At 51.9% G+C, this 70,107-nt stretch overlaps 2 protein-coding genes across 2 annotated transcripts; one reads left to right on the plus strand and one right to left on the minus strand.

The window, feature by feature from the left end:
* Nucleotides 1–24,705: 24,705 nt before the first annotated feature.
* Nucleotides 24,706–32,134, minus strand: COX4I1 (cytochrome c oxidase subunit 4I1). The gene is made up of 5 exons (XM_020899840.2): nt 32,050–32,134; nt 30,789–30,862; nt 26,455–26,622; nt 25,747–25,878; nt 24,706–24,957 (listed from the first exon to the last, which is right to left on the minus strand). The coding sequence occupies exons 2-5, from the start codon at nt 30,859–30,861 to the stop codon at nt 24,821–24,823; spliced, it is 510 nt and encodes a 169-aa protein (XP_020755499.1). The 5' UTR covers nt 30,862; nt 32,050–32,134; the 3' UTR covers nt 24,706–24,820.
* A 159-nt stretch (nt 32,135–32,293) lies between these two features.
* On the plus strand, nt 32,294–43,797 carry EMC8 (ER membrane protein complex subunit 8). Its single transcript, XM_020899839.2, has 5 exons — nt 32,294–32,761; nt 39,771–39,847; nt 41,969–42,038; nt 42,733–42,827; nt 43,336–43,797. The coding sequence occupies exons 1-5, from the start codon at nt 32,531–32,533 to the stop codon at nt 43,493–43,495; spliced, it is 633 nt and encodes a 210-aa protein (XP_020755498.2). The 5' UTR covers nt 32,294–32,530; the 3' UTR covers nt 43,496–43,797.
* The last annotated feature ends 26,310 nt before the right edge of the window (nt 43,798–70,107 follow it).

Genomic DNA, 70,107 nt, shown 5'->3' on the forward strand with positions numbered 1-70,107 from the left:
CCTGTGTGACAGAGAACCCACCGACCTCAGCAACTTGAAAGGCTTGAGTTCCAGCTTTAAAAGCAATCTCGATCAGCCTCTTCTGCTCTGAGGAGGCAGCCTCTGCCACTCAGCTTCCCAACCAAAGGCACGCGACGACTCACACCAGGCCCCAGTCGGCAGTCGCCCTTCCCTCACAGAGGGCCGTGTCTCGCTCACCAGAGGCCGAGGGAAGCCCCCCAGGATGCAGGCTTCCTGTCACTGGGAGGATCCGCCACACGCCGCTCTGAGCCTTGAAGGGGGCTGCTCGTGCCTGGGAAAAAGCTTTCAAATTCTATGTGCTCAAATTGAAAGGTAAAAGTCTTCACCTTCAAAGCATTTGTCAAGCTCAAGTTGGAAGTTCAAAGACTCACTGGAAAATGAAATGGCTGCTGCAGTATTCTTGCCTGGAGAACCCCATGGACAGAGGAGCCTGGCAGGCTACAGACCATGGGGTCACACGGAGTCGGACACGACTGAGCGACTGAACAACAAATTAAAAGTTCAAAGACACACTTAGGAATCATGATAGCACAGAGTAATTTGTTTTTGTTTTTTTTGGCTGCACTGGCTTTCTCTATTTGGGGAGAGTGGGGGCTGCCCTTGGTTGGGGTGCACAGGCCTCTCATTGCGGCGGCCTCTCGTTGCAGAGCTCGGGCTCTAGGGCACGCGGCTCAGTAGTTGTGGTCTGTAGGTGTAGTTGCCCCTCGGCACGTGGAATCTTCCCAGACCAGGGATCGAACCTGTGTCCTCTACATTGGCAGGTGGATTCTTAAGCACTGGACCGCCAGGGAAGGCCCCACAGAGTGGATTTTAAATCACATCCGTGCCAGGAACACCAAAAGGCCACGACGGGGTCCCTGAGCCAGGGCCAGCTGGATGTGGACATGGACAGGTGGATGGAGGATTCACACCCCAGCAAATAGTCAACACTGAAGAGGCTGTAAAAAATACTTTGCATGGCGTCAAGGCCCCTCACAACACACCTGAGAGACATCAGAACCTTCCAGAGGGGACCTTCTAGTTTAGAGTCTCCACACCGGAATCCCCACACCGGAAGGCCTAGGAAATTCCATACTCAGGGAGACAGTCAGTCTCCCAGTTGCCCAGAAAGGGGGGGCAGGCTGGGCCAGTTTGGGGGCTCCGACTTGTGCACTCCCAGCACAGCCCCACCCCCCAGTTCTGGGGAGAAGGAGCTAACGGGCCCAATGGCAGGGGGGTGGTTGAGAGAAAGCTCTATGAAAGGCTGTCCTTGAGCTCTGAGGGTGCAGAGTCTGTGGCTGGGCTGGGGGTGGAGGGTACCCCCTGAGCAGGAAGAGGGAAGGAAAGACAGGCAGGCCCAGGACCGAGCCCTGTCCTGTCCCCTGCGGAGCAGAGCAAGTGGGGGTGGGGGCACATGTGGAGGCCTTCGACACAGGGGCCCCCAGCTGTCATCCTGGGGGAGAATGAGAGCCCTGAGGCTACAAGGGGGCACCCGTGTGAGGTGTCCCTGGGCCCCTGTCTCTGGGACCCCTGTGAGGATTCGGGGAGGCTCCTTGAACTCCAAAGCCCAGAGTAGAGGCTGCCTGTCCCCGCCCCCCTCCTGGGAACCTTGATGGACCCTGACCAGCCTGTGCCTATGGGAGGTCACCCCTGCCATGCCCCCTCTGCCCATGTGGGGATGGGCTCTGGGTCTCTGGACTCCACACCACCAGTGGCTGGAGGTGCACGTGCCTGCCTGGGCCGGGGATCTCAGCTGAACAGCAAGAGAGCCTGTCCCTGGGACCCAGGACTGCTTCTTGCTCCTGGCTTGTGGGTAAAAGCAGTGGCCCAGAGTGCATGCTGCAAGAAGCTTTGGGCTTTGACTCCCATAAGTTTGAGCATCCCCTGGTCACCCCGAGTTTTGGAGGTGGACTATGTGGCTCTGACTGATCCTTTGTAGGTGGGGGTGGGAAGGTGCAGAAAGACTCCACTAAAAGGTGTCCCCTCACCCCAGGCCACCCCTCTCAAGGGGACTCATCAGAGATCCTTTCATCCAGCAAATGTGGGGAGTGTGCCCTGCACCCTGGGTTGAGGGCTCTGTGTCTGCTGAGAGGAGGCGAGCGGGGTTAAGGGGACCTGCACCACTGACCCCTGTAGGGGAAAGGAGGGGCCGTCCTGGACATGGGGAGAATGGTGCGGTGTCCAAGGAAAGAGCCAGGTTGGAGGCACCAGAAGGTCCCAAGAGGGGCGTCCGGAGGGAAGGCATCCACATGCTGCCTTCAATCCCCCAGGGACCCTGTGCTGGTGATTTTATTGCTTGAGTTTATAGAGGGGCTCTGAGGGGTTGGTGCTTTGCCCAGTGACAACAGCATTGGGCTCAGGACAGGTAGCCGGGGACCCCGCTTTACCCTGCACCCCGCAGTCCTCTAAGAGCCACACTCAGGACCAGACGGACCACGCCCATGTCTCCATCCAGGCCGAGACAGGCGGTGGCACGCAGGGCCCCACTCATCGCTGCCGCACCAGCCGCAGGACAGGGACCAGAGTCCCGCGGCCGGGCTTCCAGCTGTGCTGGGCGGCACCAGCCCTGGGAACGGGGGCTGATGGGGAACCGAAAGAGCGCAGCCTGGCCCAGCTGGAGCGCGGAGCCCAGTTCCCAGGGACCTGGCGAGGACAAGGTCAAGACCACACTGCTGTCTGTGCATTGCTCATTTCTGGAGCACCATCAGCCTTCGCGCACTGGTGCCCCTACCTGCCCCGTCCTCGGGAACCACCCAGAGCCTGGCCAACAGCTAACAGCAGGCCGCCCTCATCCCCTGACCCTCCCTTTGGAGCTGGGGCGAGACAGCTCCGAGATGGAGATGGAGGCGCTGAAGGGGCCATCGCCTGGAGAGGGCAGAGGGTGGGCAGGGCCATGCGGGGCCCATCCGGAGACCCCCGCTCGGGGACAGTCCAGAGACTCCCTCCTCCCTCCACACCAAGTCTGCAGGGACACCCTGAGCGCCGGGAGCCCAGGCCCCCCAGGAGACTCCCAGCCTGCTCCGACCCAAGGCCCTGAGCACACGCCCAGCCTCCCCGAGCAGCGCTCCTCCTGCAGCGCCTGGGCCCCTGCACCTGAGGTGTGCATTGAGTCACACCTTCCCCTCTCTCCTGGGACGCGCATCAGTGCCCACCCTTCACTTCATCAGTGAGGAAGCCTCCGCCCCCGTCTCAGTGGTACACATGGCCCCAGGCCACCGCTTTCTAAGGTCCCCAGCTCCGTCTGGGCCACCCCTGGCTGCATAGAATGGGGAGGGAAAGGGTCTTCTTCTCAAATCAGGGGCAGCACTGGAGCCCCTGAGCAGCTGAAGGATCTGAGTCTGTCCCCCAACTGACTCTGGGTTTCATCTGTCCTGGCCTTTCTCCTCTCGCAGGCGACCCAGCTCCCTGCCTGAGAACACAGTTCAGTGGGCTCCGAGTGTCCAGGGCCTGGAAAGGCAGCCGCTGACCTCCGGGAGGGACCCCCAGGCCATGTTAGAAATTGAACACCTGCAGCCAGCCCATGGTTTGTTAGTGGTCACCTGGGTGTGGCTGAGCTGTGAGGCTGAAGCCTGAGGCCTCACCCTGGGGAGGGAAGGGAAGGCCTGGGAGTCTCTGGTGCTGAGATCGATGACGCTCACTCACACAAGCACCTGGCATTTCCTCTCCAAGACTGAGGGCTCCTAGGGCCCTGAGGCACTTCCACTTCCAGAAGTCAAGGGTGTCTGAGTGGGGGGGTGGACCCATACCAGCTCCAGGAGGGCCCCCGGAAGCTGAGGTTCCTTCGGTCATTTCTGACACCTAACAGCATCCACCTTTCTTCTAATTTGCCTTTTTCTCTGAAAGATGGAATTTTTAAAATTCCCTCATTCGACGTTGTACATCATGATGAATTCTCAGAACAGCATTCACTCCCACTTCTCAAAGTGACCTGGACTCCAAAGGCAAAACACAGAAGTGCCGTTGACTTTGTCACTATTTTACTCTGAGGTTTGGCGAGAAACTCAAGTGACCTCAAAAGGCAGAACCTGTTTTTGCACGTGACTTCTAAGTCTCCGACTGTTACTGGGGCAGCCGTCAGCCAGCTTATAATAGAGACCTTTTAAATCATCTGAAATGCTGAGCATTTCACTGCCATTTGATTCCACTTGATTCTCCCAACAGTTCCGAGCTGGGCGTTATGGTCTTCATGACAACAGAGCTGGCTGAGACTCAGTGCCCACGCCTTCCACACCCTCTGAGGTGTCCTAGGGGCTGAGCTCACATCATGGGCCCTTTCCAGCCCACCGTGCCCACTGACGTTTCTAAAGCCCAGGTTTTGACAGCAAAGTGCCATTTGTAGTGGCTTTAAAGCCCCCAATCCACAGAGCTGTGGGTCTCTACTCTTGGTGACCCACTTCTTATATTGAAGTCTTGCCCTGCTCACAGAAAACCTGAGAAGACTCCAAACTAGTCAACGAGACTGCAACCATGTAAGCAGGCTCCCAGGGCACAGCAGGTCTCTGGGGGCCACAAGAGACCAGGAACTGTCCCATCCCCCATAGCTCCCACGTGGCATGTGCTGCCCTCACTGGGCTCTCCTGTGAGCCGTGCATCCTCAGGCAAGGCGCCGTTGTCGGCTTCAAGAGACACCTTTAAAACCTTCCAGACAACTCTTGTTCATGGCTTCCCTGGAGCAGGGATAACTCTGGTGTCCTCCTGTACACAGTCAAAGGGCGAGTGACCTTCACCCCAGCCGGTCAGGGTTCCGGGCCCACAGAGGGCATGGCTTTCCAACTCCACGTTTGGTGACTCCACGTGAGTCTCGAGTTCAGCCTCGGTGACAGCATTCCCACGGCGATGGGCAGGCACTAAGGAATCAGGGCTCTCCCCCAGGCCAGTTGGCTGCTAATCTACCAGCAGTCATGGAGGAAGGAACCTGAGTAAGCACGGGGCTGGCGCCCAGCGAGGGGCTGCACTGGGAGCTCCACGACCCCTTCTGGATTCAGAACTAATGTTCTCCAACACACGGCACAAAGAGACTCAGAGGCAGGGCCCAGAAGCCCGGAGCTGCCCACAGGGCTTCCTGTGAGAACTGCCCTCCCTCCTCTCCAGGCAGCACCAGCACCCGTGCGTGTGCAGGAGCTCAGGCTGCCTGGTGTCTGCGGAGCTGTGGACAGGCCCCCAAGACAGAGGGCCTCAGCCCGCCACAACTCCCCTGACTGAGCACTTACAATACTTCCTGTTCATCCTTCAGAAACGATGTCCTGCCTTCCAGAAGGAGCTTCCACCCCCAGGACCCCGAGCCCTATCCTGATACCTCAACAAGCAGCCCTGGCCACCGCAGAGGAGGATCTGGAATGCAGACCTCAGGGTGGCTGGGTGGCATTCGTCCCCTTGTCCCATTAATCCTGCTGCCCTGGGGCCTGCCAGTCTCAGAGATGTGGAACAAGTGCAGACTCCAGACTCGCTTGGGAAACCAGGAGGCTGCCGTGTTGATCGTCACTAGGACCCCAGTGTGTCGGGGGCCGGAAGGCGCCCGTCAGCATTACCTGCGTAGCCTCTGCCTCTAGATACATCTGCTAGGGAAGCCAGGCCATAAACAGGCAGCGTCTTGGCAGGCTCGGGGCCAGACAGCAAGAGCTGCATGGAGCAGATGCACTGCAACCCTGGTTAAAAAGCCAGTGGGCCCGGGGCGCTGCAGGGCAGCATTGATCCGGACTGTACTGGGCTTTGCCTGGAGGGACAGTGGCCTCTGGGACCCTCCCTTCTCCAGACACTCACGGTCCGAGTCCCTCCCTCCACCGAGGAAGCTGGTCTTCCTTCTGCTATGCCGACACCCTCCACGGGGCCAGTCGGTCTGCACAGGGTGGAGGCCCCGCCCGCCCACCTGGCCTGGCCCAGTGGACATGCTGTAGGCTGTGGACACGGGGTAGGTGACAGATTGCTGGCTACCTCTGTGTTCTGGGCTGCGGGTGCAGAAGCGTGAGGCCTGGGCAAGCCCAGGGGCTCCTGTGATGGCGCCTGGCACGGCACAGTCACACTGCACGAGGATTACAGCTCCGGGCTCACTCCCCTCCCTTGCCAGGTTTTCGCACTCAAATGTAATTCTGATGCTCCATCCGACAGTTTCCATTTCACAGGTAAAGCAGATGGAGCGGGAAAATAAACCGAGTGGGGTGGCCACTCCACCTGCTCTGTCGGCAAGCACCGTCCATCAGAACGGCTCTTTCCGACAGGCCCTGCGCTGAGGGGGAGCAGAAACCAGACCTGCAGGGCGGACACACTGCACGGGCGGCTCTGGAGCACAGGTGGGCCTGGTGGCCCAGCTCAGCCCAGGACCTCGGCTCTGTGGCAGCCTCCCGGGACACGCACTCTGCAGGCTGAGCGCAGAGGGCCTCACTCGCTCACTTGGCCCGCTCACCGGCTGGCTCGTTGTGACAGCAGCTCAGCCCGCCAGGCATGGAGCTGGGCACCTCCATGACACAGAGAGCATGTGGCTGAGGGAGAGGGAGGAGAGGAGGGGCGAGCCAGGACCCCTGGTCTAGAACCCACGGGAGCCGCCCCCGACTCCATCTTGGACCTCGAGCGGTCCGGAGACCTCTGTGCCAGAATCTTCCACCCCACTCCGTCCTGTCCTCTCTGCCTGTGTGGCTCGGGGATGGGGCGGGGGTCGGCTAATGAGGAGCATTCTGGGGGCCTGGAGGAGGGAGCAGGCCACGGCTGGGCATCTACCTGCCGGGCGCCCCCCCCCCCTCCCGCCCACCCACCACTGGCCATGTCCCTTCACCACAGGCCCCTGCTCCTCTCACAAAGACTGAGTCATGGCACTTTCTCCTTCTGGTTCCAGAAACTTCTCCCCCCTCCCGGCCCTCTGGCCTGGGGTTGGGGTAGCTCCTCCTCTGCTACCAGCTTGGGGACCCAAATCTCCCCTTTGGGTTGCTCACAGCCACACAGAGGGCCCCTGCACTCTAATCTGAGGAGGCCTCTGCGTGGGGTACTGTGTAGCCCCCACCCTCTGTAAGCATGGATAGTTGCACCTATTTTTCAGGGCTGCAGGGAGAATTCAGTTGAGGGTGCCAATAAAAATGTTGCATCACCTCACCCTACAGACCTGGCCACACCGACGTCGGGCTGGGTCAACAGTGAGTTGTTGTGCCAAATGCAAGTGGCAGCAACTGGCAGTCAGACCTGGAGTCCGAAAGAAAGGAGGCCTGGGGGCCCAGTGGTCAGGCCTGGGGACCACAGGGAGGCCTGTGTTCACTGCAGACTCACACCTGCAGACAGGCTGTGCTGAGAGCGGTGGTGGCACGGGCTCAGCGGCCAGGGCAGCAGGGGAGCTGGAAGGGACACGGCCGGTACCTGGAGAAGGGAAGCTGTGGGGGACCTGGGAGCTTCCTCACGGGTTTCTGTGACCCTTGGGGGGACAAGCATTTGGCTGTAGAGCCCATGGCTTCTGCCAGCAGGACTGGGTGGAGGGAAGCTGCAGTGAGGTGGCTTTGGTTCAAAAGGAAGAAGAAAGTTCTAGTAACTGGAGTTTTGTAAAATAGAATGCTTCCCACAGGGAACAAGAGCCTTGCAGTGTTGGGGGAAATGGAGACAGACAAAGGGACCGTCGATGGAACTGTCATGTCATGGAACAACGAGGCCATGCTCAGACAGAAGGAGGAGCTCGTGGGTCCTGCTGCAGGACAAGCCCTGTCGTAGACGCCTCAGTTCCTAAGCGGCTTTCAGAAACGCATCGGTTGGATGTCCCTGGTGGCGCAGTGGGCAAGAATCTGGCTGCCAAAGCAGGGATCATGGTGTTGATCTCTGGTATGGGAAGATGCCACATGCTGAGGAGCAACTAAGCTCAAAAGCCACAACTACTGAGCCTGTGTGCCTGGAGCCTGTGCTCCACGAAACTAGCCCCCGCTTGTCTCAACTAGAGAAAGCCCACGCATAGCAACAAAGACCCAGCACAGCCAACGATAAATACAGAAAGGAAAGGGATGCATGGGTAGTTGAGGATGAAAGTAAATATCAATAGTAACAGGGTCTGGCTTTGAATAAACAGGAGTCCAGGAATGCACATTGACGTCAGTGGATAAACACGGACGGCTCTTCATTGTGCACTTCCCCACCCCTAAACACAGAACCTCTGAGAAGAACTTAGCATGGTTTCTGTGATTTTCCAGACAAAATGCATAAATTGCATCTCATTGTGAGGAAACATCAGACAAACCCAAACCAAGAGGCATCTGAGAAAAGATGGCTGCGAATGCCAAGGAAACACTCAAAACAGATCCAGGCGGACAACAGGTCATCCTGTGATCCTGAATGGGGTCCCACTGTGAGAGCAGGCAGCTGGAGCCCTGGGTCCCAGCTCTCGGGAAACCTGAGTGAGGTCTCAGGGCGAAGAGTACATAGGAATGCTTTGACACACTCTTATGTGCCTGCAAGTCCAAAAACCTTTCAAGATAAAGAGTAACAATACATGTAAAGGAGAAAAAACAAAACACACAGTGATGGTGCTGACTGCGCCCTCCTGCTCGATGCAAGGTCACAGGAAGGACACGGTGCCCTCTGAGGTAGGTAAGCGTGAGCAGGGCCCAGCCTGGGGGACCCAGGGACACACAGAGACACACGAGCCACGTTGCCTGAGAGACATCAACCCACAGGACAACCCAGTCTCTTTAGCGAACCAACGGGCAGGGGAGAGAGGAATACAGAGACACGGAGACTCACAGGGCACAGCAGCCTCTCCTGGATCCTAATTCAAGCAAACCGGCTTCAGGGAGACGTTCATGGAAGAACTGGAGCCACGTGGATCCTGCCTGGCTGTCAGATGATACAAGCGAATTACTGCTATGTTGTCTGCATGGAATCATGTGATGACTATGATGCTTTAAAAAAAAAAAGTCCTCATCTTTAAGAGCACTTTGACATATCCGTGGACAAAACACGACGATGTCTGGAATTTGCTCAGACGATTGTGCAAATGTGCATTGACGGATGGATAGACAAAACGTGGGACACATGTATGAGCTTATTTATTGTTCAGGCTTTGGAAGGAATGAAGTGCTGACACCTGCTACAACCCCAGTGAATCGTGAAAACATCATGTGCTAAGTGAAAGTCAGACACGAAAGGCCAAATAATTTTATTCCACTTACATAAGGCACCTAGATAGTCAAATTCATAAACACAGAAAGTAGAAAAGAGGCTCCCAGAGCTGGGGGTGGTGGGGACAGTGGGAGTTAGTGTTTAATGGAGACAGAGTTTCACTTCGGGGATGATGGAAAATACCTGGAGATGGTGGTGGTGATGACTGCGGAAAAATGTGAATGTGCTTCATGACTCTAAACTGAAAATGGCAAACTTTATATTATGTATATTCCACCACCTTAAAAAAAAAAATACCAGAGGGGTGATGCACAAGCAGATAATTGTTGAAACTGGGCGACGAGAACCTGGAGATTGCTTTTATGATTCACTCTCTTTTCATGCATGTTTCAAATGCTTCCACACCGAAATGCATTCTTAAAACCTTACAGACAAAACAACGGTCCAAACACTCAGGGTTGATAAGCACAGCTATGAAAACCACCGCAGATTGGAAAAATGTTCATGAGATTATGTTGGGTCAAAGGCTGGCTCTCCAATTCTGTCTGTACTATGTGTGAATCCCATGCCAAAACATGAATTAAGGAAAAAAGTCTGAAAGGAAACATACCAAATTTACAACAACCGTAGTGTTCTGATGGTTGGATCATGGGTAGATTTTCTTTTCTTCTTCTAAACTTTGTCTAATAGAGCTACTTGTATAGGTTTTGGAAATAAGTTACATGTGCCCCAGAGGCTGTTAACAAGCGATAAAAGGCTTCCCCGGTGGCACAGTCAGTAGGAATCTACCTGCCAGGGCAGGGGACACGCGTCCAATCCCTGGTCCGGGAGGGCTCCACATGCCGCCGAGTGACTAAGCCCGAGCACTGTTGGGACTGTGCTCTGAAGCCCACCAGGAGCGACTGCTGAGCCCATGACCCAGCTACTGAAGCCTGCGTGCTCTAGAGCCTGTGCTCCACAAGAGGATCCATCACAACGAGCAGCCTGTGCGCCGTAATCAAGAGCAGTCCCTGCTCGCCACGACCACAGAAAGCTGGCTCGCAGCGATGAAGACCCAGCACAGCCAAGTAAACAAGTCTCCACTGTGTTGTGCTCAGTCGTGTCCGACTCTTCAGTGGACTGTGGCCCGCCAGGCTCCTGTCCATGGTATTCTCCAGGCAAGAATACTGGAGTCAGTTGACATTTCCTTCTCCAAGGGATCTTCCCAACCCAGAAACTGAACCTGTATCTCCTGCATTGGCAGACAGGCTCCTTACCACTGCAACACCTGGGAAGCCCTAAATAAATAAATAAAAATTCAGAAAACAACAACACACGAGCTATGAGAAAGCAGCAATCCATCTGGAGAGTTCCAGGCTGCCTGGCCTGAGGATTCGGGGAGAGCTACCAGCCCAGGACAAGGGGTGGGCAGCCTCTGCTCCTGCCTCTGGGGTGGGAAGGGGGTTTCCCCCAGGGCTGGCCCCTCCTTGGAGTTCAGTGGGTGCAGAGCAGTGCAGCCAGGCCTGACCCCAGGCCCCCCCACACAGAAGGGCCCCCAAGAGTCGGGCTAGGGGCGCTTCCTGTGCAAACGCCCGGCGGCTGCGGCGTCCAGGGCTGTGGTCGGCTGGCCCCAATCTGGGCTCGCGTTGCTCAACCCGCCCTGCCTTTCCTGTTCCCCTTTCCCGACGGCGCAGCCCGGGCGGCAGGGTCCGGGGGCTCTGCGGGCTCACCACATGGTGGACCCCCCCTCCCCAGGGAGCTGTTTCCACGTCTCTGATTGTTTTCCCTCCCTGGGTTGCTAAACAGCTTATGAAGAAACCCCCCTCTCTTGCTTTTGTATTCTAGGGAAGGAGCCCGGCACTGTTTGCCGAGAGGCTGTGCTGTCTGGCCGAGGTGGCAGGACACGCCCGGCCCCCCACAGCCAGGTGGGGCAGCTCCTTGAGAAATGGGTCCAAACCCGCCCCGAGGTTGCAGAGTGGTAACAACAGCTGACACTTACGGGGCGGGGGAGCTGTCCTCCTGACAGCCCTCCCGAGGGGGCCCGCTGTGTCCCCCGTGTCTCGAGGAAGGGGCTGCAGCCCCCAACAGGGAGGTGACACGGCTGACCCAGGTCCGGGGGGCATCGACCAGAAGCAGGATGCGGCCGCTCACCCTTGCAGGTCCCCCTGCAGTGTCCCGCGTGCCCAAGGTACAGGAGCCTCGGGGGTCCTTGGGAAGAGTGAAGACTCACTCCTGAGGTCACCGTTTTGGGAAGGAAATTTCAAAGAGGTGGAGAAAAATGCCCATGGGGAGAAACATCTGTGTCAAGGAGAGCGTCACCTCTGGGGGAGGGAGGGGACGACCAAGAAGGGATCCCAGGTAACGCTGTGTTCCATACATCACATGACGGGTCCATGGAGGTCATGGTGGTATTGCGCATACAGTTTTCTATATCCAGGATATTTCACCATGATTTTAAAGCGAAAACCAAACAAACAAACCCGACTGACTGCACAGGCCTCTTCTCTGACCCTGAGTCAGTACTCCGAAGAATATCAGCCAGTGGCTGACAGTCTCAGCGGGAGAGGCTGGGCTCCACTGTTTATCCCAAGACACACCCTCAGGATTGGAGCCCTAGAGAGCAGATTAAGGCCCCCCACCCAACTATGGAATCATGGCTTTGATGAGGGCCACCCACAGCCCCCTCTGGCTGTGAGGGAGGCACCCTGACTTGGCCCCTGTGACAGGCCTCCTCAGGCCATCCGTCCCCCTCTTCACAAGAACCCCCAGGGAGACGACCAACTGCGCTAACACAGCAACCCGGCCTCCAAGGAACCTGTGGTATTTTTCAAGCTCAAGGAAAGAAAAATTCCGGCTGCTCAGACATCTGAAACAAACACTGGCTTTTCTGATTCTGAGACCCACGGGGATCTTTATTACGTAAACATCTGAAGGATCTGTTCTGTGCGGATGGACAAAAATACATAATTCACTTACAACATAAATAGCTTAGCGTTCCACTGCTCCAGGCCCTGGTTATATATTATCATTTCAAAAAACCTGTGGAGGGTTTTGTGGCCAGTGACCGAGGCTCAGTCACCATGAACAGAAGTCTGGTGATGACAGGCTCTGTGTGCAGTAAACATGGGAGATCCTGGACACGGGTCCCCCGGGGCCCACGTCCCAGCATCTGGCCACGGGCTCCCTTTTGTGCCAGTGGGGTGGGGGTGGGGCCGCACTCTGACGTTCTGTTTTTCGGGATTACTTCAATATGAAGACACTTCTGTGGGCATAACTGGGAGTTATTGTAGATTCAGTTCCAGTCCTCGAAATAAAGTGAGTCATGAACGGTTTGTTTCTCAGTGTGCACGGAGGTTCTCTTTATACTCTGCTGAGCCTGTTAAGAGCGCAGTAGGATCATGTCCAAAAAATCTGCATGTCGCACTGTGCTCAGTCGCTCAGTCGTGTCTGACTCTTTGAGACCCCAAGGACTGCAGCCTGCCAGGCTCCTCAGTCCATGGGATTCTCCAGGCAAGAACAGTGGAGTGAGCTGCTATTCCCTTCTCCAGGGGATCTTCCCGACTCAGGGATCAAACCCAGGTCTCCAGCATTGCAGGCAGATTCTTTGCTGTCTGAGCCACCAGGAAAACTCAAAAAATGTGCATACTTTGATTTAAAAAACAAAAACAATGACAACAGTAACTTCTAAGATCACTGATCACAAATAATAATGTAAAGGTTTGAAATATTGGGAGAATTATCAAAATGTGACACACAGAAACAGAGTGAGCAAATATTTGCTGTCAGAAATTGGCAACAATAAACGCAGGGTCGCCCCAAACTTTCAACTTGTAAAAACAGAAAAAATAAATGCACTGTTTGCAAAGCCCAATAAAGCAAAGCACAATGAGACCAGGTGTGCATGTGCAGAGAGCAGGCGAGGGTCTACACCTCCACAGTTCACCCCTCTGAACCTGAGCTTTTCATCTGTGACCCGGGAGGGGGTGGGGACCAGACCTACAGTTAAAATGTCTCATCTGATCTCAGATGCCTAGGGCGGGCTTCCAGGAACTTTTCAGCAATTTTTTCAAATCTGTTTAATCCTGACTCTTGGTACCTAGAATATCCATGAAAGACGTCCACTGAGCCTACGCGCTCAAACACATGCTTATACGTGTCTGTGTGCCTATACATATTTGTGGGGAGAGGGTTCTTAGCTTTTGTTGGATTCTCAAAGAGGATGGTGAATCCAAAAGTCTTTGAACCTGTGTTCTGTTATGAATGGAGAACAACAACAAAAATCCAACTTAAACTGGCCGGAGTAAATAAAGAAAAAAAAGGAATTTATTGGCCCATGCAAGCAAAAGGGCAGGGAGATGCCTGGCTCAAGTAAAGCTGGTCACCCACACCAGGAGGCTGTGGCAGGCGTGGCAGCTGGCGACACCTCCCTGTTCGGCTGGGCAGTGGCCCAGGAGCCTGTGCATCCTGTCCCCCCACCCCTGCTGCACTGTGTGAACCCAAAGGTGTATTAAACTCTCAACCGCAAAAAAAAAAAAAACAAATCAAGTAAAGCTGGGCCCAGGGACTCAGATCACACCAGCAAGCCCACGCCTCTCCATCTCTAGTGCCACTTTCCTCCCTGGTCACCTCAGTATCAGGAGGACTCGCTACAACCAGGCCTCGCAAGGGTCCAGACGCACACCCTCACTGTTCCAGATAAAGCAGGAGGCTAGCATCCTGGGGGTCACGTTCACAAACAAATCTTCCCAGCAGAAGACTGGGATGCTTATCTAGGATGTGGGTCCTTGGTCTCCCCTGCAGTCCCAGAACAGGGGCTCTGCCAGGCTCATGTAGATACCAAGCTGGTGTTTTCCAGGGGGCCTTGAGGAGGTTTGAGGAAGTGGTGGCCCTAATAGCTGGGAAAGTCCTCTGAGGCAGCCTTGTGACTTGCTTTGCAGGTGACCCCAGCAGGCTCCTGATCAAAGGGAAACCCCCAAGAGTCCCCCTCCAGCCCAGCATGGTCACAGCGTGTACAGAAACGCCTGGGAAGCACCAAACGCCAACGTGGCCACTGGCCAGGAAGCCCCAAACACGGACATGCTGCCTAAAGCCCCTTCCAGTCACACCTTCTGGATACATGGGGTCACCTCCAGCTTTCACTCTCTGTCTCAGCACTCAGCGGAGAAACTAAATCAAAGCCAGCCCTGACAGGGCCAGCCTCTGAGCTGGAGTCCCACTGGACAGCCGTGCCTGGAGCCTCAGCCACCGCAGAGCAAGGGGGAATGTGTGAGCGCGGCGGCGAGACACGCTGGAGTTGAGACCCTGGCCTTCCCATCTACCAGCTGTACAGCCTCCCTTGGCGTCCCCACCTGGAACAGGTGACTCCACTTCCTTCCCGAAGACTGCGGTGAGCAGCGACTGAGACGGAACACGACACAGACGTTGGCGTGATGACAGGACGATGAGACACTCATTCAGCAAGTGTTCACTGAGTATCTAATACGTGCCAGGCACTCTCCCAGGAGCTAGGGTTACAGTGAGGAACAAGGCAGATACAGGTGTTTTGGAGCTTGTAAAGGTAAAGAAGGAGACAGTGGTGAAGAAGATGGTGGTGATGGTGATGCAGGAGGGTGAAGATGAAGCCAAGACTCCTCCCCAGATCACGAGACCTTCAGGAGCAGGAGCTCAGCTCCCACTTCCCACCTGCTCCGTGTCTTGCACATAGTAGGTACTCAAGCAATGGGTATTGTTGACAGACTTGCTCTCCAAACTGCTCCAGGCAGAGAAGAACCCTTTCAAGAAGGCTCAAACCAGCCTCCATGCTAATTTCTTTAAATTTGTGTGTTTTATCTTTAAAATGGACTTGAGTCTCTTTCTATTCTGTGGTCCATCCATGTTTGTTTTACTTGTAAACAACAAGAACTTTTTTCAAAACTCTGAGTGAAAATGATGCCCCAAGAAAACATGCCCTGTTTACTCCTGTGGCTTTTGAGACACTAACACACTCACACAGGCACGCACATACACACTCATCCCCCTCAGGCCACCCACACACATGGCAGGTCTTGGAGCCCAGGGCCAGAAACACGAACCCAAACTGATAAGCCTCTGAGAACACGCATTTCTCCTGGTAGTGCTGAGCCAGAGGAGGAAGGGCAGCTTATCTCACCACGCTCCAGACAGGAGGAGGGAGCCGGCCACTCTGTGCTGAGAGCCAAAGGCTCTGAAAAGGCTGCTGGGAGCTTTGTTTTCCCCTTCAAACCTGGTGTTCCCATCACAGGGGCCACATCATCACCGGCCGGACTCTGGAGGACGCCTGGGGTCTAGGACTCAAGGCAAGCAGAAAGCAGCCACTCTGAGTGGCCGGAGTCTTAGGATTTGCTCAGGAGTCCTCCCAACTCCAGCAAGGAGATTAAACCAAGTCAATCCTAAACGAAGTCAATCCTGAATACTCCCTGGAAGGACTGATGCTGAAGCTGAAGCTCCAGCTTGGCCACCTGATGGGAAGAGCCAACTCACTGGAAAAGACCCTGGTGCTGGGAAAGACGGAGGATAGGAGGAGAAGGGAGTGACAGAGGATGAGATGGTTGGGTGGTATCATCGACTCAATGGACATGAACTTGGGCAAACTCCAGAAGATGGTGAGGGACAGGGAAGCCTGGCATGCTGCAGTCCATGGGGTCACAAAGAGTCAGACATGACTTGGTGACTCAATAACAACAACCACAACAACAATCTCCCAACTCCCGAGACAAATGTTCTGACCAGGAAAACAGGCAGGAAGAGGGCAGGACACTGCCCCGAGCTGCTGGGCTGGCCAGGACCTAGTCAGAGCCGGCTGAGTTTCTATTTCCTCGTTTCTGAAGTTAGCCTTCTAGACCATCTCTCAGATGGTTTTCAGTTCTGTTACACAATATCCAGCCTCCACAGATGGAGCAGCTCAAGGGCGGTTTGACATCGACACACTGGAATTTATGGAGAGATGAAAATCCTTGTCACCTGATCCCTGAGGGTGGGGGTCCTGCCCTTCCCGCTGCAGAAGTTTAGCACCGACATGGAAACGGCCGAGGAGGACACAGTCAATTCCTCCCCTGCATGCATCAGGAGGCAGGCGTGAGGTGTGCAGTGCCAAGAAGCTACAAGGGCCAGTGCAACTTCCTGGGGTAGGGGGAGGCCAATGTTACTTGCAATTTGTAGAAATAACTATTTCTATATTAAATACAGCAGTTGTGGAGCAAAATACAAAATTTCCATAGATTTTCGTGATCAAACACAAGATAGTTGAAGGCACGTCACGCATAGGGCAGGAAAACTGAGGTCACTGCCCCACAATCCACATTGCACAAACTTCCCTGCCAACTTTTCAGGAGACAAGTATGACAAGGAGGGAAAAAAATTTTTTTAAATGCAGAGCCTGCCCAGTCTCCAGGACCAGCACGGAGCCTGGACGCCACCTGGTGTTCATTTGGGATATGACAGTCAGCATTGTGAAGGGGTTGGATTCAAATGCCTGCCTGTGGGGGGCCAGTTCCGACATCACTGTGGGACCCTCCCCACCCCTCCCCCACCAGCCTGCTTCAGCACCAGGGCCCCCCTTTGTTAACATGCTCATTTGGGTGAGATGGAGCCTCCCCAGCCTGGCCTTGAGAGCAGCACCCGCTTCTTAACCCCACCTCTGCTCCGCTTGCCTTGGAGACCCTGGTCCAGAAGCCCTGGGTTAGGCGGAGAGGTGTTTTCAACTGGCTTCTCAAGCAACCTGGGAATGAAGGCAGAGGTTAGAACTTGCCATCACCCTGGTCAGATTTTAAACCCTGCAAAAGCACCTGGTACTGACATAAGGCCCAGGCCTCAGCACCTTTACACAATCGCCCAGGTGACCCTAACACCCAGCCTGAGCTGAGAAACACTGGAATGAAGACTCGCATCACGTGAGTTTTCTGATTCCAGCATCCTGGTACTTACCTGGTGGTCCTCTGGTTAAGACTCCACGCTTCCAATGAAGGGGTTGCAGGTCTGATCCCTGGCCAAGGAACTAGATCCCACATGGCTGAAAAATTAAGTTAGTTTTTTAAAAGATTTCAGCATCCTTGGGAGGGACGCCAGCAGTGAAGCCGGCTCCTCAATCAAGTGATGAGCAGTTCCTGGGATGTCCTTTGGACCAAGAGGTTCAGAGAGGTGTAGGCTGCCTCCACGGACCTGTCCCATGTTTGGGGTCATGCATATCCTGCTCCTGTAGGGACTCTGTCGGAACACCCTAAATGTCCTGTTCTCAGCGTTCTTCACTAAAACACAAAAATTCCAGTTAGAACTATTTTCTGGCACAGTAATTGGTGGGATCAATCAGGTAAATGACCACACTAAGGATGCAGAGCTTTGGTACTAAACTGGGAAAACCAAGATAGGTTTGCCACCCTCAACCTCACACCTGCCTCAGACCAGCAATAACTGGGGCTGGGCCTCACTGTGTGCTCTGGAGAGGTGGTGGGAGTCCATCCAATTCTCGAAGGGTCTGTAACCAAGGATGAGAATCCTGTGTTCCGTACTTACCCAGGCTACAGCCCTATGGGTGTGCTGGAGTGAATCTGGCAATAGATTTAGGGAGGAATTAAGGTTCCTAACATCCATCCCAAGACCAGGTGCTGCCCTCAGGGTGGGTCTCAGAAGGGAAGGCTCAGGAGGTCACTGGTCAGCAGGGAGCAGTGGACGTCTGAGTTCAGCTGGTTTTGTTGTTGACTTCTGGTTTGGTTGAGGGGATGGGAGAAACCAGTTACAGGGCAAAAGATGAGGAAATCGTTCAGAACATTTCTAATTTCACAGAGTTGTTTTCGCTTGGGGCTGACCAATATGGCAGCTGGCCTTCTAAGATGTGGGGGCTGCCTTCACTTCTTCACATACCTGGGGCTCCCCTCTCTTTCACTCCTGCCATCCCCGCCCTGGCCAATCGGATCCCACTCTCAGCAGTTTCTCTGCAATGCCGGTCTGTCTCAGAGGCCAGCCCAGGAGGGTCAGTGTTGGGACTGAGTGCCCCAGCCCCCTGGACCTTTTCTTTTTACTCTTTTTATTTCTTTTGGCCGCACTGGGTCTTGGTTGCTGCACATGGGATCTTCAATGTGGTATGCACGATCTAGTTCCCTGACCTGGCAATGAACCTGGCCCCCTGCATTGGGAGCACAGACTTAGCCCCTGGACCCCCCGGGCAGCCCACCCCTGCCCGGATCTTATCAAGGGCCCCCAGCGTTCACTTGCTGTCGGACTGGGTAATCTTCCCAGCCTCATCGGATGGTCCCACCGCACCTCCTTCCTGGTAAAACCCTTGGCTACCCTGGGGTCTCAGCTCTCAGGCCCATCAGCTGTCCCTGCTTCCTTCTGCTTCCTCTAGCACTGAAGCAGATACTGTGCAGGGCTGGTGGCTGTGGTTGATCTGTCCCTGCCCATTTGTCCTCTGGGGGATCATGGGGGTGGCTCATAGTAACATCTCACCTAACGGTTCGATGTGTGCATGCTCAGTTGCGTCTGTTTGCGACCCCATGGACTGTAGCCTTCGAGGCTCCTCTGTCCGTGGGTTATCCCAGGCAAGAATACTGGAGTGGGCTGCCATTTCCTGGTCCAGGGGCTCTTCCTGACCCAGGGATCTTACATCTCCTGCGTCAGCAGGAAGATTCTTTACCACTGTGTCGTCTGGATTGGATAGAAGTATCAGTAGGGTTTGGATTTTGGTTTTGCTCTCTAGTATGTTTCTACAATACGGAGGGAATCACAGAAATTCCAAACCCCTGCCACCATAGCCTTCACCTCCCTGGAACCCCCTCTCCATTTGCTGTTAATCATCCAAATAGGCCACTGTCATCTTTGTTGTTGTGGCCAACCATGTTTGAGCATCTGCCCTCATGGTCTCCTGCCCTTTTGCTCCCCCTTCTTCCTGAATCTTACTCCTTCCTTCTGAGTTGTTTTCTCCTTCCTGGATTATGTCCTTTATTGCTTCTGTCAGTGAAGACCTGTGAGTAACACATGCTCTTCATGTTTCCTGTATCTTTCTTTCCCTTGCATTTGGTTAACAGATTGTGCATGCATGCTCAGTCACTTCAGCTGTGTCTGATTCTTTTTGATCCCATGGACTATAGAGCCCACCAGGCTCCTCTGTCCACCAGATTCTCCAGGCAATAACACTAGAGTGAACTGCCATTTCCTCCTCCAGGGGGATCTTCCCGACCCAGGGATCAAACCCACATCTCCTGTATCTCTTGCAGTATCAGCAGGCGGATTCTTTACCCACTGAGCCACGTGAAACGGTATGGACCTAACAGAAGCAGAAGATATTAAGTAGTGGCAAGAATACACAGAAGAACTGTAAAAAAAAGATCTTCACCACTCAGATGATCACAATGGTATGATCACTCACCTAGAGCCAGACATCCTGGAATGCGAAGTCTAGTGGGCCTTAGGAAGCATCACTATGAACAAAGTTAGTGGAGATGATGGAATTCCAGTTGAGCTATTTCAAATCCTAGAAGACGATGCTATGAAAAGTGCTGCACTCAATATGCCAGCAAATTTGGAAAACTCAGCAGTGGCCACAGGACTGGAAAAGGTCAGTTTTCATTCCAATCCCAAAGAAAGGCAATGCCAAAGAATGTTCAAACTATGCACAATGGCACTCATCTCACACGCTAGTAAAGTAATGCTCAAAATTCTCCAAGCCAGGCTTCAACAGTATATGAACCATGAACTTTCAGATGTTCAAGCTGGATTTAGAAAAGGCAGAGGAACCAGAAGTCAAATTGCTAACATCTGCTGGATCATCAAAAAAAGCAAGAGTTCCAGAAAAACCATCTACTTCTGCTTTATTGACTATGCCAAAGCCTTTGACTGTGTGGATCACAACAAACTCTGGAAAATTTTTAAAGAGATGGGAATACCACACCACCTGACCTGCCTCTTGAGAAGTCTCTATGAAGGTCAGAAAGCAACAGTTAGAACTGGACATGGAACAACAGACTTGTTCCAAACTGGGAAAGGAGTACATCAAGAGAAATAGTTGGCTGGATGAAGCACAAGCTGGAATCAAGATTGCTGGGAGAAATATCAACAACCTCAGATATGCAGATGACACCACCCTTATGGCACAAAGTGAAAAAGAACTAAAGAGTCTCTTGATGAAAGTGAAAAGAGGAGAGTGAAAAAGTTGGCTTAAAACTCAACATTCAGAAAACTAAGATCATGGCATCTGGTTGCATCACTTCATGGCAAATAGATGGGGAAACAGTGGCAGACTTTATTTTGGGGTGCTCCAAAATCACTGCATATGGTGACTGCAGCCATGAAATTAAGATTCTTACTCCTTGGAAGAAAAGTTATGACCAACCTAAACAGCATTAAAAAGCAGACATTACTTTGCCAACAAAGGTCCATCTAGTCAAAGCTATGGTTTTTCCAGTAGTCATGTATGGATGTGAGAGTTGGACTATAAAGAAAGCTGAGTGCTGAAGAAAAGATGCTTTTGAACTGTGGTGTTGGAGAAAACTCTTGAGAGTCCGTTGGACTGCAAGGAGATCCAACCAGTCCATCCTATAGGAAATCAGTCCTGAATATTCATTGGAAGGACTGATGCTGAAGCTGAAACACCAATACTTTGGCCACCTGATGCGAGGAACTGACTCATTGGAAAAGACCCTGATGCTGGGAAAGATTGAAGGCAGAGGAGAAGGGGATGACAGAGGATGAGATGGTTGAATGGCATCACCGACCAAATGGATGTGAGTTTGAGTAAGCTCCAGGAGTTGGTGAGGGACAGGGAAGCCTGGCGTGTTGCAGTCCATGGGGTCACAAAGAGTCGGACACGACTGAGCAACTGAACTGAACTGAACTGAGCCACATGGGGTTAAACAGGTTAGCTGATTCTATCATTCTCGTTCAAATTACCGTTCCATTCAAAATAGAAAGCCCAGAGATTAATCCACATACCTATGGACACCTTATCTTCAACAAAGGAGGCAAGAATATACAATGGAGAAAAGACAACCTCTTTAACAAGTGGTGCTGGGAAAACTGGTCAACCACTTGTAAAAGAATGAAACTAGAACACTTTCTAACACCATACACAAAAATAAACTCAAAATGGATTAAAGATCTAAATGTAAAACCAGAAACTATAAAACTCCTAGAGGAGAACATAGGCAAAACACTCTCTGACATAAATCACAGCAGGATCCTCTATGACCCACCTCCCAGAGTATTGGAAATAAAAGCAAAAATAAATAAATGGGACCTAATTAAACTTAAAAGCTTTTGCACAACAAAGGAAACTATAAGCAAGGTGAAAAGACAGCCTTCAGAATGGGAGAAAATAATAGCAAACGAAGCAATAGAAAAGAATTAACCTCAAAAATATACAAGCAACTCCTGCAGCTCAATTCCAGAAAAATAAACGACCCAATCAAAAAATGGGCCTAAGAACTAAACAGACATTTCTCCAAAGAAGACATACAGATGGCTAACACATGAAAAGATGCTCAACATCACTCATTATTAGAGAAATGCAAATCAATACCACAATGAGGTACCATTTCACGCCAATCAGAATGGCTGCTATCCAAGAGTCTACAAGCAATAAATGCTGGGGAGGGTGTGGAAAAATGGGAATCCTCTTACATTGTTGGTGGGAATGCAAACTAGTACAGCCACTATGGAGAACACGGTGGAGATTCCTTTAAAAAATGGAAATAGAACTGCCATATGACCCAGCAATCCCAATCCTGGGCATACACACCAAGGAAACCAGATCTGAGACACGCGTACCCCAATGTTCATCGCAGCACTGTTTATAATAGCCAGGACATGAAAGCAACCTAGATGCCCATCAGCAGATGAATGGATAAGAAAGCTGTGGTACATATACACAATGGAATATTACTCAGACATTAAAAAAATACATTTGAATCAGTTCTAATGAGGTGGATGAAACTGGAGCCCATTATACAGAGTAAGTAAGCCAGAAGGAAAAACACCAATACAGTATACTAATGCATATATATGCAATTTAGAAAGATGGTAATGATAACCCTATATGCAAGACAAAAAAAGAGTCACAGATGTACAGAACAGACTTTTAGACTCTGTGGGAGGTGAGGGTGGGATGTTCTGAGAGAACAGCATTGAAACAAGTATATTATCAAGGGTGAAACAGATCACCAGCCCAGGTTGGATGCATGAGACAAGTGCTCAGGGCTGGTGCACTAGGATGACCCAGAGGGATGGGATGAGGAGGGAGGTGGGAGGGGGGTTCAGGATGGGGAACACATGTAAATCCATGGCTGATTCTTATCAATGTATGGCAAAAACCACTACAATATTGTAAAGTAATTAGTCTCCAAAAATAAAATAAAATAGAATAAAGTAACCAGAACTAAAAAAAAAAAAAAAAAAATTACCGTTCCATTGCCTTCTGGCTTCCTGAGTTGCATTTGATACATCTGCTTGCTGTATCTGCTATTTGATGATTTGTATCTGATGATTTTTAAGTTCTACAGGGTAGAAGGCTGCCAGCTGGCCACAAGGTGAACCCATGAGTGACAGGCAAGATAGAAACAGTAGGAAAGGACACAGCACTCTAACTGGCAAGGAGCACACCATGCGTCAGGTGAGAGCAGCAGCCGCGGCGGGGCCCTGCAATGGTCCCAGGCAGACAGACACACAGTGCCTGGGCCGGTCAGGGACCCTCACTCAGCAATCTCCACTCCTGGAGGGACAGGGACCCCTCTGACTAAGCCAGTGGCTGCTCCATTAGCCTTCTCGGTGGTTCTCGAAGTCCTGGTCCAACTTCATGTTACACAAGGAGCCACAGCAGTCTCCCCAAACGCCCTGGGAGGGCTACGCGGGCACACCTCCAGAGCTCAGCCTGCCCCCTCTCCCGGGCCGCCGGCTCTCCACACACTTCCTTTCTCATGGGTCTTAGTCCCACAGGTCGTCTTTCAGGTCCTGGAACCCAGGGAGCCGTTCTCCTTGGGGCCTTTGTCCACGGTCCTTCAAGTGTGACCGTCTCAAGTGTGGGTGACAGTCATCAAGTCCCAGCTCACACGCTACCTCCTCAGGAAGGCCTCCTACCCCTGACCTCCTACTGTTCCCACCCTGTCACGCCCTCCCCCGAGCCCTCGTGAGTAGTCTCAATATATTGTCCCTTGTTTCACTTGTCCTCAGTGCTCCTGGGGGCTCCTGGTGAGCCCTGAGGGTTGTGTTTAAGGGTGGTATTCACCATCATTCCCCCAGGACATGCAGACCATCTGGGAAGTGGTCAGCAGACCTCCAGCTTCAAGATGGAGGCCTAGGTTGAGCATTCATTCTGCTTCCTCTTGAATCCCTACTAAAATGGAAATAAAAGGATTTTTTTTTGAAGGACAGAGAGCACAGAGACCAGTCATAGCTTGGAGTCTGACACCAAGGTGCAGGAGGTAATCCACTGAGCAGGTGCAGGAGTGCTTCCAACGTGTTCAGGGGAAGCCCCAGGCCCAGGGAGACTGTGTGGAGCCACCAGAGGGGAGAGGCAGAGTCTGGGGGTCAGTCTCCGCCACCCCCCATCCCCACTCGGGAAGCGCCCTCGGCCCCCAGCCAACTTCGGTTGCTCCATCCAACCTGGGAAGGCCCCCTCCCTCTTGGGGTAGTTCTGAGGAGACAGCGAGCACCTGGCCAGGGCAGGTGCCCCACCAGGGCCACTCAAGGGTCAGAAGAGCCACTCGGTGGGCCAGGTCAGTCCCATTAACAGGAGCCCTCCCCGGAAAGGAGCTGCCAACAGCATCACCCAGAGCCACGCTGGTTCTCACAGCCAGACCTGTGCCCTGCCGCTCCAGCACTTCCTCTCCCACCAGACAGCCTGGGGGCGGGGGCGGGGGGGGAGGAGATGGGGAAAGGGGGTCAGCTGGCCTTCTGAGAACAAGCCGGAAGATACCACGGTCGGGGGCTCCAGTTGAACCTGCTCCTCCATGAGCCTACCTATGGCCATCTTTCCATCTCACTCCCCCATGGGGGCTCTAGGGCCCAGTTTCCCTCCAGTTACAGCTAGCCCAGCCGCCCCTGCACCAATGCTGCTGGGAGACCCCTCTGCACCAGCTATCCAGCAGCCCCTATCATGCAGCTTGTGTTCTGGGATTTGTTCTGCACCCCACCCCCTGCAGGGGCCCCAGGGAGGGGAATGGACTTTAGAGTGAGTGGGGAGAACCACAGGACGGCAAGGGGAGCCCCACGGGGAGCCTGCCTGCCGGGGGGCCAGGGCAGGATGGCCGGCACTGGCTTCACTGTGGCTTCTTTGAGAAAATGGTGCAGTGCAGCCAGGAAATCAGGCAGGAGACGCAGAACTCGGCCTGCCCTTTTCAACCTCGTGGTCACCCTCTCCGACCAACACCAGCAATCTGAAGGGGGCAGTTCCAGGAGAAAAGCGGCCCCAGGGACATCTGTCAGTCTGGCTACTATAATGGGATTTTACTCTCATAAAAACCTGTTGCCAAGGACTCTGTATTTTTAGTTTTCACATGCCAGTCCTTATACAATTTGTTTTTGCCAGCTCATTTACACCCAAAATGTACTGACTACTGACAGACGCTTGGGAGAAACCTCCCGTATGTCAAGTGCTGCTTCACTTCATTCAGTTACCATCAAAGAACCAACCACAAGGACTTCACGTAAACTGCACGTTTATTAGCACTGGTGCTGCGACACAGCACTTCCAGTGAACATGCGGAGCTGCATGGAGGTGACTGGACAGGTGAGGTGCAGACTCGGGAACCGCGGGGCCTTACTTCTTCCACTCGTTCTTGTCGTAGTCCCACTTGGCCGAGAAGCCCTGGATGGGGGCCACCTTCATGTCCAGCATCCTCTTGGTCTGCTTGGCCACCCACTCCTCTTCAAAGGTGTGCGGGATGGGGCCGTACACTACAGTCCAAAACAACGTCATGAGGCGACACTGTCTTGACAAGGTGTTTCTAAGCCAACACGTCACACAGGTAAGTCTTCCCCATCTCACTAGCAACTTGATCAGCACCGTCATCGGCCACTCGACACCCACACCCACACAAACACGCTGGTTTCAAACCCTGTGCACTGACAACTTGGAACTTCCAAATTACACCCTGTTTGTAAAAGTGAGCATGAAAACACAACGCTAAAGCAGAATGTCTTCTGTGCAGGACAGAGACAGCAGGTACATGGGCAAGCGGAGAGCACAAGCAGAACCAAAGGCGACTCGTGAAGAGTGGACAGTCACAGGCCTGTTACTGACCCGCATCCACACGCAGGCAGCAAGGACAGGACCAGCCCTTCTCAGAATGGGCCAACCTACCCCACAGAACAGAGAACACAACACAGGCAGCACCAGAACAGGCAGGGAGCCCCGACACTGGCAGAGCAGAAACTGCTAGGTCTCGAGACCCAGACCTCTGGTGACCTGAGCTGCAGTGCCTACAGCCTAAACAGTCCCCCGATGGTAAGAGTTTCCTCCTCCTCAGTCTAACCTCCACCACACCTTCTGACACCTGACCGCTGAGCAGATGAGCTACCGGAAACATGCTGGGCTGGACAACCAAGCATGGCCCATTCAGGATCAATCAGCTGCAGGCCACACCACTTGAGTTCACGCGAGCCAGCCTCCCAAAGCCGGTGAACAGTCCAGGATGGAGCCCAGAATGGAAATGCCGGTCTGTGTGACGGCCCCGCCCCACTCACCATAGTGCTTCTCCCAGATGAGGAGGATCGCAGTGAAACCGATGAAGAACATGGCCGCGCCCACCACTGTCTTCCACTCGTTTGTGCTCCTGTTCATCTCAGCGAAGCTCTCCTTGAACTTTAGGCGGTACACTGAGGAGAGAAAGGACAGTGCTGCGGGCATAGGGGACCCCCACCTCGAGGTAGAGCTCCACAACAAAGCGGGGGGGTGGGGGGGGGGCGGTGTTGTGGAACATGGGAGTGAAGAACACAAGCTTCAGGCCCTGACACACCCGCTCACACTCGGGGGGTGGCGGGGAAGGAAAGGAAGATGCATGAAGTTTGTGCTGGGTGGAAAAAAAAACCTGAAGTTCTTATTTAGAGTAAGGCACGGGGCCCGTTTAATGTGCCTTTTTCCTGATGGTGTCAGTGATCCTCCTCAGTACTTCCCCCGAGCAGAGGCACAGAGGCGCTGCTCGCACAGGTACACCATCCCAAGTTCCGCTCGGTGGCTCTGCACCTGTTTCCGCTCCTCCTGGGGGCTAGAGCCCACGAGCATGGACAGAGGCGCCTGGGAGGGGGTTCAGCCAGCTGGCAGAGCTAAGGCCCTGGACAGCCCCACAGACGCACAGCACCCCACCTTCCCCAGCACACTGGTCTCCAGGCCCAGCCCAGAACCAGGAGAATTCTTGCGCAACACAGGCTGCCCGTGGTGCCTTCAATACCCACGTTCAACTTTCTCATCAATGGAGAGGCTGCTCCAGGAAGCCTTCTCCTTTTCCTTCAAGGCCTTCTGGCTGGCAGACAGGTTCTTGACGTGGGCCACATCGGGCAAGGGGTAGTCACGGCGGTCCACATAACCCGGGAGAGCAAAATCTTCACTCTTTACAACACTTCCTAAAAAACACGTTGGACAAATATTTGAAATTCACATAGGTTCCATTACAAACAAGGCAGTACTTCTAAGAACTGAAGTCACTCCAGGTATGTGCACCCTGAAAACCTCAGTCATCCTAGGGGCTGTGACCCCCACTCCAAACAGCCACAGGATGGTCGTGTGACATGGGGGCAGGCTCACCCCATGTGGCCCTGAGAGCAGGTGAGGGTGGAGGGTAGATGCTAACAGCAGCGCTCTTCATCACACCAAAACAGGAACCTGCCGGGGCACTGCCAACAAGAGAGCACTTCCTGCAACTACCAGGGTTCACAGAGGCTGGACAAGCTACTCAGGTCCCCTGGACTGACTGGAGCCTGGACTAAATGGAGGCCCTTCCACAGGGAACTCCAACTAACGGGGAAGAGCAATATCAAACTCATAAAAGAAACAAGGGTTCAAAGTTCAGAAAGAAAGACATGAAGAGGTGGCTACTGTGCACTGCAAAGTAGCAAATAACCGTAGAAATGTGTAACATGGAGTCGTTTGGCTTGTTCAACAAATGTTTACAGAGTGCCTACTGTATGCCAAGTGCTGTTCTAGCTCAAAATGGGAAGACAGTCATGTACACACCAAGTCACAGAACACTTTCAGGGTTATATTTTCTTTTTAAGAATCTAAGCTGGAGAAGGAAATGGCAACCCACTCCAGGATTCTTGCCTGGAGAATCCCACAGACAGAGGAGCGCAGTGGGCTGCAGTCCGTGGGGTTGCAGAACACAGCTTAGCAACTGAGCACACGCACGTGGGTGTGTACAAATTTTGAAGGATTCTGTGGTTATTTCTTAACAGTGTTACATGCTCATTAAAATAATTATAGGGACGCCTCATCAGTGATATATCTTCCCAAGGTGTAAATGTCCTCTGTTAACCTGTTTCTGCCTACAGAGTCAACTAATTTCACTAAGGCGAAGCTCCTTGGAAAAACTTAATTTATAGTCACTCTTTGGTTCTGTGAACAGCTTTGACTAGCAAATAAATCCTTTGAGTGCTTTTTGAATGTGAAAAAAAAAAAAAGAATCTAAGTTATGTGTAGATACTCACATGAATATGCCACTAAACACAAGGTAAACCCAAGTTGTCATCAGTGGAAAGCGGGGATGAAATGGAGACTTCTGCCCAAAAAGATAAAAATTTCAGCACCTTCAAATTGGTGTGTACCCAATGTATTACTCTAGTAAAAAGGGGGAAGGTTCAAAAAGCAGGGGGAAAAGGAGTATCTTAAACTTTAAGGTTTTCCCTCAGCAAAAAGCTGTTTGATTCTACCCTATATTTGAAGGAAATTCTGTGTTTGGAACAAATCTGGAGGTATAAAGTCCTGCAAAAATGCTTCACCTCCATTAGCTTAGTCTGAATAATTGAAATCTCCCAAACCATGTTAACAACAGTGAAACAAAACCTTGCACCTTAAACAAAGCAGTAAAATTTCTCCAAATGCTCACTGGTGCCTTGCCTATGATTAGCACACTCATATATTCTTACCCAACCTTTTCCCAAAGAGACTGAGATGAAATGGCTAAAATTTTCATTTTACAAGTTTTCATTTAAAACTTTCCAATTTTAAAACTCTTAAGACTCTATTAAAATGATGAGTGGACTAAAAAGCACTCGGCTTACACGAGTTATTAAAAATAGATGTAAAAAAAAAAAACCCATGTGAATTAGGGTGATGAGAATGTTCTCAAGTTGATTACAGGATAATGGCACAACTCAGCAAATGTACTGAAAACTGCTGAAGTGTAGCCTTTAATGTGTCAGGGTGTTATGGGAAATACATCTTAATAAAACTGTTACCAAGATGCAAATGCATATAACCTTCAAGCATCCTAAGCATAAAATTGCATTTTCTAGAACAAGAATGACTAATGCATGACCTCACTGCTGCCAAGGGCTCGTCAAGACTTTTGGCCTGGTTCCCTAGTAAATGGAGGGCTGGGGGAGGCCCGCCCACAGACACATAAATGTTAACAAACCAAACATTCCTTTTAAAAGGAGAGAAAAGCAAAGATTTTGTACCCCAGTGAAGGTGTTATCATTTCTATCCTCGATCTGGATGGATACGGGGGCCTCTGCTGATGATATCCGGTGAATCTGAGCTCCCCTCTCAATCAGATGTGTCACCACATGAATACCCGAACTGCCAATGGGGGCTCCCAATGGCTATTCTATGTGGAGAATCAGTTCATGTATGACTTACACAACCAGAACTTTAGAATAAACGGACGAGACTCGTCTGAGAGACAGCAGTTTCCTCCATCTGCTTACCGTGTGCTCGAGAGGCGGCAATGAGTAAGCCCAGCAGGTCCCTGCGTCCAAAAGCTCACGCTCCAAGAGGCAAACACCCCTCAAACTACCCGCAAACCCACAGCCTCTAAGGAAGCACACAGGGCCAGACAGGACCTATCTTCCTGTAAAATGACACCTGCACGGAGGGTGACGACTCGAAGGAAGCACCATCTACACCTCTGGAACTGAGGCAGGAGGAGCCGGCCTGGCACATCTGAGAAACAAAACACCAGTGGGGCAGGGAGCGAGCCGCTGGGGAGGGCTGGTCGGGCTGCTCTCTGCCTTTGTGAGTCTGATGTGATGAGGCCAGTGGGGCCGGGGGCTGATGTTACTCCAGGCATGAGGAGCCAGCAGGTGGCTTCAAGTAGGGACCAACTAGATCTGACTTCCTATGCCAAAAGCAGTATCTAAGAATAAGCCCCAGTCAGTGCCCCTGAGGGAGAAAGAAGTTGCCTTCTTGCAGAAGATCAGAACGACCAAAGGGACATGAAGGGACCTTGAGGGGTGATGGAAGTGTTGCATGCCCTGACTGGAGTCATTGTCACACAGTTGAATAAGCTTATCAAAATCCAGAGAAACATAACATCTAGAAAAGATAAACTTTCCTTTCTGTAAATTATACTTCAAACTAAACTAAACAAACAAAAAGCTAAGGAAATACATCAGCAAAACCAAAATGGAAACAAAAGGTAATCTTTGACCTAAGTGACTTCCTAGGCTTTTAGTGAAGAAGTGTTTCTTTCTGTATGTATTAACAACTAAATTTTTTATTACCTACTAATTTAAATAACATTTCAATAATGCTTTTACTAAAATTATCTGTTTTAGAGTCTGTCATCCTGAGCAACATAAACGACATACACAAATATAACACCCAAGTATCACCAATTAAAGGACATAACATCAAGGAAAGAAAATCACATAAAGCAGCTCAGACAAAAGCTCCCGAGTCCCCGGATACATGAGTCTTGCTCTCAACTCCATCACCCATCACTCGAGCCTTGCACTTGACTCCCCAGTAACACAATCTGTCACAATGACTCCCATTCCCTCCTCCTGCTGGCTTTCCCTCTGCCTGGAATGCCACTCCGCTCGAGTGTGAAGGAACCCCACCAGCCCTTCAGCTGAGCAAGGCCTCCCGACCAGAAGCCCCCCCTGTACCTCAGGCCAGGCTAAATGCTTCTCCTCGGAGCCCATCTCTCACTGAAACACTGCCTTCATGTATCTTTTCTCTCCAGATTGCCGACACTCTGTGGAGTAATCCTGCATCTCACATTCCTTTATTCTAAGTGTCTAACATTGACAGCTACAAAGAGATGCTTGATAAATGCAAAACTCAACTTGCTATGTGCCAGGCTCTGAACTAGGTTAAGTACATTTCAGGTGAGAGAACAGGTTCCTAAACTCGAGCAAGTCCAAGGTAGAAATGAGATTAAACCCAGTTCAGGTTAGGAAGTCCAAGCTCCTTCCCATCCACTGTCCCAATTATTCAAAGAGCATTCAAGCTAAGTGACTAGAAGTTGGGGGTGGGGGGGGGTATGGAACAATAAAGTCAGGTATAGTGTGGATCTCTCTTTTTTTTTTTTTTAGTGTGGATCTCTTAAAAGGTGTGGAACTTGAACCTGAAAACATGAGAAGGGAAAGAAAGGGGAGAAAATATCAGTATAAGCGAAGACTCAGACTAGAATTCATTAAAACTCTTTAATCTAGAACTAGGCACCATTAAAATGTATATATCTCCCTTCAAATTCCTCAACAAAACGTGATCAGGAGCAAAGCTCTCCATGCCTGAAACTAGCACAAGGCCTTATGAGCAGCAGAGCAAAAAGAAAGATTATATTTACCATGGGCCCGGACACACACCGAGGTGGAAATTGCACGCCTGCCAATCAGGCTAAATACTCTGGTCGCCAACATTCTGAAAGATAAAAAACGTACCTTCACTATGAACAAGGGTAAGCATCTATTAGGAATGATTCTTCTTTTTGCCCCAGAGCATTCTGGAAGTCAATGCAATTCTTTTGTTTCTTCTTTTCCCCAACATAAGTGACTGGATCTTCATTACTGACTATGAATTTTTTTAAAAACCTAAGATGAAGGCTTTTTTTTCCTCTCAGCAGACAGCATGTTTTAATGGAGCTCCGTCATAAACCAACTGCCATATATACACACTTTAGCCAATTCGTAGAAAACTGATTTGAGGGTTTTTTTTTTCCCTTGGTTTTTTAAAAAAATCAGCTTTCTTAAAAAACAAAGAGGGAAAAAAATAGTTTAAGGAGACTGTGCTGCCAGTAATGGGCTCCACCTCCTAGAAGGAAAAGGTAAACCGTTTCAAGTAACTAAGAGACACGCAAAGCATTCATTACACTTGGTTATAGACTTAATATGTGCCCCGGCTTGGAAGGGGAAATGAAGGGGAAAGGATGCAAAAGCGGCCTGGTCCACTTTCAATCCCTGGAGGACAACGAATGACCGGGATAACACACCTCTCGCTTGGGCCTTTTCTGGGTCAGGCCTAGCTCCCCTATTTGCCCCTCCCTTAAAACTGGACCTTTCAGGGGGCTGCTGACGATGAAAAAGATCCCGAACGCATTCAGAAAGCAGCCCATTAAGAAGCAGAATAAACAGAAGCATGACGTCAGGGCCGAACTCGCCTCCGTTTCCCTTGTTTTCTCCCCGGCCTGGCCAGCGCCAGAGCGGGTGCCCAGCGTCCAACAGGCCTGGAAGCGGGGCGCCTCCCTCGGAGCCCCGTTACACCCCCAGCGGTGGCGCAGCACCGTCGGGAGGGGCGGCAGGGAGCCCGCGAGGCGACCTGCCCTCAGGCCGCCGCCCTGGACCAGCGGACACTCCAAGGTCAGAGCCGCAGCCAGCCCGCGGCTGCGGAAGGACAGATGGAGACCGGCCGGAGGCTTCCAGGCGTCACATAAGCAGCGACCAGGCGGCTTCCGAGCCCGGAGCCCCCAAGGGCCGGCCTCAATGTCACTGGGACGGAGGCCCAGTCGTCAGTTCCTTGTGGGCGCCCGGCCGCGGGTACGTAGGCCCGAGGGCTCCCGGAGCCCGACCCTTCTCAGCCTCGCGGCGCGGACCTGCCACCGCCCGCCTCACCTGCCGCCAATGACCAGCCGCTGCCCACCGTGCCCGCCGCGACCGCCCTCTACGGCTCGGCTGCCCGCGACCGGAAGAGAGCGAGGCCGAGCCGCGGAGCACCACGGGATCGAGGAGGACTCCACCCCGCGCCCGACCGCGCGGGAGGTCACAGGACCGGAAGTAGGTCAAGCGGCGAACGTCGTAAAACGCCGGACTGGGCGGCTTTCCGGCGGCTACTGGACGTCCGCTTTCCGGCGGCGCCCGGCGAGAAGCGCGAGTGGAGTCTTACGGTGGCCGCGTCGGCCTCTCCCGGGTGGTTAGCCGGCGTCTGAGAAGCGGAGCTCGAGCGGGGCTGGGCCCGTCAGGGGCCCTCGCCAGCCGCGGGGCCGCGCCAGGGAGCCGCCGCCTCGTCCTGCTTCTCCCCTGAGGCGCCGCGCGGCCGGGCAGCGGATCCAGGCCTCGGCCGGCGCCGGGCCTCCGGGGCCCTCCCGGGCTCAGCATGCCCGGGGTGAAGCTGACCACCCAGGCCTATTGCAAGATGGTGTTGCACGGCGCGAAGTACCCGCACTGCGCGGTCAACGGACTGCTCGTGGCCGAGAAGCAGAAGCCGCGCAAGGAGCACCTGCCCCTGGGCGGCCCGGGCGCCCACCACACCCTCTTCGTGGACTGTATCCCCCTCTTCCACGGCACCCTGGCCCTCGCCCCCATGCTGGAGGTGGCCCTCACCCTGGTAAGCGCGGGAAGGGGCTTGCCTCGGAATTAGCGAGACAGGAGACGGGCTGACAGTCGGCTTCCGAGCCGTCCCGGCTAGAAGCTCAGGGTGGTCCAGCCGGAGTCTGGACCCAGCACCGCCGAGTTCGCCGTGACCGTGAACGGACGACCTGCGAGGGCGCGTTGGTCTTTGCCTGCACGCACTTAGCAAGCGCCCCTCAGATGGCAGGTAGCTCGTCGTTGCAGCGGCCGAAGGGGCGACCTCAGTCGTCCCGGGTGTTTTTAGAACGCCTTAGGCGACGGAAAAGGCACCGATTTTCTCACACCAGTAGCCCTTATAGAAACACGCCGCTGTTAACCGAACGTCTGTATTTGGAATTTTGGGTAGCGGGCAGTTTGGACGTTGCCGTCGGGCTCGCGCGCACCGTCGCGGGGCCGGATCCGTGTCTGCCGTAGGTGTGAAGGCGCGGTTCTTCCCACGTCACTGCCCCGGGACACCCAGGGTGGACCCACGGTTAGAAAGGCGGCGTCGAGCGCTCCGTGAACAAAACTTTGTCTGTCCTCTTTAGTGACATCTGGAATGCACCCGTGGTTTTAAAAGCTGAAGACTGTGGAATTTGAAAGCCAGAGCAGACTTGCTTTCCAGCCCACACACTTCTGTGGGTCTGCTCACGACTGGTTTTTTTGAAGTACAGTGAGAGAAGGTGTGGCATAGGAACAGACCGACTGGTTATTGAATTCTAGGCTGTAGCTGTTGAGGTATGGTGACCGGTGAAGGAAAAAAGACCACCTATATATTTGAGTTAAAACCTTAGGGAGGAGTAGGCTCAGACCTACCTGGGTTGAATATGTCTGTGATACTAAAAGAGAATTAGTTGATTCATGCAGAGTAGTTAAGTTTGAGAAGAGTATTAGAAATCCTTTCTCTCTGCATCCCAAGGAGTAAAATGAATCCATTTTGTAAATTACCTAATTATGACAGATAAGCAGGAAGTATCTTTAGACCAGTGGTCCTTGCCTAAGCTTACTGGGCACATCTTTGAGTACCTGTTAAACTGAGTCATTGTGTGAATTTTTTCCTATCATCGTGGGGCAGAACATAGATAGAAAGTAGATGATGTGTATAGAATCAACCATTTTAGCTCCTAAAGAAACGTGCTGTTGGTATCAGTGTGTTCCTGGGGTATGCCTGTGTCTGTTTTAATGCAAGTCTTTTCAGCTCCCTATCTTGATTATTCTATCAAGAGAACTGTGTGGTGATTGGCCATGTGAAGTCCAGTCACTCGAAGGGAACTCAACTGACCAGTAGTACTAATGCAGCTCTCCAGTACAGCCAAGCCTGTGCTAGGGGAAGGATATTGCTATGGATCAAATACAGTACATGCATAGTGGTTGAACTTGTACCAGGCAGACAAGTACAGTACTGTAGAATAAGTGCCATAAGGGCGGGGTGGGGCGGTCCACTGACCCAGGCTGGCAGAGTCAGGGAGGGCAGGCTGCCCAGAGAAAGGGACATGCAAGTGGTGGCCCAAGGAGCAAGGCTGCAGGAGGGGGACAGAGGGACCAGGTGAAAACCAGGTTGGGGGGGCGGGGGGGACTTTCAGAGATGAGCTAGAAGGTAGAGTATAAAGGGACCAGACAGAAAAGAGGTGAGCGGTGGACAGATTCATCGTAGAAATCATTCCGGGACACTGCTCGCTCTGCACCACTGCATCTGTACTCCAGACGCACCTTCCAGCATTTCCCCAAATGTGCCCTTCAGTGTTGGAGTCTCCTGTCCAACAGAATTAAGTGCTAACTAGGTTTTCTGCACTTAGCTTCTTTTCAGACAGTAAAAACTGTCTGAATGTCTGTCCTTGCCAAGCAGTGTGGTGGTTTGTGCTCACTTTTCTTATATTGATCAAAACTTTGAATCATAGACTCAGCATTTAACAAGTAGGAGAACAATGTCAATTGAGTACAAATTAACTTTCAGAATAAAATTATAAAGAAAAAATTGCCATTTGAAACCATCTACAAGTTTTTGTGTTACTGTTATTTGTTTATATCATTCAGGTTTTGTCTTAGCAAATTTATAACCTGAAGGCAATGAAAAATCTCAGCCATAGTTTATCAGCTGTAGAAAATGTTTTAATAAAGCATCTAAATCCATAAAATGATACAGGAGGCCTAATTCTGATAGCTTGTTTCTATTCAGGGAGTTTTGTATTGAGTTATTTTTGATAAGTGGGAAAGACTGACTTGGTATGCTGGCCATCAAAGGGCAGCATCAAATTCCTTTGCAAGGCTTTTCATTATAATTTTCCATTTAAAAAAATCCTTGCATTTCTGGGAGCTTTCTAATTTTTTTTTAAGTACTTAGGCCTGTTATCTTAATTTATCCTTACAACCCTTTGACGTAAGTAGTGATGGAATTATTTCTAATAGCAAAAACCCATAAAATGTCAGTAAGGAAATTAGCATAAAGCTGCTATTTCCGTAAGCCCTCTTTGTCCTCCCCTACCCCCCCAAACACACACACCCCCACTGTGATTTCCTAGTGCTGGGAGCTGCTTGTCGGTACCTTCTGCTCAGATGCCTTCCTCCTTTGACTTGGGCCTGGGATTCCTTCTGCTGCCCCCATGTGTGCCTTCTCTGTGATCATCTGCACAGGCTCCCGCCCCTCTGGCTCTCGGCTCAGCCCCCTACTTCCTCCTGGGAGGGGGAGCTGGCTGCTCTGGGCTCTCCTCTCAGTTCTTCCTGTGACCTTCACTCTGTTCCCAGGCCCCTTATCACCAGCGCTCTTCCTCCAAAGCCAGCTCCTCCTCGTGGAAGAATCAGCTGCTGATTTGAGGGTCTTTTTCTTCTCTGTGAAACTAGGCAACCCCTCTAGTTTTAGACTCCAGGGCCTGGGTGTTGCTGCAGACAGGGAGGCTCCCAGACACCCTAGCTTGTGAGTGACCAGCCTGGAAGCAGCACCCTCCTTGGGGTGACTATTACTTAGCAGCGCCCTGCCTTGCCTGCTTTGTGGCTGTGGTCACGGAAGTGCGTGCAGTGTTATGAGAACGCCAGGTGCCTCGCTCATGCAGACACTAGCAAGTTTGCTGAGAGAAGCTGCTTTCTTTGTCCAGCCTAGCTGGGAGTGGACGAGTGAGCCCGGAGCCTTTAGTAGTTCTCCTGCATGTCTGCGAGGGAGCAGGCCTGAAAGACGTGAACAGAGTGTGGTGGCTTGTGCCAAGGTGACAGTGTCCTTTCCATCTGAAAAGTAAAGGAAACTACATAAGTGAATGCAAGATTTGGACCTTGTATGAAAGTCACTTGCCAGGTATCAGAGTGCCATCGTGAACGTTTTCATTTTGATTGTTCACAAGGTGCATCACAGGAGGAGGACACCATAGCAGCGGAAATGAATTCACTGAGAACAGAGTTCAGACAGCTTCTCAGCTCTTTTGCTTTGTCCTGCCACACTTGGCAGAGAAAGCAATGGCACCCCACTCCAGTACTCTTGCCTGGAAAATCCCATGGACAGTGGAGCCTGGTAGGCTGCAGTCCATGGGGTCACTAAGAGTCGGACACAGCTAAGTGGCTTCACTTTCACTTTTCACTTTTATTGGAGTGAAGCATTGGAGAAGGAAATGGCAACCCACTCCAGTGTTCTTACCTGGAGAATCTCAGGAACGGGGGAGCCTGGTGGGCTGTCGTCTATGGGGTCGCACAGTCAGACACGACTGAAGCGACTTAGCAGCAGCAGCAGCAACCCTACTTGGAGGGTGCGAGTTGCCTACTGTATAATCTGCCGCTTATATCCACTCGGGCATTTTGTTAACAAGCTGTTTGGGCGGACTGCAGGATTCTGAAACCCCTCAAGAGCCACCTGCCCCATCCCCAAGCGGCAGACTGTCCACACTGCTTGCCTTCCCCCACATACTGACCCTCATATGCTCTGTCACTCACTGATGAAGTCTGGTTCCACTGAAACTGTGTACGCTACTTCTGTGGACTCTGATGGCTGGTTCTCCAGTCATCATCTAGTGGCCACTGGTGTCTCTCTGGACAGTGGATGTGCATGCCCATCACAGGCATCCAGACTTCACTTGGTGATTCTTATTTGAATCACTGAAAGGTTTCGAAAGCCAAGCCCGAGCTTTTGTGACCTGGTTCACTTTGGGAGCAGCCTCTTCAAAGAGTTCTACTAGGAGTTCCCTGAGGTCCAATAGTTAGGACTTGATGCTTTCCCTGCCGGGGCCCCAGGTTCAATCCCTGGCCAGGGAACTAAGATTCTGCAAGCCATGTGATGCAGCCAGAAAAACAAACAAAAAACAAAGAGTTCTACTAGAAGTATAAGGTCATGACATTATTTTTCTGCTGGAGTTTGGCTAGGCCTTTAGAGTGTTTTGTCCAGGAATTCACCCCTCTTTAGGTAGAGTGTCAGTTGAGGTATGTTTGTTTGTCGGAAGAATCCGCCATCTTGTCAGATGCCTTCTCTGCTGTCTGAGCTCAAGTAGAGGGTGACCTGTGTGTTTGTTGGCGACTGAATCCCAAACCATTCCCTTCAGCCCAGGAGCAGGATTGGGGAGCAGCTTAGACTGCTCACTGAAGAGTGTTGTGGGAGCTCCCGATGGCCTGGTGTTAGGGTTTGGTGCTCTCACCGCTGTGGCCTGAGTTCAGTGTCTGGTCAGGGAACTGATACCCCCAAGCCTCGCTGCAGGCTGCAGGACAGCGGCAGTGGGAAATAATCATCTTATCCTTGCATTAAAGGTAGCTGTGGTAGGCAAAAAAAAAAAAAAGTGCCCCTCCCCTCAAGATGTCCACGTCCGAGTCCTTGGACCCTTGGACAGGTAACCTTACATGGAACAAGAGACTGCAGATAAGATTAAGTTAAGGATCTTGAAATGCAATGATTATCCTGGATTATCTGATGGACCCAGTATAATCACAAGGGTCCACATAAGAGGCAGTGGGGTAAGAGTCAAAGAAAAAGAGTTTTGACAACAGAAGCAGGGGTCAGAGTGAGATAGCTACCTCCTGAGGAATGTGGTGACCTCTCCGTGTGGGAAAAGGCAGGGAGCAGATTCTCCCCTCGAGTCTCCGCCAAGAGTCAGCCCCACGGACTCGTTTTAGACTTCTGACCTGTGAAACAGATCTGTGCTGTGTTAGGCCACTAAGTGTTCGTACCAGACTCAGGACACTCTCTGTAGTTGTGACTCTGGATGTAAGAGCAGCCAACACCACGGAGACAGGCGAGGGGCGCAGAGGTGGGCAGAAGTGAGGGTCACCTACATGAGGATGCCCTCAAGAGACCAGTCTTCAATCAGAAACAAAGGCTGAGAGAGTGACACCAAAGGGCGGGCCAGTGGGTGGGTGTGAGTTCAGGAAATGGGACCGAGTGCCAGGTTTTAGAAGTAGGCTATGCCCTTCGATACCACATGGAGGTAAATTTAGAAAGAAATGAAAGAATTTTGCTGCTGTAAGCAGCAGTAGAATTTCCAAGACTCATTCTTTTAAGAGGTGATAGAAATAAAATATAAGTAGTTGTGGAATAATTTGCCTCAAAGTTAGAGTGAAAGATCTATTATAAATATTTTGGAGACATAGCCCTCATCTCTTGGGTGGATGACCAAAACCTCTAATTGGTTCATTGAGCCTTGGTTTTGACCCAGTATGGTAATTTGTGAGCTCTTAGGAGGCCAGAATTACTATTCTAATCCTCGTGTGAGCCAGGGAATCTTGGACTGTGACCATTTTGTAATATCTGCTTTTAGTCATAAAGGAGACTATTGGAGTCCCAAACCAGAATTTGAGAAAAAGAACGAATAGAGCTATGTTTAAAAAGGGAAAAGAAAGAAAAGAAACCCTTTTTAACCAGTTAATTCACTCTGAAAAAAATTGAGGATCAATTGTATCTCTTCTTTTGCAAGCCGAGAATAGAATTTCCTGCAGTGTATTATTAAAATTCCATTACAGCAAAACAGGACGACCTTTTGTTGTTTTTAATAATAGCATTAGACCTGCAGGGTGCTAAATCTGATGAGAGAAGAGTGGCATTGTAAAACAAAAAACTTTCCAAATCTGCTGTCATGCTCCCATTTAAAAGCATGCCACAAAATAAAATAAAATATAAGCATGCCACAGGGAAGTGTGTGAGTGCATGCACGTGTGCTCCTCTGTACCCCACATCCCAGCACAAGGGGTTTTCATAGTGTATTGCAAGGAATACTGAAATAACAGTATTGAAGGACTTGACTTTGAAAGAGATTCAGATTCCCATACTGCCTCTGTTTTCTGGCTGTGCAAGTTTAGACCCTCTCTGAGCTCTTTAGTTTGCTATCTGTGAAGGATTGATTTTAACTCTCTGAAGGTTTATTCAAGCTCCAGAAGGCCTCAGTGCTTCATTTTGTCGGAGAAAGTGGGTAACACTGGTTCCCCCTCACCCACAGCACTGCACCCATTTATTATGTGTCTCTCTGGAGCCTTTGCTGGGACTGGGGGAGGACGTCATTCCTAGTGTCCAGCCTCACCCCTCCCGGCCACTGCAGGCTCCTCCTCTGTGGGAAGACATCCCACCTCCGAGAGGGGGGAGCCTACGCTCTTCTTTGCTTTCTCTGACCTCCTGTGGACTGTGGAAAAGCTAATTGCGGTGGCCTTTCCCCTGAATACCCATACACCCATTTGGTGTGGGTTGTTTGGTTTTTTTTTTTTTTTTGGTGGCCATACCACCACCATAATTTGGTGGGATCTCAGTTCCCCAAGCAAGGACTGAACCTGGGCTATAGCAGTGAAAGTACAGAATCCTAGAAATCCCATGGACAGAAGAGCCTGGTGGGCTACAGTCCATGGGGGTCGCAAAGACTAGGACATGACTTAGCAACTAAACAACAAAGGCCACCAGGAAACTCCCCCGTTTCGTTCTCCTAGGGAGAAGGATACAGGAGTTCTGTTTGTCTTGTCCCAGCATTTGGTTGAGGGAGGAGGGCTCCTCTGTTGATTGAGACTTGATATTTAAGGGAAATGCATTCACCTTTTCTTCCCAAATTGTGTTCTCTCTTCAGATTGATTCGTGGTGCAAAGATAATAGCTACGTGATTGCTGGTTATTATCAAGCTAATGAACGAGTAAAGGATGCCAGGTATATGCATGCAAAACCCTCAGTGAGCTCCGGGTGCAGAATCTGTAAGAAGAGTGTCCCTCCCTGCCTATTGATAGTACTCCAGGGGTATTGGGGTGCGATGTATGGGAATAGAGCCCCTCCGTGCTGTCGATAGTATTCCAGGAGGGCTGGGGTACGGGTCATTCCAAACACTTAAATGAACGTCGGGATTCTGTCCTGTGTTGTCTTTATTTTGCTTAAAGGGAATTCTTAAAACGAAAGCAACAGTCCAGGGCCTCCTGTTCGGTCCCCCCTCAGCTGTGCCTCGCTTCCTGTTCCCAAACTGGGATTGATGTAGGGCAGAGCACCAGGCAAGCACTCCACTCTCTTTTGGGGTTAAAAAAAAAAAAAAGAGCAACTTTTAGGTTTGGTGTTCTTTGGGTCTGCTGCTTTGACGAAAACAGTGCTTGCTACTTCTCCCATATAATAGGTCTTGTTTTCTTTTATCCAGCTAGTTGCCCCATGGTGGTTCTCACTAATGAGCAAAGCTGAGATCTTTGCTTTGTTTCTGCGTCAATGTCCTAGCAGAAAAACTGATGACATCCTGACGTTAGGGTAATTTGAGGTGGGCTTAATAAGCTGGTTGTTTCCAGAGGTGTGAAATGTATGTCAGAGAAAGGAGGGTGGTGTAGTTACCTAGAGCTGATGACAAAAACTGGCACCTGCCCTGCCTGAAGGAATGAAGACAGATCAGGTCAGGAAGTCCCCCCCCCCGAGAAGAAGAGTGTCCTTTGGTCAAGAGATACGGCTAGCAGCCAGCCTGACATGACCTCAGGGAGAGAGTCCCAGAGGAGTCAGCAGCCAGAGGCATGAGCTGGGTCACCCTGCAGCTTTCCTCATATGGCCAGGCAGGCAGGGGGTGCAGTGAAGGGCCTCAGACCAAATGCCTCCCGGAGTCGTGTCCACTTGCCCAGCATAGGCAAGTGGTAGGACTCAGTAGCATTGGGGAAAATAACACAGTAAGCCGATAGAGCACTTCCAGAGATGTGAACTGTTTTATCCTAGAGGACTGGGCCCAGTCAGGACTGAGGGTAACAGGGTCCCCAGCGCGGGCTCAGCAGCTTCTGTGTCAGCCTCTCCATGGACCACAGGCAGAGCTGCTCTCCGATCCCTGATTCTTTAGCTTTTCCTGAGACGTCTCTGATGGTTTGGTCCCTGCGTTCATGCATGCCTGTGCTTTCTCCTCCTCCTTACCAGCCCCTCCTTCGAGTCCACCTGCCTCCCTGTGTTGATGAGTTGGAGCCTGTTCATGGCCTGTGTCAGTCTTGGTCTTATTACACAAAGGAAGCTGCCAGGGTGTGAATCCCTGCCCCAGGCCAAGCTCTCTGCTGAGCTGAGCCACGGTCTCCTGGCCCTTGCCCTCAAGTTGCTGCACTGAACTTGAAAGACATTGAAACCCAGGACTGTAGTGCAGGCCCCGGCGCCCGTGCTGTGAGGGTGGTGTGGGGGCTCTGGCAGCGGGAGCAGGAGGCACTCCAGCCGCAGGCGTGACAGAGGAGCCTCCGGGAGGGTGTGGACAGATGAGCCGTGGCTGCGGGACCTTGGCCCTGAGACACCTGGGCAGCCCTGCCGTCACTGTAAGGGACTTCCAGGGTGACCAGGGGATGAGAATCCCTGGGGCCCTTCTCTATTACATTGCTTTGTGTTTCATTTTTCTTAATATGATGCTGCAGATAATCACACACCTCTGTAAATTTTCAATTTTGAAGGTAAAAATAGAAGAGTTGGCTAAATTTATTTTTATAAAGCATTAAGCCTGCTTTTTTCACCTCAATCACAATGAAAGGATCGTAACTGTATAGTGTGTTTGTTTCTGGTTCAGTCCCTGCTTCAGAAAGCTGAGACTGATCGTACAGAGGGAAAGATGCACAAAGAGACAAGGGCCCCTGCTCTGCCCTGAGCTCCACACAGTCCTCAGCACGTCACTGCAGCGGGATCACAGTCCCCAAAAGCTACTTAAATGGGTGTAACCCCACACGGGGGAGCGTGGCTTACTGGTGCTGTTGTTCTTTGTGTCATTGCTGTTTACTCTGCCACAGGCAGACAGTGTTTCCCAGCGTCAACTAAAACTTGGTAACCTCTCTGGTTCTTCTCTCGCAGTCCAAACCAGGTAGCAGAAAAGGTGGCCTCCAGAATTGCCGAGGGCTTCAGTGACTCGGCTCTCATTATGGTGAGTCCTGTGTGTGGGGACAGCTGCTGAGCAGCCTCTTGCTGACGGGCAGCTTTGTCTGTGAGCAGTTTCCTTTCTGCAGGTACTTACTTCACCAGACTATGGCCTCCTTCGGCCGTCTTCTCCCAACTGCAGGCTTAAAGTTGCTGAGTCAGGCCCGCTGCAGTCATGGCACGTGGGTGTCCAGAGGTGGGGGTCATTCAGTTCCAGCGGGTCTCAAAGTGGGATCCCGATGCTGAGAGTATCAGTACCACCTGGGAATCTGTTGGAAATGTAGAGTCTAGGGGCCTAGGAATCTGTGTCTCCATAAGCTTCCAGATGATTCCAATGTGTGAGACGCATTGAATTAGGTTAACCAGCATAGCTGAGGGAGCAAGGAGGGAAATAGCTTACGTCAAGAGCCCTGTTCCTCAGTTCAGATGGAATTCTAACAGGGAAGGCAGAGTAACGTTTTGGAAGCTTCGAGTTTGTGAGAAAGCAGTCAAGTACTCTGTTTCTCCCACGTGATGCACGGTGTAGCTGGGCCATGGTGGGTGCACTCTGAGGCAGGGTTTCTGCCATGGTGGGTGGTGTTGAGCCCGTCCCTGACCATCCCTGTGGAGACCTCCCCCATGGGCGAGCCCCAGGGAGGGACCTGCAGGCTGCCGCAGAGGTCCTGGCTCTGTTCACGAGCACACCCTTTGTCTCGTTGCAGGTAGACAACACTAAGTTCACGATGGACTGTGTGGTCCCCACGATCCATGTGTATGAACACCACGAAAACAAATGGCGCTGCAGAGACACGCACTAGTGAGTGCCCGTTCCCGGGGCAGCCCGAGTGCTGGGGCCTATCCTGGCACGCTGTTCCCGTGGGAACGCTGACCCCCGCCTTCTGGGTTTCTAACCTAGCATGTTCTCTAGAGAAGTGTGCACACCTCATACAGAAGTCACAGGTGTTCCTCAGCCCCCGGAGGACAGGCCTGCAGGGTTTCCAAGCAGTGCAGACAGCCTGTCACTCACGGGTCTCCCCTCCCACTCCCAGGCCCCCTTTCCCTAAGCCAGACCCCTCTCCCCAGGCATTTGTTTGGTTTATTTGCAGTCAGTCATCTGCCTCCAGCTTTTTCAGAGTTTGATTTGAAGGTTCTCTCTTCCATGTTTCATATTCTTTGTATGCATCTTCATGTGTTTAGATGTGTATGTTTGCTAGAGTTCGCCCTTGGCTTCCTTTACACTCTGCACGCGGCTGGTTTCCTGTTTGCTCTATGGAAAAGCCACACATTTTGAGTAAGAGGCTGACTTCTCCTGTCTCATCTCATAGTGATTACTGTGAAGACTGGCCGGAGGCCCAGAGGATCTCGGCATCACTCCTGGACAGCCGGTCCTATGAAACACTCGTGGATTTTGATAACCACCTGGATGACATTCGGAATGACTGGACAAATCCAGAGATCAATAAAGCTGTTCTGCACCTGTGTTAGGGAGGGGTTTCAGTGACTGGTCTCTGGGCATTTCCACTGCACTGAAGAAAAAAGCTATTTTTAAATGTAAATGAAATATCATAGCCGGTGTGGAAAGCTGACAGTTTTCAGAAGTGGCGTGTGCCTTGAGAAAGGGCAGAATGTCCATCAGTCATCTGTCTAATGCAGAGTCTCTAGACCAGGTACAGACCGTCCCATCTGACCACCCTGTGGAGCCTTCCCAGTTGTACGTGGCTATAATTCTTCAAATCAAAGCTATTTCTGCTTGTCCAAGATTGTTCCTATTAAACAATTTTAACTAACCTTTTATAATCTGGAGAGAATACTTTTTAAGGCATATGAACTGTCTTTAAAAAAAAAAAAAGCCCAGATCTTACACCCAAAAGAGAGTGTTTGTGAGTTTTCATGCTGTTTGAGTTAATACCATCCAGACTGGGGATCAGGCCCGCCCCTGTGCCGGGCCAGGCTGTGTCTGAAGAGCCGTGTGCTGCTGTCCACCCGGGAGGCTCCCCTGGCTGCTGCGTCTCTTCACATGGGAATAATGCTGCTGGTGCCTGAGAGACCTTCATCGTTAAGGGGTAAAAACAAACACTTGGGAAGGCAGCTTGAGTGGGAGCACTATATGATGCTCCTCAAGCAGACAGATGGGAAACCCACGGAGCTGAAGAAAAGGGGACCAGTGTGCTAAGATTGTCTTAAAAAGGCAAGAGTCGGTCCTGACTGCTGACCAGCTTGCATGATTACCCAAATGGCTGTAATTTATTTCTTCACAACAGTTATTTCTTTTCGTATCTGAAGCCACACGAGCTGAACAAAACATAGGCTCCTGGAGTTTTACAGCACCCAGTCTGTAATCGTTAACGCTTGAAACAGTTAAGCTTTTTAACCCCATTGTAGGAAATTGATGCGGAAATGATTCCATCGCATTTATTCTTTTTCATATGAATTATTCCATGCAGAATGCAGGGACCTGTACCTTTGCCACTGTTGTTTATTGGACCATGTGAAGGAAGTCTGTGACGATTGGGTTATCTGTTGAAAAGGTTTATGACGCAGCATTTCACTGTTGATAAAACAGTAGGAAACTTTCCAGCATTGCTTACAATAGATGTGCTTCCTTTGGCCCACCAGATTCTCTCTCCTTCCTTCAAATCCAGCTCACCCTTGGCTTTGTAAGGTGACCGTATGTCGTGTGGGGAACACAAACCAAGGGCTGGCGTGCCGGTGCCCTGCACCTGCTCATGCTTGTCTCAGAGGCTGCGACCAGCACAGGTGGAGTGCGGCGGACAGTCTCGTTCCAGATGGGTGTGTATTTTATTTTGAAAAGGAGAAGAGTCAGTCTCTAGCATTGCCACAGAAAAGGCTGTCTTCTCCTGAAATTAGAATGAGCGTGTGCTACCTCCAGGTCAAGGTCAAAGGTAACTGGCGGAGCTATTTGAAGCTAAAGGTGTGGCCAAGACTAGTTTGGAAGCATTTCACAGATGGTCTTAGTGTCCCTCATTTTTACCTCTCTGTGCAATTCTTGTTCTTGGTTCCACCAGCTTCCCAGGAATGTGTTCTGTTCTCCAGTTTGGATTTCAGCCTAGAACCAGGTGCCCTCTCTGTAGCAGAGTCAGACTCATGTTTTCAAAAGAAAACATAATAAATACTCCAAGGAGAAGAATGTATCTGTGAAGAAACAAAAACAAATTTCCAGAGTGCAGACGATTGCTTCTGGATGCCTGTGAAAACAGCAACGCCTCCGCTGAGCCCCCAGGCCCTGTGCCAGGCTCCCCTCCGTCCTCAGGCCTGGCTGTGTGCATTCTGGGCCTCCAGTCTCCCAGCCCTTAGAACTCGGTCATCATTTTTACCCACTGAAGATGAGAGTGGGAGCCCACCAGATAGCCACTGAAATGGAGTCATACTGTGATTTCCCTAAAAAAGACTTAGAGAAGCAACACAAATTATATTGTACATTTAAGAGATCCTTGTCAGAATGTTCCTAAATGAGTCCCGCTTCAGTCCAAAGGCGCTGGAGGGGAAGGGGTGGGGAATGTGTAGAGACATCCCCTTAGAACCAGCCATATCCTTAAAATTCTGGTGGACGTTTTTCTCTGTTCCATACATCCATCCCTCATGAAGTGAGTGGGACAAATGAATTACTGGTTTGCCTAAAAATGCCATCCAAGTCTAATGGTTGCCTTTAAAAATTGAAAATACTGAATGTGAAAAGGTAGGCTGTGACTTCCTAAATGACAAAAAGCAAAGTGCACACTAAGGAAAAATTGACTTAAGCTTTCCAGGGATCTGGTATTTTTAAGCTTCCTCAGTATGAAAAGTTCTATATAATTAGCTTTGACTCAGTGGCTTATTTTTCTGATTGATGTGCTTGCAAAACTGTTGTTCCCTCTTATAGTAATTTTCAGCTTTTCTGACTTACTATCTTTGTTTTGCCTTCAAAAGAAAAATATTGGCTTCCCAAACTGCCCCTTTTTAGTATTATATTTATCTTAACAGAGTAGCTACTTTATGACATCCTGGTAAGTGAAAGGAAGAAAAAGAGCCATGAGCATTAATCTCCATACCCTGCAGACATTTTTAGCAATTTTAATGAAGAGAACTGAATTTAAAAATAGACTTTCGTTTTACTAATTGACATTTCTTTAGCCTTTCCATCAACTCAGTGCCTCTTAAGCACTGGATTATTTTCTTCAGTTCAGTAGAAAGCCTGGGGGCAAAGACTGGTTTGTGTTCCCCCTGCCAACTTTCAGATAAAGTGGAAGTCTCTTGGTCATGTCCAACTTTGTGACCCCATGGACTGTAGCCCGCCAGGCTCCTCGGTTCATGGAACTCTCCAGGCAAGAAAACTGGAGCGGGTAGCCATTCCCTTCTCCAGAGGATCTTCCCAACCCAGGAATCGAACTGGGGTCTCCTACATTGCAGGCTGATTCTTTACCAGCTGAGCCACCAGGGACACCTTTACTCTCAAACAGCTCTCAGAGGGGGTGTCAGTCTGACTGCGTTCCCATACCCCTCAGAGTCTGGGGGATAACAGAGTATTTGTGTTCTCAAGGTTTTCCCCCTCAATGATTAACTTCTTGGGTCTGGTCCAGCTTTAGAACTGCCAAAAAATGTGTTCTCCTTGGCCTTTTGCTTTCACAGTAGTGTGTCCGGTGCCAGCGTGGAGGGAACCTTTGGCTTGAACTTGCATTGCGATATAAAGCAAAATAGCATCCTATATTTAGTGCTGCCTGAAAAAAGTTCCAGATCCCATCAGGAAGGCCGTGGTAAATAATCACTTCAGAATACAGGCACACCTCAGAGATATTGTGGGTTTGGATTCAGATCACTGAAATACAGTAGTAAAGTGAGTCACGTGAATGTTTTAGTTTCCTGGTACATATAACAGTTATGCTTACACTATACTGTAGTCCGTTAAGTGTGCAATAGCATTGTGTCTGAGAAAACAATGTACATACCTTATTATTTAAATAGTTCATAGCTCAAACATGCTAACCATCATCTGGGCCTTCAGAGAGTCGTCATCTTTGCTGGTGGAGGGTCCTTGCCTCAGTGTTGGTGACTGCTGGCTGACCCGGGTGGTGGCTGCTGAAGGCTGGGGTGCCTGTGGCAATTTCTTAAAATGAGACAGCAGTGAAGTTTGCTGTGTGGATTGACTTTTGTGGACAGTTTCTTTGTAGCATGCAGTGCTGTCTGATAGCATTTGACCCACAGTAGAACTTCTTCAAAAATTGGAGTCAGTCATCTCAAACCTGTTTTATCAACTAAGTTGAGGTCGTAGTCTAAACCCTCTGTTGTCATTTCAGCAGTCTTATCTTCACAGGAGTGGGTTCCGTCTCACAAGACCACTTCCATGTCTGTCCACAAGGATCAGCTCCTCTTCCACTCAGGTTTGATCATGAAGTTGCAGCAATTCAGCCACGTCTTCAGACCCCACTGCTCCTTCTAGATCTCTTGCTGTTCCCCCCACATCTGCAGTTACTTCCTCTGCTGAACTCTTGAACCCTTCAAGGTCATTCATGAGGGCTGGAATCACCTTCCAGACTCCTGTGTATGTTATTTTGACCTTTTCCCAAGAATCACGGATGTTTTTAATGGCATCTAGAATGGTGACTCCTTTCCAGAAGGTTTTCAATTCACTTTACCCAGATCCATCAGAGGAATCACTCACTACCTATGGCATTTGGAGCCTTACTAAATGTGTTTCTTGAAGAAGACTTAAAAAGTCAAAATAACAGTTTGATCCATGGGCTGCAGAATGGATGCTGAGTTAGCAGGCGTGAAAACCATTCATCTCATTGTCCGTCTGCATCAGAGCTGTTGGTTGGGTGACCAGGTGCATTGTCATTGAGCAGCTATCTTTTGAAAAGAATTTTTTCTCTCTGAGCCTCAGGTTACAACATGGGATTAAAAATACTCAGTAAACTGTGTTAACAGATGTGCTGTCATCTAGGCTTTGTTCTGTTTATAGCGCGCAGGCAGAGTAGACTTAGCGTCATTCTTCAGAGCCTGGGATTTTCAAAATGAGCAATGACTTCAACTTAAAATCACCGTAATATTAGATATTAGCCCCTAACAAGAGAGTTAGTCCATCATGTGAAGCTTTGAAACTGGTCATTGACTTCTCGATCCTAAAGGAGATCGACCCTGAATATTCACTGGAACGACTGATGCTGAAGCTGAAGCTCCAGGACTTTGGCCACCTGATGTGAAGAACTGACTCATGGGAAAAGACCCTGATGCTGGGAAAGATTGAGGGCAGGAGGAGAAGGGGATGACAGAGGATGAGATGGTTAGATTACATTACCAACTCAGTGGGCATGAATTTGAGCAAACTCCAGGAGACGGTGAAGGACAGGGAAGCCTGGCACGCAGCAGTCCGTGGGGTTGCAAACTTGGACACAACTTAGCGACTAAACAACAACAACAAATCAACTTCTCTCTAGTTATGAGAGTCCTAGATGGCGTCTTCTCCCATTAGAAGGCTTCATCATCTACATTGAGCATCTGTTGTTCACTGCAGCTGCCTTCACATGTGATCTGAGCTGGAATTCCAGAGAACTCATTGCAGCTTCTCCATCAGCACTTGCTGCTTCAGCTGTCACTTTTGTGCTCTGGGGCAGCTTCTTTCCTTCAGCCTCATGAACCGTCTCTGCTGCTTCACACTTTTCTTCTGCAGTTTCCTCACCTGTCAGCCTTCGCAGAATTGGGGAGAGCAGAGGCCTTGCTCTGCATTAGGCTTTGGCTTCAGGGAATGTAGCTGGTCTGATCTTCTATCCAGACCACTCAAACTTTCTCCGTATCAGCAGGAAGTCTGCTTTGTCTTCTTACCAATGTGTGTACTGGAGCAGTGCTTTTAATTTCCTTCAGGAACTTTTCCTTTGCATTCACAGCTCGGATAACATAAGCACAACAGGCCTCTGGCTCTGCTTTCAGCATATCTTTCTCTCCAAGCCTGATTGTTTCCAGCTTTTGATTTAAAGTGAGAGACATGTGACTCTTCCTTTCCCTTGAACACTTAGAGGCTATTGCCAGGTTATTAATTGGCCTAATTTCAATATTACATCTCAGGGACTAGGGAGACCCAAGGAGAGAGAACAGGTCAGTGGAGCAGTCAGAACACAGTTTATCCATTAAGTTTGCTGTCTTACAGGGCTGTGGTTTGTGGTGCCCCCAAACAATAGTAAGATCACTGATCTTACTTACTTAACATACTTACTTAACAATAGTAAGATCACAGATCACCATAACAAATATAACAACAGTAGAAAAGTTTGAAATATGGTGAAATTGGCTGATTCATGTCAATGTATGACAAAACCCACTGAAATGTTGTGAAGTGATTAGCCTCCAACTAATAAAAATAAATGAAAAAAAATAAATGCAATGAGGAAGCAGTAAAAAAAAAAAAAAAGAAATATTGTGAAATTTACTAACATGTAACACAAAGTGAGCAAATGCTATTTGGAAAATGGTGCCAAGAGACTTGCTCAACACAGGTGCCACAAACCTGCAATTTTTTTGAAAATACAGTGTCTGCAGAGTGTGATAAAAGGGGATCTGCCTGTGCTCATGAAGTTCTCTGGGCAGGGTTTCTGCCCAGCACAGCCACAGTAGTTGGGGAGTCTGCCCCAGCTGCAAGTCAGGACATGCAGGTGAGTTTGCCAAGACCCCTGGGTGCACCCTGAGCACTGAGGGTCTCGTGATGCGTGTAGAGTGGACCTGGCTGTCATCCCCCAACTTCCCTTCTCCACTGTGCTGACCTCACTACTGAAGAGGTGGTCATTCCTCAGATGTTTTAAAAAACTAATCTTCCTGTTGCCTCAGCTCTGCCAGGCAGCAGCAGTGTGGCTGGGTCCAGCCAGCCACTCTAGCTCTGTGGTCATGGGCAGGTCACCGCTTGTGTCTCATCAGAAAAAGGGTGATGATGCCTCTTACAGGGACGTTGTGAAGACAGAGGGACTGGTACGTGTGCTCTCAGTAGAATGTGTTTGGGCTGCAGTTCTAGAGCCTGCTGTTCCCAGGCTGACCCCCACGGCAAAGGACTACTTGTGGGCGCGTGCTGTGTCTCCTGCTTTGGGATGCGGGTTCTTTACCACTGGCGCCACCTAGAAAGCAGAGGACTACTTAGTCCTTTGCGAAGAAAGATCTATTAATTAGTAAGTGCTTATTCATAGTAGACACTCAGCATTTATTCAGTGAATGAGTGAATAAAAGCATTTGTTCTCAGATGACAGCAGCTTACATTTCTTTAACCCTTTGTTTACACTTGCCTATCCAGCCCCCCGGGATGCTGCAGTGTGACATGGTCTGCAATTTTACGGGTAGGGAACCAAGGCCTGGACCAGAAGTGACTGCCTGAGGCCTCCCACGGCCGGCTCGGGGTGCGGGCCTGTCCTGAAGATGAGGAGCAGAGAAGCCATGTTCCTTCTCTTCCTGGCACGCTGCCCAGCCTCACTCCTGCCCCCGCCCCAGACTTAATGCATTTTCCTTCTTACTACAGTGACAGTGTGCGTTCACAGTAGAAAATAAAAAAAGAGACTAGAAGAGACTCCCATTCTACCATCCCCCTGTTAACAAGACCGGTGGAAAGCTGTCACATCATCAGGGTCCCCTGAGACCTTTGGTGTCCTGGATACTGAGATGCAAAGCAGTGGGAAACACGGGAGGCCTACATTTGAGGCGCTTACACTGTAAATTAAGGGGTAAAAGGCATAATTATAAGTAAAACATTAGAAGATTTATGGAGATTCCCAGGCTCAGGCCCTGAGAGTTCAAATTCACTGAGATTCTCTACCCAAAAGTCAGTGTTTAGCCAGTGGTTCAGGTCATACTTTAAAAAAAAACCCTGGTCTCTGACCAAAACCCATGCATTATTATGAAGAATTTGAGACCTTCAGAACTGAAGTGACCACCCCAATGCGCGCACACAGCGAGTGCCAGAAGACTCGGACCATCAGGCCGATACCGGGAAGTTGGTAATTCCGCAGGTCAGCAGCTCCAGCATCTTGATTCCATAGGGTTCACCCTGGCAGGATTCAGGCCTCCTGAGTGAACTCTGTCTCAGCAAGAAGCTCTTTGATTTTTTTCTTTTTAAAAATACTGTGTGCACAGAACGCATGTGTGTGCTGTAGACATCTGAGCAGTGGGAAGCAGGCGGGTTGATACCTAGCTCACAGCTTCGGAGCCATCTCACAGCCCTGGGCCGAGGATGGCAGGGCAAGAGTGATGTCCCACCGTTTCTGCCTCCCGTGGTGTTCTCCTCCTGGAGGACCTACTGATTATTTTTAAGTTATATCTTGAACCCGCCAGTACTTCCCGCTCTCAGGAGGTGGCTCTGTAGCAACAGCCCTCCATGCAGCTGCCTCCTGTGTCCCCAGGGCCCTGCCTCCAGAGACCTGTTGTAAAGTCAGAGAGGTACGAACTGAAAAAGCAGAGTCATCTGAAATCTCCCCATCTGCGAATATTCTTTCCTCCAAATGTTGGAATTCCTTATTTTTGGATTCTGAAGTCTTATATTTAAATTTGCTGAAAGAAATGTGATAGATATTTTCTGGATTATGAAATCATTTCCAGAACCATTAAGTTCACTCTTTTATAATCACATCTGACGTTCTCTGTGTTCCCATTTCAGACATACTTGGCGAGAGGTTTTTGGTTCTTGTTATTTTTTAATAAAACTTACTTATTGAAGACTAACATATAGACCGAAAAGAGACAAATCACAAATATGTAACTCAGTGATTTTTCACAAAGTGGTCAAGATGGGTAGGTTCAGGTTCTTGTAACCACCACCGAGCTCCAAACAAAGAATGTTAGAACACTGCCAGCACCCAGGAGCCCCTCACGCCTAAACCCAGGTTAACTCTGCCTGGTTTTTGAACTTTGTATGAATGAAAGTGTGCAGCATATGTACTAGCTGTCTGTGAGATTCGTTCACGTGTGTAGCAATTTTTCATGCATTTTCCTTGCTGTGTGTCATTTCACTGTATCATCGTACCCCAGTCTCTCCATTTTACTCTAGATGGACATTTGGGGTTCTTCCAGACAGGCGGATAACTGATCTTGCTGCAGTATGTGTCCTTGTATGTGCCCTTTCGTGCACATATGTGCATGTTTCTTTCAGGATTCGTGTATCGAAGCGAGCTTGTTGGGATGTATATGTTCAGCTTCTTAGGGGACGTTGCCAGTTGAACGCCTGTCCTCACTTTCTCTGTGTCTTCAGCAACTCTACGTTGTCAGTCCTTTCGGTGGTAGATATTTTGATGGTGTGTAGGGGCTTCCTTGGTGGTTCAGACAGTGAAGAAGCTGCCTGCAATACGGGAGACACGGGTTTGATCCCTGGGTCCGGAAGATCCCCTGGAGAAGGGAATGCTACCCACTTCAGTATCTTGCCTGGAAAATTCCATGGACAGAGGAGCCTAGTGGGCTATAGTTCATGGTGTCACAATGAGTTGGACACAGCGGAGCAACTAATACTTTTCACTTTCAGTGGTATATCATGAATTATTGGTTTGAACATGAAAAGCAAAATTTATACTGTCCAGAAAATAGGCAGAGGATATACACATGTGCTCAGGCAGAGATTTTTAAACAGGATGCATAAAGAAGCGATAATACTATATTAAAATCAGGAACTTCTGTTCATTAAAAAAAAAACCCTACAACTGTGAAAAGATCACAGCACCAGAGAAGATATTTATAATATGACCACCCAACAAAGACTTCAATATATCTATCCAAATATATTTTAAAATTTAGGCGAAAACAAAGCAAAAATTTAGGCCAATTTTTGAAAAATGACAACCCAACTGATCAGGTGCTTCCCCAAAGAAGATATCCAAGTGGCCAGTAAATGTTGAAAACATGCTCAATTAACATCATCAAAGGAGAAGCAAATTGAAAACAGGAAAGTGTTCTCAAGGGAGGAAAACGTGAAGAGGCAGAATCCCCTCCCAGCCCCGCCCAGCTCACTGTCCCCGCCCTCCCAGGATGGTCTCACGTGACAGGACGCATCCGGCACCCGAAGCAGCAGCCGGCTGGGGTGCGACTCAGCTTTCTTACTTGGCCTCCGCATGCAGGAAGCAGCAATGCTTGATCTGAGGAGCTCACTTAGGATGTGACCCTTGACGAGACTTTTAAGGAAGATGACCATCTATCGACTGTCCTGTCACTTGCTGCCTCTAAGGCTTGGGCTTCCCACTTCATCCAGCCCTGCAGCTCAGAGCTAGTCCTTCCAGAATCGCATTGTTCTGTTAATCACCCCTAATGCCTGGAATTTACTCAGCAGGCCTCTGAGGAGCTCAAAGCCATTTGCAGATCCTGCTGGTAAAATGGCTGTCCCTGGACAGCCAAGCTCTTTGCTAAATTACTTCTGGGCAAAGAAGCCGTTCTCAAAACTCTAGGAGACTTGGGGTGCCTTGACAAGCAGGCCCTGTCCCCACCGGAGCCCCAGGAGGAAGGCACAGGTCCTCCCTGCATTACGAGATCATCCAGGAGGAACAGTGGTTTCTGAATTACAGGAGTGGTTACCAAGGCAGGCTGATGTACCTGCAGACACAGCCCCACGCCAGGGAGCAATTACATGTGAGGAAAGGGAAACTGAGGCAGGACAGGACCTGGCAAGGGGGGCAGGCTGGCAGCAGAGAAGAGGGAGTGCATTTTGGTCGGGGGACCAGAGGAGCAAATCAGATGGGGAGAAACTTGGGACCCAAAGGAACTGAAGTCTTTCTCCATGTTCAGCAAGGGGTCCCCCGGTGTTTTTCCCAATATATCTCCCAAGCATCCTGCCTTTGAGACCAGCCTGGTGTGGGCACGGCATCAGACACCCTGTGGACCCCACTACTTCCCTGGGCCTGCATGTCCCTGGCCAATAGCACCCCGTGGCTCAACTCTTCCCTACAATTCCAGTCCCCCGTCCCTGTGGGTCCAGAGATAGTGGGTGATCAGAGTCTGGCGGTAGGTGCGGGAACCCTCAGCCTGGGGACCTGAGTGACAGCTGATTTATCTCGTCCTTTCCATTCACGCCTCTGATGTCTTAGGTACCTGAGCATCCGGACCAGGCCATGAGCCCCCTATTCAGCATCAAGAAGGTGTGGGTGCTGTCTGTACAGGCTCCAGAAGGAGCAGTGTTCAGAAAAAAGAGGAATAGGGCCTCCCTGGCGGCTCAGTGGTGAAGAATCTGCCTGCTAGTGGGGGAGTGGGGTTTGATCCCTGGGCTGGGAAGATCCCACATGCTGCAGAGCAGCGAAGCCTGGGCAGCACAACCACTGAGCCTGTGCTCTAGACCCCGGGAGCCACAGCTACAGGGCCCACAGGCTGCAGCTGCTGAAGCCCACGCGCCCAGAGCCTGTGCTCTAGACCCCGGGAGCCACAGCTACAGGGCCCACAGGCTGCAGCTGCTGAAGCCCACGCGCCCAGAGCCTGTGCTCGGCAGCGGAGAAGCCGCTGCAATGAGAAGCCCCTGAAATGAGAAGCCCACGCACCGCAACTGGAGAAAGACCCACAGCAGCGAAGACCCAGCGCAGCCAAAACTCAATAAAATTTTTAAGTAAAGAGGAACATTCCAGTGAATCGTGGAAAGGGAGGTGTTCCTCTGTGCACACAGGTCTGTCTCTGCCAGTGAGCAAGGGACCCCTGAAATCAGAGAGAACGGGGATGTGAGTGCCACACCCACCCACTGCTCACCCTGCCTAGTTCTCCTGTGAAAGGCCTCTGACGGCGCTAGCTTCCTGAGCTACCTGGGAGCACCCATCAGACCCCCAGAAACAGACGCTGCAGGGAGAGACCTGGAGCCACGCATCTGACCTGCTCCTCTAGTAGAGCCTGTCTGTCTCAGAGGGCTTGGCTGATTTGGGCTGGAGACTGACGGTCACTGGCTAAGCCTTCATATGTGTGCTCAGTCGTATACAATTCTTTGCAGCCCCGTGGACTGTGTAGCCCACCAGGCTCCTCTGTCCATGGGTTTCTCCAGGCAAGAATACTGGAGTGGAATGGGTAGCCATTCCCTTCTCCAGGGGATCTTCCCAGCCCAGGGATCAAGCCCAGGTCTCCTGCCTAGCAGGCAGATTCTTTACCATCTGAGTCACCTGGCCTAGAGCTGAATAAATCTTGTCATTTATTGTCCTCAGTCCATGGGGAGCTGTCAGCCAGGACCAGACCTCTCAGCACCCCCAGTCCCGCTGTGACTCCTGTTTGCTGAGTCCCGGGGAAGACATGCGCAGGGCTGTATGGGTCCCACTTCACCTCAGCTTGCCTCTCTAGCCCACATGGCCTCTGCTCTCACAGGGCCAGGAGGACCCCGAGTTTGAGGCACACTCAGCTTTCATCAGCCCGATGGCTTGTCTGGGCCACTGGACAAGTAAAGCCTCCCCCATCAACCGAAGAGGAGGTGAGGTCGTGGGCCCTTCCCTGAGACCTGCCCGCCCCACCAAAGCACCTCACCACCCAGGCTCTGGCCAGAGACAGAACCCACCAACTGCGGGCCCCTTCCTTCAGATGTTGCCTGTGGCAGGAAGGATGCATGGGCACCAGTTTGCCAGCTTGGGGCTTGGCCAGGCCTGCAGTGACGCCCAGCGCTTGGCCGGCTGCTGGCCCCAGGGACTTAGACCCCAGCCATGGAAGAGCCTGGACTTAGAGCTGTGGGCATCCTCACTGGCCCCTGTGCCAGCTGCCTGGCCTGGGCTTCCCACCGCAAGCAGAGGGGCGAGAGGCGCAGCAGGGCTGGGCCAGGGCCCCGATGTCCTTTGATGTGTGTGGCGACAACAGACCTGCGGGAGCCGGGACAAGTCTGGGAGCACTGCCACCATGGTCATTTCCCTCTTGGTCTCCAGCTGCGCCTCGGGGCTCCCTCCTTCCCCAGGGACCCCGGCTTCAGCTCCGCCTCCAGTCTGCTCCCCCAGCCCCACACACCATGTGGTTTAGAGCAGCCCTGTTAGAATATTACGATGTGCTGTGGGGTGGGAATGGCCAAGCTGAGCTGTCGACAGCGTGGCGGAGCACTCCAGGCTGCACTGGGCCAAACCAGGGGCCTTGAGGCTCCCAGGGCAGCAGGAGAGCCCCAGTTCCCCAGACTGATCTGCCACAAAAGGCCTCTGGTGTTCCCATCGGGACGACTGTTTCTCAGCATGGACACGGGTACTCCATGCGTACCAGAACGCGCTGGTACCCCCTACACCCGACTCCCTTTCCTCTGCCTCCCAGACACCCAGCTTTATGTTCCAGGAACATTCCTTACCCCGGGCAATTGGGAGGGAGGGGGCGGATGTTGGAGACACTTCCGTTTTCCAGAGCTGAGCCTGGGAAGGTGCTGCCAGAAGAGAGGCCCGTCCTCCCTTCCCAGAACTGGGGTGCGCGGGTGGCTCCGGCTGGGCTTCTCAGGTCCAAGCACATGTCCTTGCCGGGGACCAGTCAGCTTCCTGGAAGGGCCTGGTCTCTGCCGGGCTGGTCTCACCCCAGCCACACTCTCGGCCACGTGTGAAACCCTCGCCGCGTCCACCGTCACCTCCGTCTGGCCTGCTGCATCATGTGCTGGGTGCAGGGCTGCTCTCTTGTCCTGAGGCTGCTTGACTGCTGTCCCGTGGGGGTGTCACTGGGGCCCCACACCCTCTCCCACCACCACCAGAGTCGGGGGGCCCCCGCCTGCCGCAGGGGTCCACGGGGCGCTGCGTTCTGCTCAGAGAACCGAGGTCACAGGTAGCCTGCTCACAAAGGGGACTCGTGCACAGCGACGGTGGCGCCTGGACCCCCTTCCTCGCAGGCTCTCAGGTCATCAGGTCAGACCCCCTGTAAAGCCAGTGCAGTGAGGGGTGTGCCCAAGACTTCCAGACTCAGGTGGTTCAGCCCAGGCCGAACGCCAGGCCCTGCCCTTCTGCTTTATGAACCCTTCTGGCATACCCCGCTGTCACCCTAGCGTCACCCACTAGGACCCACGGCTGCCTTCCCGGGAGAGCCTTCCAGAAAGCATCCCATCCTCCCTCTCCTCCCTTCCTCCTGCTGCGGTTCGGATCCTCCTCCACGTGGGTCTCTGTCTGCTGCATGGGCTCCAGCTGGCCCATCCCTCTGTCCTCGAGGCCAGAAACTGGGGATGTGAGCCAGGGATTAATGGCACAGAGTAAGCTTCCGAAAGCCACGGGGGCTGTTGGAAGGCCTGAGCTTAGAGATAATTTCCCTTCTCTGCGAAGGCCAGGCATTTAGTCCGACGGGCAGAGTCAGGAGACAATCAGCCTGCCGGGGACGGGGAGCAGCCACGGCCCGGATGGCCACCCGAGATGAGCGAGTGACGGTCCCCAGGCTAAGACGGGAGATGGCCACTGACCTCTCCTCCTAGAGGTAAGAGCAGGGGCCCGGGGGGGTCCCCTCTCCACCCTCGCTGTGGAAATCTCCCGTCAAGTGCCCAGTGACGTGACACGCACTTTCCTGTCCTCCTCAGTTGTAAGAACTCTCTCATCGCAGCATCCACTCCTGGCTCTTTTAACGTAAAGATTTAGGAAGTTTATACACGTGAAAGACGTGACAAGGCTGCTGCTGCTCACTCCCACCCCTCGCCAAACCGAAGCCGTCGTGCTAATTGTGGTTAAATGAGGTATTAAAATTAAGTGACACGGGAAAGGCAAGCCCACTTTCTTCTCACCATCAGTTGGCAGTGCCTGGGGGAAGGAGGATGTTTGCGGCACAAATTTTTCATGGAGGAGAGCTTGCTGCCAGGAGAGCCTTTCATTTCCGAGCATCACAGGTTTTGTCTTCAGGCTGCAGGAAGGCTGTGACCCCTTCACTACCCTGCCCAGGTAGCCAGGGGTTCCAGGGAGGGGAACTGCTCTCTGGGGCCCCAGGGCAACTCAAAGGAGGATTTGGACTCAGAACTTCCTGTCTGCTCAAACCCCACCCTGTTGGAGATTTTTGTAGCTGGGGGACGTACAGATGGGCCTGCTGGTGGCCAGGTCCTCAGTGTGTTTAATAAGCAAATGGAACGTGGTGTGCCTGGGGGGGTCCCTGAAAGTCAGTGTGGCCACTTTGGTCTCCCAGGTCCATGCCAGAAAGGGGGCTCAGTAACAGGGCTCAGCTGTGGGCCGTCCACAGCCAGGGACCTCCTGCCTCTCCAGGAATCCGCCTGAGCCCTGGGGGGTGATTTGGCACCTGCAGCCATGAAAAATAATCTTCAGTCTCTGGAGGAGGAAAGAGTCAGCACTCGTCAAGCACACCGAACAAAAGGGGTCAAAGTGCCAGGTCTGAACCTGGCGTTCCAATCCCAACTGCAGCACGCACCAGCCGGGGACGCTGGAACTCACTCGGCCTCGGTGTCCTTGTCTGTAAAGTGGGGGTGACAAACGCCTGCCCTCTGGACCTCCTGTCATTAAGTCAGTTCATTTGTGTCTGGAGAACTTCCATGACCATTCCTGACTAAGAGCTGCTATTACCAGATGCTGGTCATGAGAAAGTGGCCACATTCTCACCCACATCAGCTCAGAGACATGGGTATTAGCCCATCTTCCAGGTGTGGGAACTGAAGCACAGAGAAGACGGGTGACTTTCTCGAGGCTGCTCATTCCCTCATTTATTATTTTTAATTTAGGGAGATTTTAATATGAAATATTTCAAGTATAGAAAAGTATGGAGACTCTTTAAACATGCACTTATGTCCTTAACATATATTAGCGTTTGCTGTATTTGCTGAATCTTTTAACAGATAAAGTGTTGAGCTAAGACCCCCTCTGTTGTCCTCTGCTATTCCACGTTTTTCTCCCTGCTTCCCCGAACCAACCACTGCTCTGAAGCTGGTGGCCCCCCTCAGATAGTCCTACAGTGTTACTATGTACACTTAGGGATGGCTTTCTCTTTTCCAAAATGCTGCAGTTGACTTCACACCATACAGTCTTGCTTTCTCCCACTCGGTATACTTCTGTGTGTTTCCGTGCAGTCACGTGCAGACCCGGCTCACCCACACGAGCTGCTGCGTGGTCTTCCATCAAACGAACAGGTCATAATAACACCGAACAGCACGTCTATGCCTTCTTCTGACCGACCATCAGAACCTTTCCAAGTTCGCTGTTTACATAAGATACTACAGGGAACACCCCCTCCACCCCTCCCGGTGCTTCCTCGGCAGGCTTCCCAGGACCCTTTCGTGGGGGAGCTGGCTAGCTTGGTGAGCTTCCCTGGATGCTGCCCAGCTGCCCTCCAGTCATCCCACTCCAAGCCCTGAGCAGCTATCTGTCCAGGACGAGCACTTCTCAAGCGTTCAGTGGGTGTGGAGTGGCACCTCCTTGTGGTTAATTCACTGGCTGCTCACCAGCAGCCGGAGCTGGCCAGGCGTTGTGGTGGAGATGGCTACCAAGTGTCACCGCAGGGACCAGGAGCCCAGGAGGGAGCTCTAGACACAGCATCCCTGGTCTCGAGTCCTGTAGCTCTTACCAAGCTGATTCACAGAGTCGGTCATTTGCATGTGTGCAGCCCCTCCCCATGAGCAGTGATCTGCAGCCGAAGGTCTGGGTGTTTCTGTCCTCACCTCTCTCCATCCCAGCTGTCCTGCATGGCAGCAGGCAGCCGCATGTGGCTCCTGAGGACTTGAGAGGGGCCTTTGGGAGCGTTAGCCTAGAAAGAAAGGGTCTAACTGTCTTATTAATAATTTTTATATTGACTACGTGTCAAAGTGATATTTTTGGATAAATCAGGTTAAATGAAATAAGCTACTGAAATGAAATTCACCTGTTTCTTTTTACTTTTTTTTTTAAACAAGGCCACTAGGCAATCGTAAATGGCACCTGTGGCTTGAAATAGATTTCTGTTGGATAGAAAGAGCCCTAGACTGTACCGGGCTGGAACCTTGTGACAGGTGCCTGGGGAAGGTTTGATGAGTGAGTGAGCAACCTGACACTGAACCGAGCAAACAGAACCACGGGGCGTCTGGGCCCCTGTGGCCCAGTCCAGACGTTCTCCAGACGGTGCAGAGCAGTTGGTCTCCTGCTCCAGAGCCCTGACACCCTTCCTTTCTGCCATCTACTCCCGCCTCAGGGGAGTGAGGAGAGGCCATGGGAGCCGGCTGCCTGCGGAGAGGCTGCCTGAGCAGGCCCTCCCGGAAAGCCCCACACAGAGCAGGGAATCTGCCCTGCGGAGCCGCTCAGGCCACTTCAGGGTCAGCCCCTCCCAGCTGCTGCCCCCACCCTGCTGGCCCCGTCCCTGAACGTTCCTCCAAAGCCCCCGGGAGGCCGGGACCACACCGAGGGTTCCGGGCCAGCACTGTGGCTGCCCAAGGCCTCCCGGAAGAACACAGAGCTGCTCTCGGCCCCCGGGCATGGCGCCGGCTTTGATGCCTTGAGAAAGGTTAACTTTGAAGCTGCCTGTCTGGGCAGCTGAGCCGCCCAGGGCTTAAAAAAAGAGCCCAAAGGCTCCGCCTGCAGCGTTCTGTGAAGTTACCCCAGCAGATGGGGAGCCTGGACTGAATGGCCAGGGAATCCCTACCCCCTTTCCAAAGATGTGCAGAAACCTGACCGATTTGGAATCTTTGGAAAGTAGAGTTGACTTAAGCTAAGGTTTTGGGTAACCGAGTCTGACCCCACAGGCACAATGCTTGGACATGTTTTAGTGATTGTAGGTGGGAAGTATTTTAACAACAGTGTTTATTCTTTTCTCTGTGATGAATGGTGACCATTAGGTCTGAGGCTGGACAGTGACCGGCAGTGCCCTCAGGCTCTGTCGGGCAGGGAGGACTGTCGGAACCTCCACCGCCCACCCGTCCCCAGCAGCCTTACCTCCTGGACCTTCCTTCCCCTTCCTAGTCCCAGGCTCCTCACCAGCTCATGCTCTGGCTCCATCAGGGCACTGGCCTCCCGCCTCCTTTCCCTGACTCACTTCCCCCAGCCCATCTACATCCCCTTTGGAGTGCTTCTCCTAAGCTGAGCCAGGAAGGCCCAGCTCACTCAAGTAAATAGGAGGGCAGAGCTTTGGACCAGGTCTTGCCTCTGACCTCTGCATGGACTTGGCACAGGGCTGTGGGGTGTGCACAGTGAGGCCCCCAGTGTGTGCGCACGTGCTTAGTCGCTCCGTCGTGTTTGACTCTGAGACCCCTGGACTGTAGCCTGCCAGGCTCCTCTGTCCATAGGGTTCTCCAGGCCAGAATACTGCAGTGGGTTGCCACTGCCTCCTCCAGGAGATCTTCCTGACCCAGGGACCGAACCTGAGTGTCCTGCATTGCAGGCGGGTTCTTTACCACTGTGCTACCTGGGAAGCCCGGGGTCCCCAGACATGGCCTCAAATAAATGGTGTTGTTGTTCTTATAAGAACAAATAGGTTTACGAATAGGAATATCTCCCAAAAGCCACAAATTCCCTACTGGTCACAAAGTACCAATCTTTTTTATCTTCAAGATGGTTCCTAGGTCTGCCATTTCCCTGAACCTGGCAAGATCAGAATTCATTCAACAAAGCAACTCATCTGCAAGATTCCTTGACTCCTCCTGCCCTTACCATATTCCCCCTGGTCTCAGATCGGTGCCTACTCCTCCCCTCTTCTTAAAAACCACCCCATACCCATGACCCCATACCCATGACCTCAAACCCAGCCCAGGTTAGACTCCACATCTGCCATGGGACATCCCATCTCAGAGCCTGGAGGACTGATGAGAAATCCCACCCACACCCACCATAAAACACCTCTGGTTCTGGAACATTTTTCAAATAATTCTTTCAGTTTGGCATTTGAAGTTGTTTGGCTATAAGTAACATATTAAATTTAACAAGCACCATCAAGCCTGCTCAGGAATGCTCCCGAAGCTAAACTTCAGTCTGCCTTCAAAGCATTGGAACTTTTGCGAAGACCAGATTTAGCACCAAAGAACGTTTCCGTGTCTCAAACTTTCCTTAGCCTCTGTTTTGCAGATTTCCCTATACTTTAAAACCCATGGATTCTTTTCCCCTTTAATTTAACTTTTTTTTTTTTTTCACTCTGCCCTCCCCTAATTTAACTTTTGAACTGGGTAATCCATTCTCCTGATCCAGGTTTCAAAGGGGCTGAAGGAAAGGGAATAAAAAGCCCCCAGGCCTCTGCCCCCAGCCCACTCCCTCCCTCCAAGGCAGCCAAGCGCTGGATTCTGCAGATCCCTCCAGAGTCCGTCCAGCACACGCGTGCACGCGTGCTTGGCGCACGAAGTCATGTCCGACTCTTTGCTCCTGTGTCCACACGAACAAACGCAAGGCTGTGTTCCCCTCCGCGAAGAGGACTAAATGTTTGTACATGCTTCTACTGCTTGCTATCTTTCACTTGGGGATCTCTCCCCATCAGGACATGAAGGGCTTCGTCATTCTTGCCGCTGCAGTCTTGTTTGTTTTCGTTGATGAGTTTTTTTTTCTTCTTACTCTGGGACAATTTGGGGGGTCATGGGAGCCCACTGGCCCCCGTGCCCCCTCCCCATCCCCTTGATTGCACTCTCTCCCCCCGCTACCAGCCACCCTCTCCCACCCCGCAGGAGGCTGGAGCCAGCCATGCAGCCTCTCTGACCCACCCACCGCCCTGCCAAGATGCCTCCATGACCAGCTGCTGCCAAACTCTGAGCCCTCCACAGCTGCTGGTCTGGCCACCTCTGACCCACCTTGGCTCCCAGGCCCTCACCCCCTGGCTCCTCTGGCTGGCCTCCCGAGGGACTCCAAGGCAGGGCTGCCCTGCTGTCAGTCCCATCCTGCCACACTGCCTCAGGGACAACTTGATGCCTTGTCCCTGAACCCTGCCATCTGCCCCTGCATCCCTGAACTTTGCCCCCTGACCCCCATCAAGCTTGTCCCTACACACATCCCCCCCCCCCCCGCCCCCGTGCTGCTGTGTGTTCCCCAAGCTGCTGGCACCCTTGTGAGATGCTCCATACGTGAGGAGCTGAAGGAAGGAAGGACTGCCCCTCTTCCATTCCTTCTGCGTCATGAGTGTGGGCTGGAAACCCCAGGCTTGTTCCCTCACTGCTAGCCGCCTGCCTGCTCGGGCGAGGTGCTCTCCAAGGTGCCTCCCTCCTCCTCCACCTCCCTCTCCAGTCGCTCCAGCTTTTTGTCTTCCCTCCTCTTCCCACACCCTCCTGCCCTTCATTTTTAGGGCGCGCCCTTTGTGCCTGTGTGAGGATGCTCCAGCACCCCCCCACAAGAGGGTCCCAGGCTCCCCCTCCTCTCTGCTGTAGACCCGGCCCCAGGCTGGCAGTGTGGCTCACCCACCTCCACTCTTTCCAAAAGCCCCAGAGCCCAAGAAGCCTCTGCCCCTGCAGCCAGCTGCCATCCATCCAAGCATCTGGCCATTCCAGGGCCCGGCCCCTTGGGACACCTGCCTTTTCCTCCCTCGATCTCGTGGCCACGCCTCCCGGGAGGTATAGGAGGTGTTAATGGCAACTGGGGTGGTTGTCGTATTATAGCTTTCACGAGGTGTAACTCACATGCCATAAAACTCACCTGCTTTGCAGGCACAACTCCAGCAGGCTTAGTAAGTTTACAGATCCCTGTGACTATTGCAGTCCCTCTTCAGCCCCAGCTCCTGGAACCCAATTTACTTTCTGTCTCTATCTGGACACTTCGATAGACATGGATGGACATGGAATCATCCTCTGTGTGGCCTTTTGTGTCTGGCTTGTTGTGGATTGTTGCCACCTTTTGGTTTTTGTGATAGTGCTGCTGTGCACAAATGTGCACAAATCTTCCTGTGGACATACACTTTCATTTCTCTTAGGCTGTTGTTCAGTCGCTCAGTTGTGTCCAACCCTTTGCAACCCCATGGATGTCCCTGTCCTTCATCATCTCCTGGAGTTTGCTCAAACTCATGTCCATTGAGTAAGTGATGTCATCCAACCATCTCATCCTCTGTCATCCCCTTCTCCTCCCGCATTCAATCTTTCCCAGCATCAGGGTCTTCCCTAATGAGTCAGCTCTTCACATCAGGTAGCCAAAGTATTGTAGCTTCAGCTTCAGCATCAGTCCTTCCAGGGAATATTGAGGGTTGATTTCCTTCAGGATTGACTGGTTTTATCTCCTTGATGTCCAACGGACTCTCAAGAGCCTTCTCCAGCACCACAGTTTGAAATCATCAATTTTTGGCACTCAGCCTTCTTTATGATCCAACTCTCACATCCATACATGACTTCTGGAACAACCATAGCTTTGACTAGAGGGACCTTTGTAGGCTAAGTAATGTCCCTGCTTTTTAATCCTCTGTCTAGGTTTGTCATTGCTTTTCTTCCAAGGAGCAAGTGTCTTTTAATTTCATGGCTGCAATTCTCTTGGGTACGTACCTCAAAGGGGAAGTGATGGGCTGATGAATAAATATTCAGCTTTCTAAGAATCTGCCACGCTGGATTACAAAGTGGTGGCATCACTTTACACTCCTGGCAATAATTTAAGAGTTTTTCCACATCCTCACCAACATTTGTTATTTTCTCTTTACCTTATTTTGTTTGATTAGCGCCATCTGAGTACGTGAGCAGTGGTGTCTCACTGTGGTTTTGACTTGCATTTCCCTGAAGACTAATGAGACTGAGCTTCTCATTGTGTGCTTCTTGGCCATTTTTATGTCTCCTTTGGCGAAATATCTATTCTAGTCTCTTTAAAACTTTTCACAATTTCAATGTCAGTTGTTACTTAGGTTATTTGCCTCCGTGTTGATTTCTGAGAATCCTTTGTATATTCAGTCCCTTACCAGACATAAGACATACAAATATGTTCTCCTCGCATTTCATTTCCTTAAAGATGTCTTTTGAAGTTTTTGATGTTGATGAAGTGGCCATTGACTTTTGTGACTCTGCCTCCATTGGTGGACACTGCTTTGGCGCCCGGCACAGTGCGGAAACCAGGCTCTGTCCTCACTAGCCTAAGACCTGGGCAGGTGACAGCACCTCTCTGGGTGTCAGTAACCTCGCCTGCACAAAGGGGGCACTGATGGTACCCACCTCTGAAGGCCGCTCAAAGCTGTGCTTGAAACCATGCCTGGTGCCCAGTTACCTCGAAACCAACCTCAGCCCCCGGGAGCCCCAAGGAGGGCCAGGCCCAGTCTGGGGTGTGGACAGGGGTATCGCAGCCTCTTCCAGGGTAGGGTTAAGCCTCAGGCCCCTTCTGAGGACCTCGGGAGCTACAGAGCAAGTCTGTGGATCTGTGGTGACCTTCTTGGGGAGATAGGCCTGCAGACCGGTGTGTCTCCGCCTGCATGGCCCATGTCCTCCTTACCTGGGCGCTGTCTCCCCAGGGCCTGTGTTTCTTTTGTGACTTAGGAAATTTTCAAACACACATGGAGAGAGAATTACACAACCAGTCCCCACATACCTGTCACCCAGATCCAACAGTGGTCACTGCAGGGCCACTCTCATCAGTTACCTACTGCCATGTAACAAACATCCCCAGACTTAAAACAGCAGTGGCTTAAGAGAGCGACCTTTGTACATTTTCTCCCAACTCTGCGCTGCCAGGGCTCGGCCAGGTGGTTCCTGAGCAGCTCATGACACCAGCTGGGGCTGCTGTCACCAGGTGGGAACTTGCCTGGGCTGCATGTCTGGCCTGGCCCACAGGGCAGGTATTGGGAGCTGGGCATCGGCTGGGAGCTCAGCTGGGTCTCTGCCAGGCGGTCTACACCCGGGCTGTCCCTGTGGCTTGGGTGTCTCAGCATGGTGGTGGGGTTCAGAGAGGGAGCCTTCCTGAGAGCAAGTCTTCCCAGTTGGAGGAAGAGGCCACCCAGGATCGGAAGAGCTGAGTCCCAGGACAGGTACCGCCTCACTTCTCTCGCCCTCCTTTGGTCCTGCGATCTCAGGGTCACGGCGTTAGGGGGGGGAATCAATGTGTCCTTCAGTGCGGGGGTGGGGGGGTGTGCAAGGTAGGGAGGAAGAACTTGCAGCCGTCTTTAACTTCCCATTGTGATCAACAAACGATTGTTGAATATGAAACTGAATTCCATAGACATGCCTCAAGCAGGGAATTAGCTCCTGGTGAGGACTGGGGGGTTGTGAAAGGAACAGTCTCTCCCCTCCCCAAGCAGCACTGCTCCCCGGCCTCCTTGACAGCTTGTGGAGACCCTCTGGGCCCCAAACCCTCCAACACAGCGTGTGACTGGTGGTGCTCTAGCGGTGAGGGGAGGTCACACCATGGTGACGAGGAAGGCCTGGCTTCTCAGACCCGCTCAGGGGCTTCTGGAAGGCCAGTCTCCAGGGTGCCCTGTCTCCCACCTGCTGCCCCGGCTGGAGGCTCCCAAGCACCCTGTTCACAGGTGTCCTGGACTGAAGACCCCCGCTGAGTCCCGCTGCCCCGATGTCCTTCCAGCCTCAGGAGGTGTCCGGGGCAACCACTGTCTTCTCACCCTGCCTAACCCACTCTGGTCCCCTCCCTGGCACGGCCCCCGTACCCCCTCCACCACCATCGTCACCCCCGCCACCCTTTGCTGACAGCTAGAAGGGGCACAGGCGGGAGACACTGCAGACAGAGCCACCCCCACCCTGCTCTGGCAACCTCTCCAAGTCACTCCCTCCCCAGCAACTCCACGGGCTTGGCATTTGGGCAGATGGCTCCCTTTAGGAATGCGTATGGTCCCCCGTCCCCAGAAACCGTCTGAGGACTTGCGGTTCTTCATCGGTTCTCCCAAACCCTGATGTGTTCCATGAGTGTGTCTGGAGACCCTGCCCCAGGCCGAGGAAGTGAGGCCAGCACGGCAGACTGGTCCCTGCCCTTGGAAGCATCCCTGCTAGGGATACCCAGTCATTGCACCCACCAACCCACGGCAGCCCACAATGTGCCTGGCAGAGGGACACGTGCTCAGAGCCACGAGAGTCTGGAAGAGCTAGCTGGACAAGAGAGGCGAAAGGACATCTCATGAGGAGGAGCCATTCTACAGAGCTGGTCCCTTTTCCTTGGGCAGAAACCCAGACGAGCTTCCTTGACACTTTACCTGCCTGCCAAGAAAATGATGTCCAAGTGGGTGCTCTCTCTTTTAAAAAAAAACAAAAGCTCACTTTATCTTGGAAAATTTCACATACATACAAAAGTAGAATAGTATAATAAGCCTTCATGTAAGCATTACTTAGCTTCAACAGTTATCAACATTTTTTATTGTTTTCATCTCCATCAGCCCCTCCTGTCCTCACTCTGCCACCTTTTTATTTTCCTCGTCTTTGGTTTTTTTTTGGCCTCACCACGAGGCTTGTGGTATCTTAGCGCCCTGACCAAGGATCGAGCCGACAGTGGAAGTGCAGAGTCCTAACCACTGGACAGCCAGGGACTTCCCATTCATTTCCCTTGCCTTTGAAAAACCTCGTCTTACTACTAATTCACTCACAAATACTTTTTCACACAGATCACTAACAGATAAGTGCTTTAAAAAACACAATGATACCACTATCACATCTCTTAATATTTGTAGCAATTTCTTAATATTATCTAACACCCAGACTGTGTTCAATTTTCTATTATCTTGCAAATATCTTTTTCTAGTTGGTTTGTTCACATCAGGACCCATCCAGGCTTTGCACAGATTTGCAGTAGGTTCATCTCTATCTGAAGGGTCTGTCCTTCCAAGTGGGCTTGGGTGCTCGAGTGGAGATTCTCTACGGCAGGGGCCCCCAACCTCTGGGATCTAATGCCTGATGATCTGAGTTGGAGCTGACATAATAATAATAATGGAAAGAAAGTTGCACAATAAATATCGTGCCCTTGAATCATCCCGAAACCATCCCCACCCCCATCCGTGGAAAAATTGCCTACCACAAAACCGGTTCCTGATGCCAAAAAGGTTAGGGACAGCTGCTCCATGGGATCAGTCAATTACTGTCACCTGGGAGTTTTTACAAACCACCCCTACCTGGGCCCTACCTGGACCAATTAGGTCAGGGTCCCTGGGGTGAACCAGGACCTGGGTGTTTGCTTCATTCATTTGCATTTACTTATGTATCAGTTAAGCTCCACCCCCACCCCCCCTTGGGGACCCTGGCCTGCTACCAGGGTTAGGAGTCCCTGGAATACTCTTAGGGGTTCTCACTAGCAGTTGTGCGCCGGGATGTCCCCTGGCAATGTCTGGAGATGCTTTTGGTTGTCGCCATTTGGGCAGGGGGCCATGCCACTGACATTCAGTGGATGGCGGCCAGGACATCCTGCAGCCCCCATGGCACAGAGTTAACCAGCCCTGGACACCAAAGTGCTGACATTGAGAAACTCTGATACTGGAGCACCAACCTCGCCGGTCTCAAGGGGCAGAGGCCTCCTGGGGGAGGAAGCAAATTAAACTGGATTCTTTCCATTCCTCATCTCAGCCCCTTACAGCTGACAAAATGCATCCCCCTGGGCCTCCACTCATTAGCCCTGCATCCCTTCCCCCAGTGCTGCGTCGGGCTAAACTCTCCCAGGAGACTGGCCGCTCCCATCTCTGCTTGGGGCAGGAATGCACCTCTCACCTGCTGGGTGACCTCTGTCCTTCCCTCTGCCTCAAGCCCCACTCCTGGGAAACGGAGAGAGCAGGGCTGTCCCGAACCACTGGTGACCTCCGGCCACTGGCACAGGTGGCGCTCAGTCAGCACCGGTCACCCCGTTCACTGCGGTACCCGGTGCCCGACACAGAGCAGATGCTCAAAAGGTGTTTGTAGAAATGAATGGGTCCCCATTTCTCCTTGTGGAAACCGGGGTGCAGAGAAAGCGGGTCTCACAACCAGGCTTTTCAGCCTTGTCCTTGCTTCTATGTGAAAAGTGGGGGTGCCTGCTGCCCCCAGGGGTTCCCCGCTCCTTTGTTGCCATTGTCTCAGGAGACGATGGGGAGCAGGGCTGTCCCACAGCTCCCCAGGGAGAAACAAGGGCACAGGACACTAGCAGCCCACTTTCCCTCCCGAGGCTGGGGTGGGGGCCATCCCCCCCGCCACCTTCCTCTGTTTGTGGGGAGGCATGATACATTTCCTGCCTATCATTTTGGACTGGATATGGTCTGGGCACCCAAAATTTTGCAATATTTTTAGGAATGACTCAAACAGAGAACACAGCTGGAGCGCGGAATCAATTTCCTGCGTCCACTGAAGGCATGTCATTGCCCTGCTCCGAGACTCAGTTTCCCTTCCTCTGTTTCCAGAAGGACACAGACCACAGGGCGTGGAGACCTTTCGATTGTTGGATGGAGCTGGCCCGACAGGCTTGTCACAATGATGTGAAAACCACTTGGTGGGGGTGGCTTTGTTCCTCCTGGCACGGTAGGTGCCTGTGGAGGCCTCCTCTCTGTGGGAGGCCTCCGGAGAAACCCATCTGGATACAAGGCCTGTGCACCCACAGGCGGGGAACTGGGCAATTCTTTTCAGCTGGGCGTCCTCAGAAAACCTGCCACCCCCAGCCGGCCACACGGCTAGCTCAGCCCCACAAGTGGGGTGCAAAAGCCTGTGTGGAGAGCCAGAGGGCCAGACGCCCCTATGATCACGCGGGTCATCCGAAGCCCCGCAGGCCAGCGACTGGATGGGTGGGAGTTGGGGAGGAGCACGCAGCTAGCACGTCCCCAGGGCCCGGGGCAGGCGGGGAGATGGTGGAGACTCCCTTCTCCCTACTCCCCTTCTCCGCGGCTCGCCGGTGGGGCTAACTCAAGCACAGCCATGTGGTGTGGGGGAACCCCAAGGCCCCACTTCCACCACCCAGGGCTGGGGATGCACAGCCGCAGGGGTCCTGGCACCCAGCCTCGGGCAGGGGAGAACGGTGGAGAGTCCCGCGGCCCGAACTTTCCCCGGGATCCCCCTTCACCCTCCCCCACCAGCCGGGTGAGAGGAAACTAAGAACAGAGTGAGTCCGCGAAGCTGGAGGCGCGGGCGCAGGGCGCGCCCCCGGCTCACTCCCTAGGGAGGCGGCGGGCGGCCCCGCTCCGCCCCAGCGCCGGGCCGGTGCGATCCGGCGCCCGCGGGCGGGGCGGGGCTGCAGTCGGCACCGCCCCCGGGGTCCGGGGAGGGGACGGGGGAGGCGTGAGCGCGGCGGCGGCGGCAGCGGCGGGTGCCGGGAGTGCCGGCCCGGGCGGAGCGGGCCCCCAGCGCACTGCCTGGCTCGGGCCATGACCCAAGCTGCTCTCTCCTTTAGACTCGTCGCCGCAGCCCCTCGAGCCCGGCCGTCGCCGCTACGGGCGCCCGGGCGGGGCCCACAGTGAGCCCACCGGGAAGAGGTAAGTGC

This window comes from Odocoileus virginianus, chromosome 20 (assembly GCF_023699985.2).
Source record: "Odocoileus virginianus isolate 20LAN1187 ecotype Illinois chromosome 20, Ovbor_1.2, whole genome shotgun sequence".
In the NCBI taxonomy this organism is placed as follows: Eukaryota; Metazoa; Chordata; class Mammalia; order Artiodactyla; family Cervidae; genus Odocoileus; species Odocoileus virginianus.

What these genes read in the sequence shown, in the direction of transcription:
- COX4I1 (XM_020899840.2), bottom strand. Translation starts at nt 30,861, where the DNA reads ATGTTGGCGACCAGAGTATTTAGCCTGATTGGCAGGCGTGCAATTTCC. An exon ending in GGTGTGTGTCCGGGCCCATG is followed by an intron (nt 26,623 to 30,788) that starts GTAAATATAATC and finishes CGTGTTTTTTAG; the next exon opens with GAAGTGTTGTAAAGAGTGAA. An exon ending in CATTGATGAGAAAGTTGAAC is followed by an intron (nt 25,879 to 26,454) that starts GTGGGTATTGAA and finishes TTCTCTCCTCAG; the next exon opens with TGTACCGCCTAAAGTTCAAG.
- EMC8 (XM_020899839.2), top strand. Translation starts at nt 32,531, where the DNA reads ATGCCCGGGGTGAAGCTGACCACCCAGGCCTATTGCAAGATGGTGTTG. An exon ending in TGGAGGTGGCCCTCACCCTG is followed by an intron (nt 32,762 to 39,770) that starts GTAAGCGCGGGA and finishes TTCTCTCTTCAG; the next exon opens with ATTGATTCGTGGTGCAAAGA. An exon ending in GAACGAGTAAAGGATGCCAG is followed by an intron (nt 39,848 to 41,968) that starts GTATATGCATGC and finishes CTTCTCTCGCAG; the next exon opens with TCCAAACCAGGTAGCAGAAA.